Here is a 60948-nt window from a genome sequence, read left to right as displayed (position 1 = left end):
ATAAGGGACAATTTGGTGGTGGCCTGAATTTACAAAAATAAACTCTTGTTTGGTTGTGTAAAGAATGATTTGATAAATTTCCAATGGGAAACAAAATGTATACATAACACTTACTGAATTTTAATTACAACATCTAGAATTTTAGAAATCAAGGAAACTTTAGACAATGACATAGTTCTATTGGCTCATTTTACACATGAGAAACTGACAATTGCTTAGGGAAAGTACAGGGGCAATTTTTGTTTGGGAATAGGAGGTTAGACCAGATTACTTCTGAGATCCCACTCAATAAATTTTTGAAACTGAGGCCCAAAGAGGTTAAGGAAATTGCCCAAGGTCACAGAACTGACTGGGAGGGAAAGCCTAGAGTAGAATCCAGGTTTCTGGATTCCTTATCTATTTATGACTCCTTTTGTACTTAAAGTATTTGAAACTCAAAATAATAATGCCTTTGGGTAGTACACTTTGAGGAAACAACATAAACCTGGCAATCAAATGCTTACCTTTGGATTATCTTTTAATTCCCAATGCGATGAGTCACACAGCTAAAACAAAACAAAACAAAAAAAAAGAAAAAAGAAAACACTGGCATACTAAGATGCTGTATCAGGAGCTAATTAAAAGGGGGACAAAAACACTCAGATGAACTTTGTAATTTCTTCTGAATCTTTTGACAAATGTAACCTTAAATGCTGACCTGTTTTGAATGCAAATTTTCTAATGACAGTTGGTATTTTTCATGGATAAAAGCAAGAGCTCCTCCTACTTTTTAAAAGAAAGGCTTTAGTTCTAAGATCCTTTAAAATTCATTTAAACAAAGGAGCTGTTCATTGAGACAGTCTTCAGTGGCATTACAGAATTTGATTACAACTGGTCACATTATTCATATAGAGTAAGTCTGATACTTTAGGGGAGAAAGTTTGCAGGTAAGAGCTAAGTTTTGAATATTTGTTTCACTTTCTTCACCTTTTCCTAATGGGATCTTGAATCTTTTTCGGGCAAAAATAGTTTCATTTGATACAACAGTAATTTGGGGAGTACTGCATTTTTTTCTCACATGAAGCTAATGGGTGCTGGATCATCAGTATGGATAGCACTATTGCTTTAATTTTTATTGTTGTTTTCTTATTAGCCTTTATTTTCTATAAAATTCATACCTCTTTAAAGCAAACCTGGTTTTTTTTTTTGGTGGTGGTAAGGTAGTTGCATTTTAGAGTTAGGATGTTCTCTGAGATTATTTCTATGTGATTTTTTTCTATAAGTCAGAATCCTTGACTTTGCAGCAACTTTTATCTCTTAAGCTCATAGATAATCATAGAACTTCTCTAAAATGAATGATTTCATTATCTTTGTATGATGTTTTGAATTAAGTTATAGAATATGTGTGTCCTTTTATGCATAATTTGCTCATATATTATGATTTCATATACAGTAGAGTTATTCATATAAAATTTTCAATTTTCACAGCTTTTGCTCTGAAATGAACTATCATCTTATACTTCTGATGCTTGTTTTCCTCTATAGTTAACACTTAAATAATGAACACACTTTTACAAACTGTACCCATTTTGGATGCTTCCAGATTAGTTTTCTTTTTTAAATATGTAAGATGATACATAAAAGCAGGACATGAACACCAAGGATTAATGAGCTCTTTAAAAAACAACTTTTTAAAGAGATTGGTTCTCACTCTGTTGCCCAGGCTGGACTTGGATTCCTGGACTCAAGCAATCCTCCCTCTTTAGCCTCTCAAGCAGCTGGTACTACAAGCACGCACCAGCTATTTTTTATTGAAATTTTTAAAACTCTGGAATGCTTTAGAGTGGAATTAGAATTCAATCCCAAGTCTACCTTACTTCAAAATCTGAGCTCTTTCTCCTATTCCACACTGCCTACTAAGGTATTAGACAATAAAATATTTCAGCTACTTTTGACTGAAATTTTAATAAATTCTATAATGTTTTAGAGAGTTTGTGACTCAAGTCAATTGCACAGATCTATTATTATCATTATTATTACTAAGTGGGGAGAGTACTAACCTAAGGACAAAGAAATCTGGTTTCCAGTTCTAGATCTTCCTTGCATAGCTGTGTGACCTTGGAATGGACACCCCACCCTCCCTGTCTTACTTTCCTCATCTGTAAAATGAACCAGATGTCCTGACTCTAGCTAATGTTATGAAAGGCAATAAACTGTTAGAAATAACTATTTAAACAGTAGGATAAGACAAAGGAGAGGCAGGATGCCTATTGGATTGTTTTTATTTTTTGGTGCTGAGATCTTACCTGTAAATGATTAGTTGCTGCTTCCAGGGCATTTTTTTTTTTTTTTAAATCAAAGAAATTTATCATACATATTTTGCTACAACTTGGAGAAGTCAGGGTGGGGTGGGTTGCTTGTTCCTTTTGATATATTTTTTCAGTGTCTTCAAGGAATCTATAGGAGGTGGCTTCTGGATATGAGGGAAGCACTAGACAGCTAACAATTGAATTATTATGCCCACTGTGCTACAGACATTTTACATACACTATTCCATTTAATCATTTCCTAAGCCTTATGTAGGCAAGTAATATTGCCTTCATTTTATAGATAAGAAAATTGGGATAGAGATAGCTCAAATATTGAAACAGGAGAGTTCCCTTATGCCCCTCGCAGGGCATGCCACAGGGGTCAGTTCTTCGGTGTCAGGCTGCTCAAACCCCTAGGGGAGCATGCAGACAGGCAGGTGCAGAGGTTGTGGGGAGCACTTTTGGCTTCAACACCATGGCAGCATCTAGGGGTGAGTGTTTATGATTCCTGAAACCCAAGTGGTTGTGTGTTACAGTGTGCTCTTTCAGCTTTGCTGTCTGCCGATGGCTTGTATTAATCAGCTCAGTTAGACCCTCTGCCTTATTGCAAGGACAGAGGGCTCTCTGTATCCTGAGTTCTTGCCCAGTATACCGGAAAAATCAGATCACACATTGGCTTGGAGGATGAATGCAAGGTTTTATTGAGTGGTGGAGGTGGCTCTCAGTGAGATGGATGAGGAGTCAGAAGGAGGATGGAGTGCGAAGGTGATCTTCCCCTGGATACTCCTCCAACCGCCCCTGGTCAAACTCCCCTCGGTGTCCACATTGTTCTGCCATTGCTGGTCTGCTGATGTCTGCTGGTGTCTGCTGGTGTGTTCCTCTGCTCTTCTTGATGTCCAACCACTTGTGTCCATGCCTGCTGTGGTCTCAAGTTTTTATGGGCACAGGATGGGGAACATGGTGGGCCAGAGTGGTCATGGAAAATGCAACATTTGGGCGTGAAAACAGGAGTGCCTGTTCTCACTTAGGTCCATGGGCACAGGCCCTAGGGTGGAGCCCTTGCCAGGGACTCTGCCCTTCTCTACCCAGCACTTTCCTGCCCCCCTCCTGTATCACTGTCATGCCAAGATCTATGTGGCTTTTTCCATTACCCCATGCTGCTTCTGTGGTCACTCTGAGACAATTCTGAGAAGATAAGCTCTTTAGAATTGGGTCTTCCATTGTGCCTGTGGGGTAAAAATTTATTCTGGGGAGATGGATAATATATAGGGTCACATAGAGTAGATTGGTAGGTGCTTCCATGGTGTGATGTGGGAGTCAGTGGTAGGTGAATGCCCATAAATGTTATCTTCATTGGCCTGTCATAGTTACTTTTCCTGAGATTTTTTATCACTAAAGTAATGCTTTTTTTATTTATTTTTCTTTGCCAGTGGGGAGGTTGATGGGAAAGTTTCAATTTCAACTACGCATACCCCTAGAAAGGTTCATGTATGAAACCTTTTATTGTCTAATACCTGAGTAGGTATTATGGAATACTAGAAAGGGATCAGATTTTGGAGTGACACAGACCTAGGATTGAATTTTGATTCACCACTTACTAGCTGTTTAATTTGCACATGATACTTCATCTCTCAGAGCTTCACTTTCTTCTTGAGTAAAACAAAGATAATAATGCATATGCATTGACCCTTAGCATAGTAAACATAATGTATCAATCATCTGCTGTAGATAGCTGTGGGAGAATGGGAAGAGCACTAGAATGGAAGTCTAGAGACTTGGTGTCCTATGACACCAAATATGAAGCTATATTTGTTTCATTCATTCAAGTAAATACTTATTGAGCTTCTATAATGTGTCATGCACTGTGCTAGGCACCGGGGATACATCAATGAACAATCAGAAGTCCCTGTCTTCTTATATCTTAAATTCCAGTTTCATGCTAACCTAACTATATCCATTTCCTGATCACGTAGAGAGGAATTATTGTTCTCCATATTTTAGAGATGGGAAACTAAGGGTTAAATGATACAATGATGAGCAAAATAAATATGATCCCTGACCTCATGATTGCAGTCCAATGAAACATAAATTAATCAGATAATCTCACAAATAAATATAAGATTTAAACCATGATAAGTCTCTAAAAGAAAGGTAGTCAGTTCTCTGAAAACACGTAACAGGGACGTCATCTTCTTTGAGCAGTTGACGTCTTAGCTGAGAACTGCAGAATGAATCAGTGCTAACTGGATCATCCTTCTCCACTTCCTTACTCAGATTCTTCTGGAATTCCCTCGGCTCTTTTACATCCTCTTTAGTGGCTATTGCAAACTTTTTCCTCTCTTTTTAAGCCTCCAACTCAGTTATAATGCATTTATTCTCAGGAGATAGGCTTGCCTGCTATTTCACACAGAAAATAAAAGCCATCAGGTCTGCTTGAACCACTTATCCACCCACTTTCCTGTTTTTTACACACACATTGAGTTGTATCTTCACCCATGCTTTTGTCCTGTCTGAGAGGAAAAACTAGCTCTCTATCTGTCCAAGTTCAGTTTGTCTGTGATTCAGAGCCCATGCGGTCCTCTTGCTTTCTCAGGGCCCCTTTTCATAATTATCCTCTTTCTTCTCTGTGTTTTTAACCTTTTCCTCCCATTGAGTTCTTTTCATGACAAAAATAAAAATAAAAAGTAAATAAAAGAGACATCTTTTCTTGACCATTCCCTGTATAACCAAGTTGTGTACAACCTGTATAACAAGGCTTCAATAAAAGTGGTCCACACATATAACTGCCTTTACTAAGGTGGCTTACGCCTTAATCCCAGCACTTTGGGAGGCTGAAGCGGGCATGGATCACAAGGTCAGGAGATCGAGACCATCCTGGCTAACTCGGTGAAACCCCGTCTCTACTAAAAATACAAAAAATTCACCGGGCGTGGTGGCGGGCGCCTGTATTCCCAGCTACTTGGGACGCTGAGGCAGGAGAATGGCGTGAAACCGGGAGGCGGAGCTTGCAGTGAGCCGAGATGGCGCCACTGCACTCCAGCCCAGGCGACAGAGCGAGACTCCATCTCAAAAAAGAAAAAGTGACTAATTACTTCTTATTTCCAAATGCAACAGACACATTTCAATTCTTGTCCTACTTTCTCAAGTCCCCAAATTTTTTGACATGTGAGGCACTTTGCTTTTTAATACTCTGTCTTTGAAATCTTCTGCTTCATTAGTTTCTGTGATACCACTTTCTCCTTTCCTTCCTCCTTCTTTTCTGGTCACTCTGTAGTCTCATTTGTGAACTACTCTATTGCAAATGCTACCTGAAAATTCAGTGGTCCAAATATCTCTACAATCTGTCCAGTTTTGTTCTCTGTTTTCAACTGATCACTAAAGCCTGTCCATTTTACCTCTTTAATATATGTTATGTGTTCCATCTTTTTTAGAGCATTATTATTTTCGTAGTATAGGCCTTCATTATCTCTATTCTGAACTATTTAAAAGTCTCCTAACTTGTTGTTTCTGTCTCCTTTCTTGTCCCCCTCAGATCTGTTCTTTCAAGCGTGGCAAAAGCCGTATTCCTGCAGTTTACATGTGTTAAACTGAGCTGTCTATTGGATATATCCCTCAGGTTTAGAAATCCTTCAGTACTATCTGATAGCCCTCAGGATTAAGTCCAAAGTCTTTTAATGTGGCTCAAAAGGCATGCCTGTGTACATCTTATACTGCAGCCAAAAACAAACTATTTGTAGATCCCTGAATTCATTAATCTTTATCAACTCTCTGCATTTATTTAATTACCTGACCACCATTCCCAAGACCAGATTGAGTACCTGTCCTCTGTACTTCTAAATGCTTGCCTCTTTCCTGGAACTTACTACATTTTATTATAAGTGACATTAGTAAGAATCTAGTCCACAAATGGATATGCAAGAAACTTCACATTTTAAAATGTTCTTATAAGCTCTCCTGTATTCAACATTCTACCAGGAAAGTAAGACACACAATTTTAGTCAATACTCAAGCCTCCTGCTGAGTTATGCAAATATTTTGAGGCCTTAGGCTACACCAAAACACAGATACTTCTTAACTTATGATGAGGTTATAATAAACCCATTGTAAGTTGAAAATATAAGTTGAAAATGCATTTAATACACCTAACCTACCAACATCATAGTTTAGCCTAGGCTCCCATAAACGTGCTCAGAACCCTTACATTAGCCTACAGTTTGGCAAAATCATCTAACGAAAAGCCTATTTTATAATAAAGTGTTGACTATCTCATGTAACTGCATATCACTAGCCTGGGAAACAATAAAAATTCAACGTACATCAAAATTGTGATGGTTTTGCACCATCTTAAAGTCAAAAAATTGTAAATGGAACCATTGTAAGTTGGAGACCATCCGTACTGGGGAGGCCCTTTTAGCTATTGATCATTAATCTTCTGTCAATTCCCTGATGTACTCTCTGATACCCCATTTTGTCTCCAGCTGGAATGATTTTTTCATGTTTGCTGCTGCTGCTCCTATGCTATGCTTGTGGGCTTGGGGAACGGGATCACTGCTGAGTTTGGGTCCCATGTATTTCAGGCTCAGCATACTCACTGAAACTTTTCTGAGCTTTTGCCCCTGTTTTAGGCTGCTGCCATCAAATGTTGAGCTGTTCCCTATTTTCCCTGCCACCACCAACTCCTATCAGACTCCTGACTTCTTTTTGTCTAAAGTCTGTGTCCCTTTTCCATCTCTCAGTGCTCTAAAAGGAATTTCATCTGTTCTCTTGAGACCCTCACTGATATTAGAGAGAATAATCTCTCCCATGAGTCTGGGTTTTGGGAAAATTAAAGCCAGGAAGGCAAGTATAGACAAGTGGCAACAGGGGAGGAGGAATTTCCATGGGTAAGAAACAATAAAAAATAAACAATAAAATGGCCCATTTATCTTCTAGAAATGGGATGAAAAAGAGAAAAAGCAGAGCAAAACACAAATGATTGTCTCAAAATAACGTAGCCACATACTTGTCTGGTTAGAAGACTGTCCTCTTCACTAAATGGTGAGTGCCTTTTAAAATATTGCAGAATTATTCACTTATATTTTAGTAGAGAGTACAGAGGAGACTCGCAATCCAATCTGGGGGAGAGAATAGGGAAAGCTTATAGAATGAAGTAGTACCTGAGCTAAATCTAAATGACTAGACTAGGTAAAGCAGTATTGATATCAGTGGGAAAAGGCTTAGAGATAAAATAAGACCCAACTTTTCAAGACCTGTAAGTAGAAGATGAGTCTAAAAGTGGAAAAGTATTGCTTGCCATGCTAAACATTTTGTATGTTGTTTTATAAGACAACACAATATAGAGGTTAAAGGCACAAACTCTGAAATGGCATTGCTGGGCTTTGAATTTTGGCTCCATCACTTGATAGCTATGAGACCCCAAGGAAATCATGTAGCTTCTCTGTGTTACAGTTTCTATATTAGTAAAATGTGATAACATCAGTACCTACTTCATAATACCATAGTAAGGACTAAGTGAATTAATACAGTGAAGTGCTTAGAAAAACACTGTCACACCAGAAGCACATTGAATTGTGAGTTATTATAAATTATTCTGCAGAGCAGTAGGAAACCAATGAAAAAGTCTGAACATATTTGAGTTTTTAGAAGGTCATGCTAGCTACAGTGTGAGAATGACCAGAACCTGACTTATTGTAAGATGGAAAATGCATTAGGAGGTTATTGCTGTTGATTAGTCAAGAGATGGTGATGGCTAGAATCTGTCGTGGCAGTGAAGAAGGAGTGATACAGATGGACTGCAAAGATGCTTAGAGAATTGAATCTTTAGGGTATTGTGTATGTGCATGAAATGGTGGTTGAGGATAAATGAGAGAGAGGAATCTAAGATGACTTCTAGGTTTCTGGATTGAGAAGTCATCCTAGCATTTGATGAAGGAAATAAAGAAAAGGAAGATGATAAGTTGTGTTGGCTGAGCATGGTGGCTCACACCTGCAATCCCAGCACTTTGGGAGGTGCTGGCAGATCACCTGAGGTCAGGAGTTTGAGACTAGCATGGCCAACATGGTGAAACCCTGTGTCTACTAAAAATACAAAAACTAGCCAGGCATGGTGGCAGGTGTCTGCAATCCCAACTACTTGGGAGGTTGAGGCAGGAGAATCACTTGAACCCGGGAGATGGATGTTGCAGTGAGCCGAGATTGTGCCACTGCACTCCAGCCTCAGTGACAGAGTGAGACCCTGTCTCAAAAAAAAAGAAAAAAAAAAGGGTTGTATTAATGTTTTGGGTATTTGTAATCTTCATAGATTTCACATTCTCTGAAGCAGAGATAACTGAATGATATCATCCATCAGTAATTTGAAATAATGTATTGAAGGATTTTCTAGATACTTTAAGATAATCTGACTAAGGAGAAATTTAGTACTGTTCCAAGGAAGATATACTTTCTTCTCCATGCTTTTCTTTGATAAGTTTGTTAATTATATAGTTTAAAAATATTGTTGAGAAAAATCCTTTGGTGACTGATGAGTGATATTTGAGAAATGGACAGGACTTGACTATGGATTGACTATGGTGGTACGTAGATGTCTAGGGTAACTCTCTGGCTTCTACTGTTGAATGGATACTGCAAGAGCACTTGTTTTCAAGTGGGAGATCATGATTCTGGCATTTGACATTTTACATTTGATGCATGTTTGAGACTTCCACGTGAAGATATTGAGAAAGCAATTAGATATACATCCCTGGAGCTCAGAAGAATAGTTCACATGGGAGATTGTCTCAGTCTGTTTTGTGTTGCTATAAAGGAAAACCTAAGGCTGGGTAGTTTATAGATAAAAGAGTTTATTTGGTTCATGTTTCCGCAGGCTGTACAAGAAGCATGGTGCTGGCATCAGATTCTGGTAAGGACCTCAAGAAGCTTTCAATCATGGTGGAAGGCAAAGTGGGAGCAGGTGTGTCACATGCAAGAGAGGGAAGAAGAGAGAGTGGGGAGGAACGTGCCAGGCTCTTTTTAACAATCAGATCTACATGAACTAATAATAGAGCAAGAACTGACTCATTACCAAGGGAACAGCACCAAGCCATTCAAGAGGGATCTGCCTTTATGACCCAAAGACCTCTCACTAGGCCCCACTTTCGACATTGGAGATCAGATTTCAACATGAGATTAGGAGGGGACAAATATCCAAAGTATATCAGAGATATATTTTGGAAGTCATTGGTATATAGATGATAATGGAAGCTGTGGGGGCAGAAAAAATTACCTAGCGAGAATATAGAATCAAAAGAGGTGAAGGCCTTGGGCCAAACCTCGAAGAACTCTGACATTTACTATTAGGATAAGTAATGGATAAGCCTGAAAATGAAATGAAAAAGTGACCAGAGAGGTAGAAAGAAAACTGGGAAATGGGTGTCAGAAAAGCCAAGGGAAAAGTGTTTCAAGAAGGATGATAATAAACAGGTGAATGCTGCTGAAATATAAATAAGATTGGGATTAAAATATTAATTAGATTCAGCAACATGGAGGTCATTAGTTATTCTAGTGGGACCTGTTTCAGTAGAGCTATGGATTGGTGGTGAGGTGAAGGAAGAACCCAGAAGGAAATGGAGTGATGAAGAGTGAGAGGGGAAGTTTCTGGAAATTTGGCTGTGAAGAAGATGGGAGTATTGGGGCAGTAGCTGCAGACAAATATGTAGGCAAGGTATTTACGGTCAGGAGAAATGAACAGGTTTAAAAGCGAATGAGATGCATTTAGCCAAGATGTGTGTATCCATACATACATCTTATGTATGTGGAAGTTATATGAGAGATGAAAAAAATGACTGTAACATTTTTGAAAGTGTGAGCAGGGTTAGAATTCAAAACAGATACGAGGAGCAGGAGGGAAAGAAGAGAGAATGTGGAAAGATTCTTGTATCAAATCAGAAAGATGAGGGAATTTCCATCTGATGGTTTCAATTTTGTTTTTCAAAGTATGAGGCAAGCTCATGTGCTGAGATCAGGGGAGAAGGGATGAAATGATTTAAGAGAATGGAAAAGGTTTGTAATGGTCAGTAATGGAATGATGTTGAACAGAGACAAGTAATAGGGCTCCTGAGTAGTACCGTGGGCTTATTTAAAATGAAATGTTATGCAATTATCAAGGAACTAATCTATAGTGGGACTTCTTTCATCAGCACCCAGCAGTGATTTAAGCAGTATTTAAGCCATGGTCATAGATAGTGGAAGCCAAGAATGTGTTTGCATGTGAAAATTTGTACATACACTTCATTGTATTCTGGTTGTAAGTATCAGAAAATAAGGAGGGCTTAGGACTAGATCCCTAAGAGTGCCCCAACTTTTTGAAAATTCTTTTTTTTAATGGAAGGCTTCAAGAATTTATTTGTCATCCTTGTCCAAGGGCTATGCTAATCTTATCTGTATCATCCCAGTTTCAGTATATGTGTGGCTAAAGTGAGAACACCATCCTCTTCTAAGGAGTAAAGCGGGGACTAGAGGGTAAGAGGTGCTAGTCATTTTAACCCTCCATTGATGCTTTAAAATGGAAGACAAGGCCATGCTCTTTGGGATGATTCTACTCCACATAGTTCTCTTTCCCTGGCATGCTTGACTTTGCTCTTCCAGCAGTGATTAATCTCTGGTTATGCAATCAGCCATCTTCTTTATCTAGCACTTTTGCAGGAAGAATAGTGTACACTGTTGATAGAAATAACACTGATTCATTGAGAGAAGACTTGAATTTCAGGATATTCTGATAATAACCAAAGCATGTGGAGTGAGCTGCCAGTCACTGGAAAATGTGGAGACAAAAAAAGATTAAAGCTGTGTGAGTGCACTGCCAGAACAGCATTTGGAAAATTATGGCAACAACTCATGATGGTGGAAGAAGTGCTATGGCATCTGTGAGCAGCTCATAGCAGCAGAATTACCAGAAAGCCATAGAGGGTCCTCCAGCACTTATAGCTTATTTTTTTTCTTGAGACAGAATCTCGCTCTGTCTCCCAGGCTGGAGTGCAGTGGTGCAACCTTGGCTCACTGCAACCTCGCCTCCCGATTCAAGTAATTTTCCTGCCTCAGCCTCCTGAGTAGTTGGGATTACAGGCACCCGCCTGCAGAGACAGGGTTTCACCATGTTGGCCAGGCTGGTCTCGAACTCCTGACCTCAAGTGATTGCCCGCCTTGGCCCCCCAAAGTGCTGGGATCACAGGCGTGAGCCACAGTGCCTGGCCCACTTATATCTTCCTGTTTACAACATCCAGGACTTTGAAAACCTCAAAGGGGGACATTGAAGTATTGTCATATTGTATTGTTGTCCCTGTGAAAAATTTCTACTTCAGCATTTTGTGGTTGTAGTATTTGCAAGTGGGGTGGCTGAGTATGGTTTATTTCCCAGGTACTTGGTCAGAGGCTTTAGCTAAAGGAAGTGCTATATAAGCTAAATGTGGCCCTTCATAAGAATTCTGCAGGAGCTTCAGACTCAAAGGTTATGTGGAAAAGAGGTATCTGACCGTAGAAGCACATACTTCTTTGATTACCTGGAAATTTGGGGTTAAAAGGATATTAACTTTTTTTTTTCCTTAGACAAGATCTGGCTCTATTACCCAGGCTGGAGTGCAGTGACGTGCTCTCAGCTCACAGCAGCCTCTGCTTCCCAGGTTCAAGTAGTTCTCTCACCTCCCAAGTAGCTGGGACTACAAGCATGCACCACCACGCCTGACTAATTTTTGTATTTTTGTAGAGAAAGGGTTTCACCATGTTGGCCAGGCTGGTCTCAAACTCCTGACCTCAAGTGATCTGCCCGCCTCGGCCTCCCAAAGTGCTGGGATTACAGGCGTGAGCCACTATGGCTGGCCTAAAAGGATATGAACTTTTAAAGTGTTTTGATATGCATTTTTCAAGACTTCTCTAATTAGTTTTAGATCACAGGTTCTGCTTTAAAAAGACAGTGGTTTATGTTGCGCTCACATGACTGTCTGGGGATAGCTAATCCAGCCAGGGCTGCATGAAAAGTATGCAGCTTTATTGCATGAGTCCAACAAGGGCCTTGGGCTACTCTCAACTTGTTCTGCCATGCCTAGGGTGTTTCCCTCATTTGTTTGATCAAGGGTGGCTCAATGCCAAGATCACATTCTAACAAGCAGGCTGGAGGAAAGGAAGAACAGGTAAGGGGAGAAAAGGTCTATTCTCTTTAAAGGCCTGACTGAAGAGATTGGAGATAACACTTCCATTTACATCTCTTAGGCCAGAACTTAATCACCTGTCACATATAGCTGAAAGGGCACTCAGAACTGTAGTATTTGTTTTGTGTGACCACGTGCCCAGCTACAACTTGGGGGTTCCGTTACCACTGAAGGAGGGGACAGTGAATATTAGGAGACAGCTAGTAATCTCAGCCACATCACCTCCAAAAAGGATTGCATCAATTCACATTTCTACCAGTAGTCTGAGAGAAAGCCCACACTTTATGACTATTTTTAATTTTTTTGGTCTGCCCTGTCAATAGACTTGAGGGCAGGAAACACTGTGTCTTATGTTTTCATATCTGCAGCATTGAGTACAAAATGAATGCTCAGGAAATGCCTGTGAAATAAAGATCTGGATGGATGCCTGTGGCCATGTCAGCACCAATACAGCAAGCAAAGGCATAGATTAAACACAGGTTATAAAAATAGAGACTCTAAGGAACCTTGAAAAACTTTGTCTAGCCTAGGCTCGAAAGCAGTTATCAAAACAACGAGAAAGTGGGGGAAGTAAGTAGACCTACCACTTAGGATTATGAGGTAGATTTAGTCTTTAAGCCGACGAGTATAAGGAACCAGTCATCTTAAAGCTGGAAACCCATTTCTATGAAGGGCAATCAGTGTGCTGCAAAACAATAAAGCTCAGCCTACAGGCAACTGAACAGTGACATTTTTTTTAGTCGTAAGCACTTTTAAAAAGTAAGCTTACAAAGTTGCAGATTTAATCTACAAGTGACATAATGGAAAATATTATTCTGAAGCCAAAAAACTAATGAAAAATGTACTGAGAAGAGAGGATGCCCCAGTATTTTAAAAATAATGGAAAAGAGGAACATCAGTAGGAGAGAGGAAAAGAGGGAAAGAAGAAAAGTAGAAAGAAGAAAAGAAGAGGAGAGGGCCAGGAGAGAGGGGGACATGAGGAAGAAGCAGACGGCAAGAGCCTGAAATGATGCACTAGCTGCCCTCCATGTTCTGCATTCCAAATAGCCTGCTTAGCTAAGCCAGAATAAACAGAATTTTGCCTAGAGATATGCACTTACTAAAACTCTTTGGGAATATGCACAGCTGTATTGTTTGATCCCTTAGTTTCAAAGTTTTCAAAATACAATAAAGTCTATGTGTTCCTATTCTGCATTTTGAAATTAGGACTAGAACCAGAATTTCTGCCACTCGCTTGATTCAGATCTTTGGTTTGAGTCTTTTAAGCCAAAGACTAACAACCACAATTTAAAACTGCCTTACAAAAATATATAATAGTAAGTTTTTTTTTGTTTTTTTTTTGTTTTTTTTTTTTCTGATGAGTTTTGCTGCAGAAAACAAATTTAGAAGAAAACAAATGAAACCTCAGATTGCACACAGGAAGTAGAAATGTTCTATAGTCTGGAGAAAGGGCAGGTTTTAAAAAAATAATTATTCGATTAGAAATGCCAGAAGTTGGAGATAGCTTTGCAAAACTTTATTTTTTGAGATGGAGTCTTGCCCTGTCACCCAGGTTGGAGTGCAATGGCAGGATCTTGGCTCACTGCAACTTCTGCCTCCCAGGTTCAAGTGATTCTCCTGCCTCAGCCTCCTGAGTAGCTGGGATTACAGGTGCGTGCCACCACACCCAGCTAATTTTTTTGTATCTTTAGTAGAGATGAGGTTTCACCATGTTGGCCAGGTTGGTCTCAAACTCCTGACCTCGTGATCTGCCTGCCTCGGCCTCCCAAAGTGCTGGGATTACAGGCATGAGCCACCTTGCCAGGCTGCAAAACTATTTTAGCAGATGGAAAGTATTTGTTAATGTAATCATTGGTGAAACTAAACTTTGGCAGTTTCTAAATGCCTCAGAAAAAAATGCTCTGCCATAATATGGGTACCTTTTGATAAGTATATCCTAAAGTACTCTGACCTGTATCCATAAAATAAGAACAGCATCATTGCTAAATAGGTGTGACAAGAATCTAAGGAAGAGCAGGATTAAGCCTTCATGTGCGATGTTCTCCATCCATGTTTTAAAGAGGGAAGAAAAGAGATTTCCTCCCAGCCATAGCTCCTTATGTTCCTTCACTGCAAACCTCTCAAAGGAGTTATTGTGAGGTTTGGAAGCCTGCAAACCTGAGTCGCCCCACCCTGGGAGACATTTTCATAGACGTGATAATGGACTAGACTAATTAGAGTCATGTGCCATTCAATGATGGGGATAATTTCTGACAAATGTGTCATTAGGCCATTTCACCATCGTGCGAACACCCTAGAGCATACTTACACAAACCTATGTGGTATAGTCTACTACACACCTAGGCTATATGGTATAGCCTATCGCTCCTAGGTTATAAACCTGTGCAGCATATGACTGTACTGAATACTTTAGGTAATTATAACACAATGCTAAGTATTTGTGTTTTAAGTATATCTAAAAATAGAAAAACTACAGTAAAAATTATGGTATAAAAGGTTTAAAAATGGTATCCCTGTACTGGGCACTTGACATGAATCGAGGTTGCAGGACTGGAAGTTGCTCTGGGTGAGTCAGTGAGTGAGAGGTGAGTGAATGTGAAAGCCTAGGACATTACTGTACACTCCTGTAGACTTAACAAACACTGTCCAGTTAGGCCACATTACATTTATAAAAAATAAAGTAATTGCACTAGGACATTATAATGGCTGCAGTGTCACTAGATGATAAGAATTTTTCAGCTCACCTATAATCTTAGGGGACCATTGTTGTATATGTTGTTCCTTGTTGACCAAAACATCATTAGGCAGTGCATGACTGTATTAATGACTGAATGGGACTGAATGTGCCAATATCTTTTGACTTATATGATCATTTTGATGTAAAGAATCTGTGCTTGAAAAAGGGGAGGTGGACTGTGTTATCGTGATTTATAGGATATACATAGATTTGGTTTTTGGCTAGTTTCCAGGCACATAGCTTCTAAAACTCCTGGAATCTTTTAAGTGGTAAATGTCTTTTTGTATGCTAGTGAGATAACTGTTGGCTGGGGGCTCCTGGATAGTTTCAGGAGGGGGGCTGGTTGCCAGGGGAACCAACTACATGATCTCCTCACCTTCAATCTCCTCACTGCCCTCATCCAGGGAAGGGAGAGGGGCTGAATGTTGAGTTGATCACCAATCACCAACGATGTAATCAATTATACCTAAATAATGAAGTCTCCATAAAAACCCAGAAGGACTGGGTTTGGGGAGCTTCTGGAGAGCTAAACATATGGAGATACCTGGAGAAGGCATGGAAGCTTTGTGCCCTCTCTCTCATGTTTTGCTAATGCATCTCTTCCATCTGGCTGTTCATTTGTATCCTTTGTAATACCATTTATAATAAATGGGTAAAAGTAAGTAAAGTGTTCCCCTGAGTTGTGAGCTATCCTAGCAAATTAACCATACCCAGAAGTCAGAAACACAAGTCACAACCCAGGGATTGCTATTGGCATCTGAAGTAGGGGCAGTCTTGAGGGATTGAACTCTTAACTTGAGGGATCCGAAACTATCTCCTGGTAGATAGTCTTAGAATTAACTTGAACTAGTGGAGAAGTGATTGATTGTTGGTGAAGGAGACATCTCCATACGTTTCGGTGACCAGAGACGAAGAATTCTGTGTTGTATTGCCTGCGTGAGAATAGGACAAACACTGTTTTTTTCCTATCCCTAATAGTTATCTATACTCACTGTGTCAAAATTTACCCTTCCATTCTTTCTTGAACTCATTTTAATCTGGGTTTTTCCCCCAACGTGCCACTGACTGAATTCCCTTAGCAATATTAGCAATGATTTCCACTTTGCTTAAACCATTAGCCCGTTCTCAGGCCTCGTTTTACTCCACTTATCAGCAGCTTTTGACGTTGTCTACCTATTACTTTATCCTTGAAACGTTTTCCCCACTTGATTTTCCTTTCACTTATATGGCCTCTCTTTTGTCTCCTTTGTTGGTAGCAAGATTTAGCCTTTTATATATTGAGGGTCCCAGTCATTGGCCCTCTTGTCTTTATCTCATCTACACTCTACCTTAGGTGACTCCAGTCAATCACATGGCTCTAAATACTGTCTATATCCTGATGGTTCCCAAATTTATATTTACAGCTCTGGTCTTTCCCCCATCTCCAGAGTCGAATATCCAACTGCCTACTCATCTCCCCTTGGATATTAGTTAGTTAGTCAGCTCAAACTTAATCATCCAAAATTGAACTCTTGATCATCATCCCTAGGCCCCATAAACAATTATCCAGATGGCCATGCCAAAATAAAGCCATCATCTTCTGATACTGCACACTCAATCCACCAGTATATTCTATCAGCACTGCTATCAACCTGGTCAAAGTCACCATCATCTCTAGCCCAGGTCATTGTTTCTACCTTTCCATTGCATACAATAGCCCTTTAAAATGTAATCTACATCATGTTGAGGTGGGAGAGTTCCCTGGCCCCCCTTGCAGAACCTGTGACAGGGGGATGTGGCTCTCTGGCAACAGGGGGTTGTGGGAGGGGGAGCATGCAGAGGGGCAGGTGTGGGAGCCAGGGTGAGTGCTTTGGACTCTGGACCCACAGCAGTATCTAGGGGTGGGTGTCTGTGACTCTTGAAGCCCAAGTGGGCATGTGTTACAGTGCGCTCTTTTAGCTTTGTCTTCTGTGGATGGCTTAAGTGTTAAACAGTTCAGTGGACTCTGCCTTTTTGCAAGGGCAGAGGGCCAGTGTGGCAGCTTTCTGTATCTTGAGCTCTTGTCCAGCACCCAGGAAAAATCAAGTCACACACGAACTTGAAGGATGAATGCAGGGGTTTTATTGAGTGGTAGAGGTGTCTCTCTGCGGGATGGATGTGGAACTGGAAGGTGGAGTGGGAGGATCATCTTCCCTTGGAGTTTGGCCATTCAGCAGCTGATCTCCTCTTTGACTGTCTCCAGCTGAACTCCTCTCAGCATTCAGACGCTCCCTCTCTTCTCTCTGCTGTGCCTTTCTGCCATTCTTCCATGCTTCTGTTTGCCCCCTCATGGAGGCTAGGGTTTGGAGTTTATGTGTGTACAGGATAAGGGTGCATGGTGGGCAAAAAGCAACATTTTGAACGTGAAAACAGGAATGCCTGTTCCCATTTAAGGCCATGGGTTTCCAGGCTTGAGGGTGGGGCCTTTGCCTGGGAAATGCCCTCTTCTACCCAGTATTTCCCTGTCTCCTGTCCATATCAAAGTCACTGCTCACAACTGTCCAGTTGCTTCCCATTTTACTAAAAATAAATGGCAAATTCATCACCATGTCCTACCCTCTCCTATATTTGTGAGATCATCTAATTTTTCTGTTCCCTATCCTGCTGGTCTTCCTATTCCTGAAACTACTAAGCTGATTCCTGCCACAGGGCTTTTGAATGTGCTCTTCCTTCTACCTGAAACATTCTTTCCCTGTATCTTTACCTGGTTTATTTCCTCGCATCACTGAAGTCCTTGATGCTACGTTCTCAGAGAGTCATTCCCTGACTACCCTTACCTAAAATGAATCACCCATTATTCTTTCATGTCATCCTGCTTTATTTTTCTTTATACAACTTGTGGTTATCTGATATGTTTATTATCTGTCTCCCACACCAGAAATGAGGGTAGCTACTTTGTCTTGTTCACTGCTGTATCCCCAGTACCTGTAACAGTGCCTAGCATGTAGTAGACTTCCTGAAATAATTGAATAGTTAATATGTAATAGAAATATTAATATTTAATTGTTTTTAACATTCTTTTCTATAACTAACGGTACTATATGTAATATAATACCACATTTCCATGTGTTTACAGTCTATAAATAACATACTGGTAGATAACCTGGAAGGAATATAAAAATTGCTATTGTACATTTTGTATTCTATTTTTACTGAGTATTGAGTGGGTAGAGTATATCCTATTATTTACTTTTGAAGGTGTTACATAACATGAATGTTTTGGGTATTCCCTGCCTGTTTGCAAACAAGTATTTGGGACCATCTGGGAGTACAGAGAACAGTGTTGAACAAAAGAGATTGTTTTGCTAGTTCCAGAGCAGTGGTGCCTTTCAAGGCAGTGCATTGCTCTTCAGTTATGACTTCACTGGAGTAGAATATAAGGTATATTTAGTAAGAACTATTTGACCTGTTTTAAGAAATATTTACTAATTGATGACCTAGGGGTTTTATTTAGAGGGTTGCAAAAAAAAAAAAAATTTAGTGAGTTGCTTTTAAAAAGCATGTTGGTGGTTTGTTGAATAGAATTATACACTAATAAAGCTGTGATATCAGCTTGGGGACAAATTCTGAAATTTGTAAATTGCTTCATGAATTAACACTGTAAACCTAGATGTTGCTATGGTGGCTCAAAACTGAATTGTCTAGCTTTGACAGTGTTGCAAGAAACTTGTTAGCCAGATGAACTCAAGATGTCATACAGGAAAAGCATCTAGAAAAGCATTATGAGGCCTGGCGCTATGGCTTAGGCCTGTAATCCCAGCACTTTGGTAGGTCGAGACAGGAGGATGACTTGAGCCCAGGAGTTCAAGACCAGCCTAGGCAATATAATGAGACCCCTGTCTCCACAAAATAAATAAATAAATAAAAAATAAATAAATAAATAAATAAAAAATGAAAATAGTTATGGCCTAGAATGACTACCCATGGTTTTATAAGAACTGTAGATTTATTGAACATATTTTATAAATATCAAATAATGTTAGTATGTAATCTTATCAGGGATGGAAATATAATCATGCTATATAGAGCTGGATGTTAAAGTGATATTTGTTAAAAATAAGTCCTACATGTATTTCAATTTCATACAATAATTTTCATAATTCAGCATCTTCCTAAGTTCCTTGTGTATATGTATAAGACATGACTGACACCACTTTACTACTGGCAAACATGATGCATCTGTGTGATTCAAAGCCTTTTTGTGTTTGATAGTACAAAGTCATCTTCAGCATTCTTTATAAACTACTTCACTGCAGGACATGTTATTTGCCAGTTATTACCTAAATTAGATTTGATTCACCACCAGGTCATAGGCTGATTATACTATCATTGAGCCATGTATTAATCTCAGTGTGTTATCAGGCCTCAAAACCTGGCAGGTTCCAGAGATTCTGTATATGGTGCTGAGTCATGACTATACTCCAGAAGCTATGAATAGGCATTTATACATGTTGGATGGCCTTCTTGAAATAAGATTAGTTATCCAGGAAGCCAGTGCTCTTGAGTCTCATCCTGAAACCACGGATGGCTATATGGCAGATTAACTATTGGAATTGAGAATTATAGCCTAGGGATAACTTGTGTGAGAGAAAATTGCCTTTCACAGGGTGAGATTACTTGGAAGAGAGTATTATATTTTAAAAGGAGTGTGATTTTTAGAATCAGATATTGGCATCTTTTATTGCTTAAATTGTATAACCTTGAGAAACCTGAGCCCCAAATGCCTCATTTGTAATATTGGGATGATAATAATAGTAGTCATAAAAGTTTGTAAGGCTTAAGTGAGCTAATCCATATAAGCATCTGACATGGAGCTTGACACCTAGTAAAGGCAAAATAAACTATAATCCCTGTTATTATTATTATTGTTTTCTGAGGTCACCTGGCAAAGCTGGTGAGAAAGCCCAAATCTCCTAGTCAATGCCTTCTCATGTAAGACTATATCAATTTATCATTTCATTTGCAAATGACATTTAAGTCTGCAATCACTCTACATTTCCGTTTTTCTCTCCTCGGTGTCTATTTCTCTATTTTTCCATTTTCTTTCTCCTCAAGCCCCATTCTAAAAGCTTTGACCAGTATTTTTAGATAGCTTAAACAATGTGAATAGGAAGTATCAAATTTTATAATTTTTGTTTTTTTTACACAAAGGCAACAGAAATAACATGCCTATAGTTTTTATGTGTTGTTTTAAAGAAATCATTTTAGTGACATTGCAAAATTCCATTTATCTTTTTTTTTTTTTGAGACGGAGTCTCGCTCTGCCGCCCAGGCTGGAGTGCAGTGGCCGGATCTCAGCTCACTGCAAGCTCCGCCTCCCGGGTTCACGCCATTCTCCTGCCTCAGCCTCCCAAGTAGCTGGGACTACAGGCGCCCGCCACGTCGCCCGGCTAGTTTTTTGTATTTTTAGTAGAGACGGGGTTTCACCATGTTAGCCAGGATGGTCTCGATCTCCTGACCTCGTGATCCGCCCGTCTCAGCCTCCCAAAGTGCTGGGATTACAGGCTTGAGCCACCGCGCCCGGCCCCATTTATCGTTTTCTAATAAATAATTGTCTTTGCAAATTGGTCACTGCCTTTACAGTAAAATAAAACAAAAAACATGGTCATTTTGGACACTTTAGAATAATCTTTTTTTTTCCTTTGTCAACATAGAGAAAGAACATTTCTAAAAAACCATGTTATGTATTATTAGCGTAGCAATGTTTTTCTGTCTCTTCCTTCTTTTTCCTATCCTTTCTGTATAGATTGTATCAGCTGTGGGGCCCTGTGCTAGTCATATCCCTTCTCTAAGCCCCAGTTTTACTGTTTGTAAATATGCAGTACAAACCTTATACACTTACAGACCTGTTAAAAAATCAACAAATTCTTTACAAACTACAAAAAACTAAACAAATGAAAGTAATTACTGTTATTATGGCAAAGATCAGTAAAGGCAGCACATTGGATCAACAAGGGTGGTATAAATTGGAAACTAACAATAAATGTCTAATTATCTACTGTGTACAAGTCTATTTTGCTGAATTAACAAAGGCAAATGTGTAGCTTGTGGCAAGTTATTTTCAAGTGTTGCTTAGTGGCAATGTCCTCAGAAGCAAACCCCTCTCAAGTATATAGAGCAATTTACTGTTCTCCCAGCACTTTCACATACATTATCGTATTTAATCTTCAAGACACCCCTGCCAGGCTTGTATCATTACCTCCATTTTATAGATACAAATTGAAATATAATTTACCTCTTATCACAGTGGTTGAGGCAGGAGTGAAAACCAGATTGATACTTACACCGTTGTGCCTTTTATTATAACAAGCTCCTCGACTATATATCTATTACTTTATCCAAAGAATAATTGGTCCTGCCAGCTTTTACAGCACCTTGGTATAATTCCAAATTTGCTTTAGATGGCTTTGGGCCCCACCCATAATCTCCCCATCTTGTGACTTGTAGAATCTGTGTCCTGGCCCTGTGACTGTTTCAGGAATACCTAACTAATGTTTTCTACATGCTTGATTATCAGACAGGCAAGAAAGTATTAGAGATTCTAATTAATGTCTCTAAAGTAGAGAGGAGAACAAAAGAGGACCTGTGATAACTGCCTAAGTTAATCTATTTCTTGAGAAACCATATGATTGGTAAGTACCTGGAATTTCTCCAATAATGCAAAGACTGCAGCCAGCTCTTAAAGTGAGAGTATTATGTTGCATGACTTTGAAGTGGTGGGGAAGCGAGACTGAGAAGAGGCAATCACTTTAGGTTTGCCATTCCAAAGGAGATTCTCAGTGAGAAACTATCCCAGCAATAGTGTTGTGTAAAACTGAGTGGGTAGAAAGAGAAAGCTACCCTCCACATTGATCTTCAGCATGGAAAAATTACCTAGTATAGTGATTACCATCAAGGGCTCTGGTACTAGATTGTCTAGATTTAAATCCAGGTTTCATCATTTATGGCCTGTGTGACTTGAGGGAAGCCACTTGACTTCTGAATGTCTTAGTTTCTGTTCTTCAAAAAGTTAATCTCATAGAGTAGAGAGTAGAATAGAAGTTAACAGAGGCTGGGTAGGGAATAAGGGAGCAAGGATGGGGAGAGGTTGGTGAATGGGTACAATGTTACAGTTAGATAAGAGGAATACATTCTGCTTTCTATTGCACAGTAAGGTGAGTATAGCTAACAACAATGAATTGTATTTTTCAAAAGCTAGAAGAAAGGAATTTGAATGTTCTTACCACAAAGAACTAATAAATGTTTGAGGTGATATATATGTTAATTACCATGATTTGATCATTACACAACGTTATCCATGTAACAAAACATTAGACTGTACCCCATAAATATGTATAATCGTTATGTATCAATTAAAATTAAATTAAATGTAAAAAGAAAATTTAAACAAATAACATAGAACTAAAAATAGTATATATGTCCAAGTCTGATTGTGAGGATTATATGAGATACTGCATATAAATTGCATAGCACAGAGCAGTGCCTGAGATGATGAATAAATACTAGAAGGTATTATTATTATGACAGATACTATGACTGTTGCCACTTTCACTTTGTATCTTCTGCAAGATTTAGCTGGGATAGTTATCTGGCAAAAAAATTCTAAAGATGCTCAATAAATGTTTATTGAATTATTGCTCTGTCAGAAATGTCATAATGATAAAACTGTGTGGTGCGCTGGATGGTTTGGGTGGTGATAGTAGGTAGAGGAAGGTTGGGAGTCAGGAAGAGGCTTCTAGTAAAATAGGTGCAGGATAGATTCATTATGATAAGAACATTTATTTGCTAGTTAGTGGAAAGGGTTCAGGAGATGTGGTTTTCAGTCCCAGCTCTGCCATCAATAAGTTGTATACACTTGGCCTACTGACCTTCCTCTCTGGCTGTTATTTCCTTATTTTTAAAAATGAGGCGCTAAGACCAGATGAGTGGTTATGAACTGTGGTCTGGGGGTCTGAAATATGTAAAAACAACTTCTTCAAATCTAATATGTCTGCATTTGCTTTTCTAATCTTCCCTTTGTCTTCAGGTCCCCCTCTTCCTTGTGAGAAACTCAGGTGTTCCTGGTAACCAGATAGTGTATAAAGTCCCTTATTGTGATAGTGACAATCCTGTGACCCAGAAGCAAAGGAGAGAATTGTCTTTGTGTTCATTTGGGTAAGAAAGTCTTGGTTGGACCCTAGGTGTAATTCAGCAACTCCTTTTCTGGGTTTACCCATAAGTGATGCTAGAAGCTAGCTATCTTATTTTCCACCTTTGCCTAGGTATATTGATTGGTCTGATCCATGAAATGCTATTTGATAGCCTGAGTCAGATTTCAGTAGCCTATAACTGGAATAGAAGCAAATGATTTTTAACTCTTTACTTAGCATTTATGCTGTACATGACACAATGCTACGAAATTTTAAAGAACAGATCAATAGGGAAGAAAGAATTTTGTTAGAATCTCTCTGAGAGCATTTTAAGGGCAGCCTGATTGCCTTAGTCCTTAAAGGTAATATGGAAGGTTTTCTCTTTGTCAGAACTATTGCCTTGATCCCAGTAGTAACCAGTATGTTCATCTTAATCTATGATGGTAGCTCTGTGGAAGATCCGTAACCTTCTGTTAGCCACATCTACCTAGTACTTACAGATGCATTAGTGGGCAGCCATTGGCTGGCAAGTAGAGGGAGAGGAATTGGGGAGAAAGAGAGATTTGTTGGGCCTCAGTGAGAGAAATGACATTCTCTCCTGATTTTATGAGATGCAGAATTTTAAAAATAACATGGTGTTGATTCAGCTTGGTTAGCTAATTAAATAAAGGAAGACTTAAACACTGGGGTCCCAGAGGAAAAGCATTCATAATCCTGAGTCAAGCCTGTGGGACACAGCAGAATAGGGTGAAAGTGCACAGGACTGGGAATCATGATCTCTGTTCTACTTCCAGCTTTGTTACTCATTTGCTGTGTAATCTTGGTCGGGGCAAGTCTGAGTTTTACTTCCCAATTTATAAAAGAGAATTTGACTAGCATAGTCTCTAATATACATACTGGCTCTAAAAATTTGATCCTAAGATTCTATAAAGTAGCCATTGAAGCTTATCTAAGTTACAATATTACAGATGGATCAGGTAGTAGGAAAGGGGAGTGTGGAAGAGAGGGTCTGTCCTACTAAATTAATCTATGCACAAGAAAAGAAGGGCAGCCCCTGAAAGTTCGGATAAGTGACTTTTAATCCTTTACTTTCTGTGAAATTGTTGGTTCCAGAATATAGATTCGAAGAGAAGTGTATGGAACTGGGAGTAGTAATTTTTCCTTAAAAGTAAAGTATTTTAAATTGAGTAGGTATTTGAAGGCATGAATCCTTTAAATTTTGATCATAAAACCAATATCCCTCAAGAATAGAAAGATGACTAAATTGTATTCTGTGGCAATGAAATGCAGTTCTAGTTTAAGTAAGAGATGAAAAGTTCAGATTTGACCTTTAGAAAGGTCACTCTTGCTGTACCATGGTGTGGAAAATGGATCAGAGGCAGGAAAGACTGAATAAGGAAATCCCTGCTAAGATCCTCCACTTAGGAAGTGGTAGTGGTAATAGAGAGATTGGATGGGAAAGGAGTTGAGGAAGACTCCCAGGTTTCTGGTTTGGGCAACTGGAAGGATGGCAATGCCATTTGCTAATACAGGAAACACGGGAAAAAGCGGAACAACAATGAGAGTAGATGGAAATAAAACATTTTAATTTTAAAAAGTAATTAAAAGAAAAAAGGAGCAAAGAAGAAAATCAATCGTCCAGTAGGGGGCGAAAGAGCTAAATAAACACTTTTTTTTTTTTTTTTTTAACTAAAAAAAGCAATATTTACGAGGAAAGAGCAAAATTTTGAACTCTCTGAGTCTTCGGTTTAGGTTCTGAGCTTTCTCAGTGGTCAACTAGCTTTTATTTTATTATTTTATTTTATTTTATTTTATTTTATTTTATTTTATTTACTTAGAGACAGAGTCTCGCTCTATTGCCCAGGCTGGAGTGCCATGTAGGATCTCGGCTCACTGCAATCTCTGCCTCCCGGGTTCAATCCATTCTCCTGCTTCAGCCTCCCGAGTAGCTGGGATTACAGGCGCCCGCCACCACACCCCGCTAATTTTGTATTTTCAGTAGAGAAAGGGTTTCACTATGTTGGCCAGGCTGGTCTCAAACTCCTGACCTCAGGTGATCCACCCGCCTCGGCCTCTGAAAGTGCTGGATTACAGGCATGAGCCACCACGCCCGGCCGAAATAACTTTCAAATACTTTTTTCTTTTTCTTTTTTTTTTTCCCCCTCAGAAAAGTGTATTTGACAGTGTTTTATGTGTTGCTAGGGGAGACGGTGCTATGGAGAGGGATGATATCATAACTGCATTGTGAACCAGTAAGAACACTCTCGTGGGTCTAACGTCTTCCGGATGAAGGCTATTTGAAGTCACCATAACCTGGTCAGGAGAAGTGTGCCTGTCGGCGGGGAAGTGAGGAGCTACAAGGGTTTTTGTTTTGCTTTGCTTTTATTCTTGTAAGTAGGATGAGACTAGAATCCTTTCTTTCCAATTATATTGGTTCCTAACTTGATTATTTCTATATCCATGGTCTGAGGTGGACACAGTTTTCCCAATCTTGGTAGACAGCACAAAAGTATTTTTAATCACGTTTAGTTTGATTATTTGATGTAAGAGAAAGTTAAAATGTTATATTTTTCTTTCATAGGGAGACAATATCAAGGTTTTAAATCTTGGAGAAATGGCTTTCGTTTACTTGGCTGTCAGATGCTTATATACCTTTCTCATAAGCACAACATTTGGCTATACTTCATCTTCAGACACCGAGATAAAAGGTAAATGGATTTTAATGGAATAGTTTTTAAATTAGGAAAAGTAAAATTAAATGGATTTTAATGGAAAATTAACTGTCTTTTTGACCTACCTATGGAAGTGCGTAACTAACTAGTAGATGAACTGTTATTGAAACTATTTCAGGAAGTCCATGAACAAAAACTATGTTCTTACTAGTCACTTTCTTGTATAAGGTAACTGATGTTGACAGACATTTTGTGTGATAAATGACAAAAGACACTGTCCATACCTTTTTGTATAGTCTTTTTTAACAGATTAAGTATCTGAAAACTCATTGCCCGGTACTAAACTAACTGGAACAGTTCCTTAATTACTATCCTTAGTTACTATCCTTAGCTTTTACGACAATTAGATACATTTAAAAGGTACAGAAATTTAATGTGAAATTTAAAAATAATTATGAAATTATTTAATTATTCAATTATCTTATTTTATTATATTATATAATGTAATGTTAATGATTTATTAATTAATTAAAATTATTTATAGCATATTATTATATATTATATTTAATACAATTAAAATACATATATTTATATTATATTGATTTGTTATTGCTGTTAGACAGATTTTTGTAATAAAATGTTCCCGTCTTAGACCAAATTCTGGCATACATGACCACAGAGATAAAGCCACATTGAATTTTTTGCTACTCTAAAAATTAATACCTAGTGAGGCAAAGTCACATTTTGCATATGTGGTTTCTCAAAGAAGGAACAACTATATAGCAGTAGCCTAGATTTTTTAACAGCCTTACTGAGATATGATTTACACAAAACCAACTCTTTAAAAATGTACTATACATTGGTTTTCAGTGTATTCACAAAGTTGTGCAACAATCACCACTATCAAAGTCCAGAATAGTTGCATCACCCGTAAAACAGCCCCTAAACCCTTTAAGCAGTCACACTGCATTGCTTCTCCCTCCGACCCCTACCAACCACAAATCTACTTTCTCTCTCTATGGATTTGTCTATGTTGAAATTTCATAGAAATGGAACTATGTCAATATGTGGTCTTTTGTGTCTGGCTTCTTTCAGTTAGTATAATGTTCTCAAGGTTCATCCATGTTGTAGCATGAATCAGTACTTCATGTCTTTTTATGACTGAATAATATTTGATTGTATGCATGTAGCACATTTTGTTTATCTGTTAATCGATTGGTGGACACTTGAAATCCATCTAGATTCAGCAACATTTGTCATAAAATACAGAAAAAATAAAAGTGTTTTATTGATTTATTTCAGTTAACCCTCCTCAGGATTTTGAGATAGTGGATCCCGGATATTTAGGTTATCTCTATTTGCAATGGCAACCCCCACTGTCTCTGGATAATTTTAAGGAATGCACAGTGGAATATGAACTAAAATACCGAAACATTGGTAGTGAAACATGGACGGTAAGTAAAGCATGCATTTGAGGCATCAGAGTGATCATCAGGTGTTATTTTGTGATTCCTGACTTTAGTGTCCATTCCAATTCCCGTATCTCAATAGTTCTAATTAGGATATAAAAAGCTTCCACATCTCCTTCTGTCTCCTATGTATCCTACTATATCTGTTTTCACCTCATCCAGTGTTAAGATTGCCATTGGAAGAACAAGAAAAAAAAAAAAAAAAAAAAAAAAACTCAGTCTCAAGCAATATAAACTTGAAGAGTACTTCACTAGAAGAGCATTTCACTGTATTTTACAATTGCTTATATTCTTGGATATGGGCTTTACACATGCTACAGAACTGTGACCTTTTCTACTGTAGGAGACAAGGCTTATTTATCTTTGTACCCTTCCCACAGAGGGTCACAGGATTATGGTTCGTTGTATATATTGTAGTAAGAGCTCAATGAAAACGTTTTGAATTATTAATTACTTATATACTTAACAAGTATGTATCTTCAAATATTTCTGTTGTAGATGGCATTCTGTTACCTCTCTAATTCAGCTAGGTAGTTTCAAGAGACAATTCAAATCGAGCATTTATTGATCAAGTTTGTGCTGGACACTCTACTAGATATCAGGAATATATGAATAAATAATAAATGATTTTTGTCCTCCAGAAGCTCATGATTTGTCTGGATTTCTCTGATTACTTCCAGAGTTTTACTTTATGTATTTCCTGAAGGTTTCATATTATATTTTTAAGTGTGACATAATTTACCAAGTAATGTGCATATGGAATATGAAAATTATCTATTTGATTCCAAGCAGATATAGCTCAAGTTCCTGCCATAAAGTTTTTTCCTTCCAAAAGTTTTTGTTTTTATTTGGAATTAGATGTTAAGATTCAAATGATCTCATCAGATGATATGACATACTGAGGTGAGCTCTGCTGGAAATGTATCTGTGGCATTGTATCAAATAGTCACTAGGACTGTCTTAGATATTGGGAACTCTCCAGAGTATTAATGATTTATTAGTCTTATTAATATAGCTCACTATACCATGGAGGTTTCTAAGTTTGACTTTGTCTCACCTTTTTGTCAAACAGACCATCATTACTAAGAATCTACATTACAAAGATGGGTTTGATCTTAACAAGGGCATTGAAGCAAAGATACACACGCTTTTACCATGGCAATGCACAAATGGATCAGAAGTTCAAAGTTCCTGGGCAGAAGCTACTTATTGGATATCGCCACAAGGTTAAAACAAAGTTCTCTTTTCATATTTAATACTATCAGAACTATTCATTTGGGAATAAGTCCCTTAATTTTTATGTACCAGGCTGTAAGCACAATAGATCCTGTGACAGTGTGGCACAAAATAGAATCATTCTTGTAGTTGATGATTAGCCTTTTAAAATTCTTTAAATCAGCAAATACCTTTGGCAAAACCTGCATATTATTTTATTGATTTAGTTCCCAGTTTTGGGGTCATATTAGTAAACATTCCTGAGTATTTGTTCATCTGCTCAGAGCATCCTAGAATAATCAGTTTACTACTTTTGCATATGCTTATACTAATACGAGTAAATGAGCCCTCAAATGTTTTTTGGTTTTGCACATCCCTCTTATCGTGAAGTGATTTCCAGTAAATTCCTTTTGAAATAATCTTGAAATGTTGATTGCAAAATAAAATGGAGAGGTCATAGGAAATGAAGTAAAATTGTGAAATGATTTCACAAATGATTCATCATCAAGCCTTTGAAGCATTCACAATTGATTTGTTCTTTAGGAATTCCAGAAACTAAAGTTCAGGATATGGATTGTGTGTATTACAACTGGCAATATTTACTCTGTTCTTGGAAACCTGGCATAGGTGTACTTCTTGATACCAATTACAACTTGTTTTACTGGTAAGTATTTTTATAATTAGAATTCAATATTAAAAATGTCTACTCAAATTAATCGATAGTATGAGTAACTATATTTTCACTAAGTTAAATTCATTATACTCGTCAGAGTTGTATTTATAATGAAAATTGTTTACAATTATTTGAGGATTTCAATGGGTGTAAGTGGTTTTAGGATGTAGATACTGGAAGGTATTCTATGGGTGATATAAGGAATGCAATAATTGTTTCTATACTGGGTTAATTTTGTATCCTTTAGATAGATGAAGTTGGAACCTAAACATTTTCGACACATTTTGTATTCTTGTCTTTAAATAAAAATGGGTTATCTATTAAACTGGATCTTTTTTCTGACTCCCTACCTTTGTTAACTGTCACTGAAGCTTTTAAACTTGGCCATTGTGACTCATGTATCTCCTTAGTTTCTTAATTGTTTCAGGGTAACATGATCACCATGTTCTGATACTCCTTTGCAAGGCTGCACATCTGTTAAGTACCTACCATCTCTACTGTAAGAGCTCTACTTTAGGCTTCCTTCATTCAACACCTGAATGATTGCCATTGCTTCCCAAATGATGGTCGCTCTGATTCCAGTCTCTCCCCTTCCAATCTCTCCCCTTTTTATTCATTCTGCACACTGTAGCCAGCTTTATCTTCCTATACTGCCATCTTCATATACCACTCTCTTGTTCAAAAACCTCCTGTGTCTACTCATTGCCCCAGGATAAAATCTGGGCTGCCATACTCTCTACTATTACCAATGTGAATGCTCCATTCCATTTAGATCCATCTCTACAATTTTTTTCTCACCCATGTTATTGCCTTTTATACCTTTGTTTGCATTACCTTCTGGAATGCCCTCTGGCTCTATCTTTCTTTCACCAATTTTTATCCATTTTTTTTCAAGGCTCATCTGCTCCCGAGTTTCATTAACCTTTAACTGATCCTGTCAGCTTCTGTTTCATTTTTCTTGAGCTATTACTCTTTTTCTTTCTTTCTTTCTTTCTTTCTTTCTTTCTTTCTTTCTTTCTTTCTTTCTTTCTTTCTTTCTTTCTTTCTTTCTTTCTTTCTTTCTTTCTTTCTTTCTTTCTCTTTCTTTCTTTCTTTTTCTTTCTTTCTTCCTTTCTTTCTCTCTTTCTTTCTTTAACAGAGTCTCCCTCTGTCACACAGGCTGGAGTGTAGTGGTGCGATCTCGGCTCACTGCAGCCTCCACCCCCTGGGTTCAAGCGATTCTCATGCCTCAGCCTCCTGAGCAGCTGAGATTACAGGCATGTGCCATCACACCTGACTAATTTTTGCATTTTTAGTAGAGATGGGGTTTCACCATGTCTCCCAGGCTGGTCTTAAGCTCCTTACCTCAAGTGATCTGCCCACCTCAGCCTCCCAAAGTGCTGAGATTACAGGCATGAGCCACTGTGACTGGCTTGAACTCTTATTTTTTTTTTATAGTCTGTAATTATTTATTGTCCGGATGGCATTTAAATTTTTTCTCATGTATGTGTGCTTTGTCTCCTGTTAAACTTTTAAGGGATTGGTGGGCATGAATTGTTTATTATATTTCTCTTGACTACCTCCAAAGTACTACACCCATAGTAGATTACCACTAAATATTTATTACATGGATGAAACAAGTGATAGCACTGATAAACTGATAGGTAATTATCTAAATGTATGCTTTTACTAAACAATGGACAAATCAAGAGAGGACTAAGCATTACTATTGGTGAGTTCTAGTTCCAAATTATCATGGCATCTTTCTTTAGAAAATAATAAGAGATAAATGATAAGCTGTAAACTATTAACAATCCTGAGATCTGGGTTCTAATCCCTGCTCTAGCATCATTTAACTTGGAGGCCTTGGGCAAGTAATTTTTTCTTTCAGAATTTTTGTTTCCTCATCTGGAATTGAATAGGTAAATTTCAAATATCAAAATCATTTGTTCATTAATTCAATACATATTAAGCATCTTTTAAATGCCAGGCAGTGTTCTAGATAAAAAGGACAAAAGCATGAATAAGAGAAAGTCTCTGCCCTCCTGCACATTGTAGTTCATATTTGATATAATTGGATCCTCATCTTAGTGAAATAGAGAGGAATAAACATTAACATTTTAGAGATTGAAAAATAAAGGCTTCCCTGCTGGCATCAAGTAAGTCTGTATGAAGTTAAGCCTGGAACTGAAGTGTCCCAAATCTAATCAAGTGAACTAACCAGGAGACAACAATTTTGCAAACTCTCCCTAAAGTAAATAGTTGGCATAAAGTTAATTTAGTAGAGTCCAGATATGTGTACCGGCACCATATCAGCTGCCACATTGGCCTCATTTCAACAGGAATTTTGGCTTCTTTTACAGATAATGTCATGGTTTGCATTGCAAGCTATTCTTTAGGAAAATAGTAAGCATTTGTTGCTTTCGAATTTAGTAGGGAATCACCCCTAGTTCCTTTTAGCTTTATTACTGGAATAAGGTTAACTTTAAAGGATATGGTAACATTTCTCATTTAATAGATGAGAAAATTAAACAGCTACTTGCCAAACAACTCCTTCTTTTCTTTTTGCCCTCCTACAGGTGGCTTTTCTGATGTTTATCTCTTGATGTGTATTGTATCGTCTAGATTTTCATTCATTTTATTAAACATAATATTTTCTAAGTCTGCTTTAAAATTTGCTTTCTTTTAAAATAACTTCCCCAGTAAAATAATTTAAAAAGCAATATCATGCAGGATTATTTGTATAAATCACAGGTTTTCTTACTAGGAATCTTATTCTTTGATTCACAAACCTTATTGATGAATCAATATAACCTAAGTACACAAGTAAGAATCCTTGTCTTTGAGATTTTGCGAAGACTCCCAACAGATTGTAAGCTCCATGAAATCAGGGACTATGTCTGCTTTCCCTACTGTTTTTTTCCCTAGTGCTTATCATAGTGCCTGGCATATAGTAGGTGCTTAATAAATATTGTACATTATTAAATGATTTTTAAACTGACATGGTATCCTAATATAATTGAAAATGAAGCACCTTGATACTGGAAGAGATTGTTAATTAAACACAATTCTCACAACACTCATTTTACAGGTATGAGGGCTTGGATCATGCATTACAGTGCGTTGATTACATCAAGGTTGATGGACAAAATATTGGATGCAGATTTCCCTATTTGGAGTCATCAGACTATAAAGATTTCTATATTTGTGTTAATGGATCATCAGACACCAAGCCTATCAGATCCAGTTATTTCACTTTTCAGCTTCAAAATATAGGTGATGTAAACCAACAAACAACTTCAAATTCATTGTTTCTAGTTTAGGCTGTTTACAATCACTTGAGAGGGGGAAAGAGAAAAAGGGAAGGAAGGAGACAGAGACATCGACAGAGAGACAGAGACCTATGGAAATGCAAAGACAGAAAAACGAGAGTCAGCATAGTGTATGAGGAAGCTCTTATTAAATATATAAGGATGAAAGATAAGGAATTGAATAAAGGTTAAAGTATCGTTTTCATTTAGAACTCACAATGTTATTTTCCATCTTCAGTTTGTCTGCTATACGGTAATTTTGTCTAGTGTTAGTGATGGAGTAATTATGAAGACACTTCTTTCCAGGCCTCAATAGACAAATGACTGGATATTTATTGAGTCTATATTTTCAGTTCTAATAGTTATGAGAGTGATGGGTTCTAGAGTCTTCCAGACCTGGCTTTAAATCCTAGATCTACCATTTTTCCAGTTATGTGACTTTGGGCAAGTTACTCTGTTTCGATTTCCTTATTAGTATCATGAGAATAATAGAGGACCACCTCATAGGTTTATTGTGAGACATGAATGAGATTATGATGTAACATCCTTGGTACTTACAGTGTCTGAAATAGCATAAGCATTAAATAAGCGTTATCTATCTGTAAAAGTAGTAGTATTACTGATTGTGGCTGTTATTTCTAATGCTACAAAATGGAAAATGGTTGTAATGATTTGGGTCTTCGAACTTTTCTCTTGGACTTATATATTTGTCTGTGAGTGACTTGTCAAAAATGAGTTTCCAAAATAACCAAGTTGGTTAAGAAACTCATCTTGGTTGGCAAGCAACTTTGATTTTAATACACATCATAGGGAATATTACCGAGCCACTTGGTTTATCCCTAGACGTTTCTGTTACCAGATGTCCCTAGCTTTGAATAAAGGCTACTGCTAAACTTCAACAATCTCTGTGTTGAAATGGTTCCCTTTTGCTTTTCAGTTAAACCTTTGCCGCCAGTCTGTCTTACTTGTACTCAGGAGAGTTTATATGAAATTAAGCTGAAATGGAGCATACCTTTGGGACCTATTCCAGCAAGGTGTTTTGTTTATGAAATTGAGATCAGAGAAGATGATACAACCTTGGTGGTATGAATATTGCATTTATTTGGGAAAATCATAACTACAGCCTTTTAAATAAAATAGCAAATGTGAGAACCAAAATCAGTTGCATTCACGTGAGGGAAAGAACATGACATGTATCTTAGTTCAATCTCTAGAAAGCCAAATAAACAAATGGACAAAAGTATAATGAATGATACCAATTTTAAAGTTACATAGGAACTTAGAGATTATCTAGTCACTTGTTTTCAATTTTGTGTCAATAAAGTTACTGAAGGCTTAAGATGGATTGTGGAGAGGCCTCAAGTAAAAGCAAAAGAAAATTAAAAAAAAAAAAAGCCACAAAGACTACTTATGGAGGAAAACCATCAGGTCAAATTCCAGTATGGCAGGCTTACAAGAGAATTGCTTGTACCAGGCAAGAAGGGCTGGCTGGGGAATTAGGTGATGGTTGCAAGACTAATTACTGCCACTAGCACCAACAATGTGGTGATGCCTTTAATCACATGTTGTTATGTATTATTTTTCCTTATTAGCTTCCAGTTTAGAGAGTGGTAGAGAGAAGTTAGTGAGCCGGTAGTTCTAATTCATTCCTTTCATATACAGATAAGAAAACTCATTGTTGAATTGACATATAGATCCCAGGTATGTAAATTCACTTACAATCAAATTATGCAGCTAGAACTAGATTTCAGATCTGATTCCCAGTCCACTTAAGTCTACACTACATTATGCTGATTCCTAAGATAAGTTATGCCAAAGGAAAAGCTATTATATTGAATGAGAAAAATTATTGAGCTCTTTGAAATGCAAAATTGAAATCATTGCTTCAGTGATTTTTTAACTCTGAGATCACCTAGCCTTGAGAGTCTCATAACTGTAGCAACAGTTTCATACCAAGCCATGAGCACTGTTATACAAGTTTTGTTTCCTTATTCTTATTCCAAGCCCTGAGCATTGTTATGTAAGTTTTTCTTATTCTTATTAACAATCAGAATAAGGAAATAAGAATAAGGAAAAAAGAAAAAGCTATATATTAATACATGAACTCTATAGTTTCCATAGTAATAATATTCACATGCTGGCTCTCTGTGTTTTGGTAACTGAGTGTATGTAGCATCTTCCAGTTCATAGAATCTGGGAAATTTGACACTAGTCCACATACTGGGTGTTATATACACCAAAGCTACCTAGGAATTTTGCCCTCTCACACATGCTGTCCTTCACGGTAAGTGATCCATTATCACTGTAGAAATAAAATATAGATAAAGAAGGGAAGAAACAATGATTTGAAAACCCCCACTATACAGAGAGCTAATTACTGCTGAGAATATGCATTTCTAGTCTTTTGATGCATAGATTGTATGTAATAAAACCCACTTTGAAAGGGGCAGATATGGAATCTGTCTAGTTGCAACTAGATCAAATAATGGCATCTGATTTTGTCCTTGGCTTTCAGACTACTACAGTTGAAAATGAAACGTACACCTTGAAAATAACAAATGAAACCCGACAATTATGCTTTGTAGTAAGAAGCAAAGTGAATATTTATTGCTCAGATGATGGAATTTGGAGTGAGTGGAGTGATAAACAATGTTGGGAAGGTATGAGCTAAAAGAACAGTAACTCAATAATGAGCTATTTGCTAGCAAAATTAATTTTCTTTCAGTGTGTTTTGTAATTATGAAAGTGAAAGACTTTCCCATATAGTCTATGAACAGAGAGGATAATTTAGCAAGCGCTTCAACTGAACAAAGATTTATTAAAAGTCTAATATTAATTCAGTTAGGACTAGGAATATTGTTATACCTCTATTATCAACATTCCTGTTTTTCTGTCAATATAGATAATATGCTCATTCTTTTGAGGGATTGGCATGAGCGTATTTTAATCAATATTTTCTTATGCTTTCAGTATTCAAGAGAACGGAAATCTTAAAGCAAGTATAGATCAGCATATATTTGTTTCTGAGTGTCTAATACTATTCCAAAGGACTACTTTTCTAATTCAGAGGCCATGATTAATAATATACATATTCATTCCATTCACTTCCAACACTAATTTAAAGTGATTTATGATAAAGGCATTAAAATTCCGTAGCAATATAAACTAAAAAGCCTAAAGAATGAGGTAAAATATGATTGTGCTTCACAATACACTAGCTTTAAGAGTAGAAATTACCACTTGTTTAACCACTTGGCTAATATTTTGTTTAACCACTTGGCTAATATTTTGTCATTTCTAAATGGAGAATTCACAAGGTCAAATATAAACAAATCCGTATCAGAAAATAAGAATTGTGTTTTGAGAAGTTATTTTTCTAAGTGAAAATAAGACATGTCACAGTTCAGTAAAGTACTTTTCTGTATAAAAAGTGCACAAATGAAAGGAATGCTACACTCAAACACAATTGTGGTATTTATGCACTGGCAAATATGACAGCGGTTTCCAAGTTTAACTCAGTCCTTAACTATTTATAAAATAATTCAGTTTCAAAAATAGTGATAAATGCATAACACTTCCTCTTTTTGTGTGATTTTTAATCCTAGTTGAAGAACTATTGAAGAAAACTTTGCTACTTTTCTTGTTACCATTTGGTTTCATCTTAATATTAGTCATATTTGTAACCGGTCTACTTTTGTGTAAGCGAGACAGCTACCCGAAAATGGTAAGATGTGTAACATTATGATGTTTAGCCTGAGATGGGAGATTTTTTAAATTTTCTGCACTTAGAACTGATGGAGCTACATTTTATAATTTTGCTTGTTCACTGTGGGTGTACAATTGATTCCATATGGATCATGATATTATCTTCAGAAAATACAGTAATTTTAAAAAATTAATCTTACAAGACTACATTTTGAGGTGGATTTACTTTTGTCAAAATCAAACTTTAGAACATGAAATACTATTTGACTCTAGACTAGACAATGGTATACAGAAAGAGTTACAAGAGAAAAGCAGGATTGGGAGAAAGAGAAGAGTGAATGAAAATGGTCATAGACTGAAACACATATTACCAGTGTGCCACAGGCACAAGAACACATACAAATGATAAAGCATGGTGCCTGCCTTTGGAGCACACACTCAAGTTAAGGGAGACAGGATCCATATGAAAAAATACAACCTTTGAGATGATTTTAGATGATTGCCATTTGAGTCTTGCAGATAATGCTATAGAATTTCAGGAAACAGTAAGACCACTGTGGGTTGGGGGGGCTTTAAGGAGGAGTTGTAACCTGGAGAAAAATATCTTTTTGGGACAGGGTCTCATTCTGTCAGTCAGGCTGGAGAGGAGTGGTGCAATCATGGTTCACTGCAGCCTTGGTATCTGGGGCTCAAGCAATCCTCCTGCCTCAGCCTCCTGGGTAGCTGGGACTACAGGCATGCACCACCATAGTGGGATTCCATTTCTATAAAAAATGTAAACATTAGCCACTATGCCTGGCTAATGTTTACATTTTTTATAGAGATAGAGTCCCGCTATGTTGCCCAGGCTGGTCTCAAACTCCTGGGTTCAAACAATTCCTCCCACCTTGGCCTCCCAAAGTACTGGGATTACAGGTGCCAGCAGCTATGCCTGGCTGAGAAAAATATCTCAATGCCATATCTTTTCAAGATAGAGAGAAAAGTGAATGTGTATAGAATATTTCACTTTGTTTGCTGAATGCTCTTGTGCTTATTCTCTGAGTTGTTAATCTTCAGTGAAATAGTTTGTGTTATTAATGGTGATTTGTTAATAACAGAGTTCTTTCTACATTCCAGAATTTTTCTGTGATAGATGAAGACTTTCCATATCAAGAGACATGGTATTGACTCACCAGTTTCCAGTCATGGCCAAATGTTCAATATGAGTCTCAATAAACTGAATTTTTCTTGCAAATGTTGAATACGTCTTATTTTAAAATGTTGTTGTATTTAAATAGGCTTTTGAGTACTCAAAGCCTCAGCTAGTAGTACATTTTCTGGATTCTATTAACAGTTTCTTTTCTTATAAATTCATAGTGAGAGTGCTGCATGTAGAGAAATCAAGGTATGAGTCAGGTTTTATATTTATGATGTATTAATAAAAAACAGTGACTTCACAGATTGCACTAAGCCACAGAGATACTGTCAAATTTTGGAAAATTAGATTCTAGTTTTTGTTGTTGTTTGTTTTAAACTGCACTTGGGATGAAAGTGCACAGTATGAATACAACTGTTTGGCTTTAGGCCAGGCGTGGTGGCTCATGCCTGTAATCCCAGCACTTTGGGAGGCCAAGGTGGGCGGATCTCCTGAGCTCAAGAGATCCAGACCAGCCTGACTAACATGTTGAAACCCTGTTTCTACTAAAAACACAAAAAATTAGCCAGATGTGGTGGTGCGCACCTGTAATCCCAGCTACTTTGGAGGCTGAGGCAGGAGAATTGCTTCAACCTGGGAGGCGGAGGTTGCAGTAAGCCGAGATCGTGGATTCCAACTTGGGCAATAAAAGTGAAACTCCGTCTCAAAAAAAAAAAAAAAAAAGTGTTTTGCTTTAAAAGTAACCTGTGAAAGTATTAGGAAGCAAGAAGTTTTAAATACATTCATAGTCCTAAGTATCTTCTTTGCGTTTCATGAAGAGAAATGTGTGAGGAATGCAGTGCTTAAAAGGCTAAAAGTAATAGATTAGGAATCATATTTGAAAAAACTGGAAGTCACAAACTACACAGTAAAACTTGAGAGTGTCCCTATACTTTCTGATGGTGTGTGTTTTTGGTTCACAGACCAAAAGGCACAAACCTCTGAAATTACTAAGAACCTTTTTAAAAGGACAACCCACCTTCAGGGTATATGACAAACTAGGTGTCGATAATTGCTTTAAAACTTAGGGAATAATGGACTCCAATCAGGATTATAGATTACAATCAAGAGCCAAGCTTCAGTTTAGACTAGTTTCTGTTCAGTGCTATTCATAGTAGAGTGGCCATAACCTGGGAGCTTATTAGAACTGCTCCAACCCCGACCTACTCAGTTAGCAATTTGCATTTTAAGAACATTCCCAGATGATTCATTTACACTTTCAATTTGAAAAGTACTGATTTATAGCAGTATTTTAGAATAAAAAATGCTAAAATAATATAATGCAGACTAAAGCTCATGGGAAGGGTAGCCACAGCTGTGCTCATCATTGCCACTGATCATCTCTAAAAGACAAAAAAAAGCTAAAACTGAAGTGTAAACCAGAATACCATCCTTTACTGTCACTTGTAATCAATGGTAGGATGTACCACCATTTCCCTAAGTAGACTTGTCCTTGTTAAACACTAAAACTCCTGTGATAGTGTAAATTAAGATGCAATATGATTGGCAATTGCTGTCAAACTAGATCCTGCTAAAATTGTTCTTAGTGAGTTGAAGGGTGTAGGGGAAGAAGGAGGAATGTGATGTGGAGAGGTCAAGGTGAGGTAGAGATATGGCAGGCAACCTCATCCCGGGAGGCTGCATGCATCTTGGCAACCTACTTTTCCAATTCCCTTGTTTAGTGCATGCACAACAAGCTCTACTAATTAAAGGAATTCTGGACTCTCTACCATAAACCTAGAAGCCCCAGTCGGAATTGCCCCAACAAAATGGAATCAAGTGGCACCAAATGTGGATAGAGTTGGGCCCTGCACAAAGCACCCAGAAATGAATTTGGAGAGGGAGGTCAACTGCCATTCCCCCAGTCCACTATTTTGGACACAACAGAGGTTCTCTGAACTGGGCGCCAGAGCATACGGACTTGAAGAAAGTGCTTTTTGTACTTCACATGGTAGCTCCATCCCCACTGAAAATGAGCCCACACAACTTGGGCTTGCATGAAGGATGGGGCCCAACTCACCCTCTCTACACTGAATGGCAGAGGCTTGGCAATGGAAGGCAAACAAACCACAAGAGTTGTCAGACTGGAGGAGGAAGCTCTGCTCCAAGTTCATTTTGGTGATAGTGTTACAGTAGGTAGCTAGTCAGGCATGAGAAGGGCAAGAGAGTGCTCCCCCTATACCCCACCAGAAAAGTCAGGTGACCATCAGCTGATGGTCAGGCAGTTGTTAACGGTCCCTCTAAAATAATAATTGGTCACAGCCTGCACCGGGGAAAGGTAATCTCCCTACAGATAGGAAACACATGAAGCTGGTGATCAGCCCCTTTTGATAAGACCTTCAGGAGTTGAGCACATGGGCTTACACATGCACATTAAGAGCAAAATGGCAGAATTTAACTGGTGTATGACCTTCTGGGGTGTTGCACCAGAAAAGGAATGCAAGATACCAGAAGTAAGCCGGCATAGAAAATCCTAAGTCCAAGGTCCAACAGGACACTTGACCTCCAAGTTGGCTGCTTGGCCCTCTTCCAGGTATGTTTTACTTTCTTTTTATTCCTGCTCTAAACTTTTTAATAAACGTTCATTCCTGCTCTAAAACTTGCCTCAGTCTCTTCTTCAGCCTATGCCCCTCAGTCGAATTCTTTCTTCTGAGGAGGCAAGAATTGAGGTTGCTGCAGACCCGTATGGGTTCACCACTGGTGACGGTAGCTGCCAGAGGGATCTATCTGTGCCTCATAGCCTTAGGCCAGAAACCAAAGGACAAAGTCTATTCAAACTGAAGGTCATGAGCCCTGAAACAGTGGCATGATAGGAAGATCACTTTCCTGCCTGCTCAGGATGAACAGCTGGTGCACTCCCACCTTCCTGCCCCTAAAACCGGGACCTCAGCACACCCTGGCATAATCGCCCCACCACCACCACCTGCCCCCTCCATCAAGGCAGGTGTTTCCATTAGTTAGCCTACCTGAGGAAAAGCTGGCTCTTACTCTTAAGAGCCACATACTGGAATGAAGCCTGAAATGCACCACTAAATAACCTGTTTCTAGGAGGGCATAGTGCTAGTGCACAACATAAGCTTCCTGAGACCTCCACACCATCAGCCCTGCAGGAGATAGGGTTTTGGCTCATATGTTCAGTACATGGCTACAATAGGCAGCACAGGAAAAAGAAAGGAAAGAAAAGAGACAAATTGTTTGGAAAGCTAAGCCTTCCCTCAATTAATGAGTAAAGGTTTTTGCCTTTTTAAAATGTTTGAGTTACTTTGGCTAAATGAGTGACTTATGCTGGTAACCTGTAATTTGATATCTGGCGAACTTTCCAAAATTAAATTATAAATTATATCTTTTTCTGACCTAATTAATCTTTTAGACATTAGGTCCCCTAAAGTCCAAAAATAACATATTTGGTTTATTTGGTATAAAAACCATGACTTAGTGTACGCTATCAATGGTTATTATTGTTATGTAAAATTGTCATATGCCACAGAAGTAACCAAAATTTCCCTGTCAATTGTGGCTTTAATAGTGGCTGTCCTAACTAAAACTGTTTGTCATCCATGGACAATTGTTGTCTTGTTTTGGGCCTCTTTAGAAGGTGGTTTTATTGTCAGCTATACAACTCTAACAGGTGTTCTGCAATGAGGTTTCTAATCACTTTGGAGATTGTGACATTAGAATAGAGGAGAAAACTGCTGGTGGGAATGTCTCTGAGCATGCTAATGCATTATAATCAGTGTATAATGAGCAGTGAGGATGACCAGAGGTTACTTTAGTTGCCATCTTGGTTTTGGCAGGTTTTGGTCAGCTTCTTTGTTGCAACCTGTTTTATCCCCAAGGTCTTTGTGAACTGTATCTTGTGCCTGCCTCCTATCTCATCCTATGACTAAGAATGCCTTATCCTTGGAATGCAACCCATTGGTCTCAGCCTTATTTTACCCAGTCCCTATTCAATATGGAGTCACTCTGCTTTAAACACCTCTGACATATTTCCCCCTCCATTTTACAAGGAAAACCTCAATCCTGAGGGTTGTAGACGGATGAAGATCCTTCTTCTGCAACTTCTTCAGGCTGAATGGGGCAATGATATTTCTGCCTAACTATTAGGATCTCTTGTATTTGGGGTAGAGAGGAGCTCAGTCAGAAAGAGTCAGTACGGTGAGGGCCATTCATAACTCTGAGTTCCGACAAAAGGTGATATCTGAAAGATTAGTAAGTGTTTAATGTAATAAAACATGGAGGAAGCTTATCCTGTATTCCTACACAAAGAGTACAACAGTAATATATTTCACAACGTAAAGCAAAATAAGTAAAATTAGCCGAAGTTAAAAAGCTTTCCATGAATTGGGCAACTGTTGGTACCAAGCTGATATGGAGTTGCTAGCTGATTATAATACATGTGCAGGATTAGAATACTGATCTGGACTTTTACATTATCCATCCCTCTTGTTTCTTCTGAGCTGCAGAGATCACTGATTGGTTCACAAGAATAAATAGTCAAAGCTGCAGAAACAAAAACCTTAAAAACAACTGATAAGAATAGAGTCTAATACCAAGTGTACCATAATTTTTGAAGCATAATTTTTTCTCTCTCCAGTCTCTGAAATTTACTAAAGACAAATCGTGATAAGACTGATTTGCTGTATTATGCTTGGCCTGATTATTTGTATAAAGTGCAGCAAGAATAATTCTTTTTTTATATAGGTTTTAAAAAAAATTATTTTTTGAGACAGAATTTTGCTCTTGTTGCCCAGGCTGGAGTGCAATGGCACAGTCTCAGTTCACTGCAACCTCTGCTTCCCAGGTTCAAGCAATTCTCTTGCTTCAGTCTTCCAAGAAGCTGGGATTACAGGCATGTGCCAACATACCCTGTTAATTTTGTGTTTTTAGTAGAAACATGATTTCACCATGTTGGCCAACCTGGTCTCTAACTCCTGACTTCAGGTGATCTGCCCACCTTGGCATCCCAAAGTGCTGGGATTACAGGCATGAGCCACCATGCCCAGACTTCATATAGGCTTTTTAAAATTGGCTTTGATGGAACTTTTTTCCATAAAAGGAACCTCAAATAAAACTTTTTTAAGCCGAGCCAAGCCATGGGTTTGTATCCTCGAATACCTATGAGTTGGGTAAACTCCTCTCCTCTTGAGACTGGTGCCACATCTGTGTTTTCTTTGTCCCAACGGGGACTTTGGTGGGCTCTGCTGCTCTCCCTTATGGGTGGTCCCTACCTAAAATTAGATCTCCAGCGGGACCTGCAACTCCCCAGGGACCTATTGGTCTCCCATGCTTGCCAGAGTCAGAGTGGATTGTGGGGCATATTTGTGGGGGATCTGGGGGTGTGGTGATTCAAGGGCAGAGGATCCCTGTGCAGAGCAGTGGCCCACCATGGGTGCACAGCCAGTGTGATACCTCCCATCTCAGTACAGGTCTGAGGGAAGTGTGGGCATGCTTACATGAACTGTCCACCCAGTTTTCTGTCTGCAGGAAGTTTCCAAATTGCCACTGACAGTGTTGCCCATGGTCACAAGGGCACAGGGGCTCTCCAACAGTTTGGTGGTCATCAGACTGTCACAGGGGTGAGGGGAGCAGAGAGGCAGCTCCACCTACCCTTTCCATGTGTCTCCAAGTTCTTTGGGGGTTGATCTCTGCCAGACTGTTGCTGCTTTCCTTTTCGGCATCCCAACTTCTTCCCAACTTGTTCCCTTTTTCAACAGCTTGTGACCCTGTTTCCTCATCTTTTTATTCTGAACTTGCCCATTCACCAGTACCTTTGATATTCTTTCTGAGAAAAACTGGCATCCAATGCCCCTAGTCAGTCATTGTGAAAAAATAATACAACAAAACAAGCAGTATTTTTTTTAAAGTGTCTAGGAAAAATCTCTCAGAGGAAACTTGAAAAATAAAAAGAAGTGAGACATGGAAGGAGTAGCAGGAAAAAGGTACTAATCTGAGAGCAAAGCAAATAATGGGGTAACTATTGTGGGAAATTTCTGGTACTTTAGAACTAAAAATACATCAATGTTGTTGGAGTGTTATTCATGGCAGAGAATACTGTGACGTGATTTAAAGGTAGGAATCAGGTATTGGAAGGCCTTGTATTCCATGAAGAAATGTTTTAATGTTCTAAGTGGGTGATGGTTAATACTGAATGTCAACTTGATTGGACTGAAGGAGGCAAAGTTTGATCCTGAGTGTGTCTGCAATCATGTGGCAAAAGAAGATTAACATTTGAATTGGTGAACTGGGAAAGCCAGACCTACTTTTAATCTGGGTAAGCACCATCTAATCAGCTGCCAGCATGGCCAGGATTTAAGCAGGCAGAAGAACATGAAAAAGCTAGACTGGCTTAGCCTCCCAGACTACATCTTTCTCCCATACTGGATGCTTCCTGCCATCAAACACTGGACTTCAACTTCTTCAGCTTCAGGACTCAGACTGTCTTCCCCTTGCTCCTCAGCTTGCAGATGGCCTATTATGGGACTTTGTAAGATTGTTTGAGTTTAATACTTCTTAACAAACTCCTCTTTACATATGTATATTTATCCTATTAGTTCTGCCCCTCTAGAGAATTCTGACTGATACAGATTTTGGTACCAGAACTGGTTCTAGAGGAAGAGAATATTAAGAATGGAGGTCTTTCATTGGTTTGGGGATTTCTGGAGTTGGCTGCTTAATATGGTCAGACCCCAAAATGCTAAGGACTCTACTTCTAATAGTATGGGGAACACTGAGAGTCTGTAGCATGAACAGTTTAGAGAGTTATGCAAAAGAAGTGCATTTGACACATCTGATTCACTGCTTGTGAGAGGCAAGTTTAGTGACTCTATACATAATACCTTTGACCATACGTGGAGAGCCAAGGAACATAATGAAGCTGGTTGGTTGCTCCTAAGTTCAGTGGACAAAGTGATGAAAGAAAATGATTGAGTCAGGGATTATAACTCCCAGCTTCAGAAGCAGATACTGAGCCTCAAATATTTTTATTTATTTATTTATTATACTTTAAGTTCTAGGGTACATGTGCACAGCGTGCAGGTTTGTTACATATGTATACACGTGGCATGGTGGTGTGCTGCACACATTAATGCATCATTTATGTTAGGTATATCTCCTAATGCTATCACTCCCCCCTCCCCCCACCCCATGACAGGCCCCAGTGTGTGATGTTCCCCTTCCTTTGTCCAAGTGTTCTCATTGTTCAATTCCCACCTACGAGTGAGAACATGCAGTGATTGGTTTTTTGTCATTGGGATAGTTTACTGAGAATGATGGTTTCCAGCTTCATCCATGTCCTTGCAAAGGACGTGAACTCATCCTTTTTTATGGCTGCATAGTATTCCAGAGTGTATATATGCCACATTTTCCTAATCCAGTCTATCATTGATGGACATTTGGGTTGGTTCCAAGTCTTTGCTATTGTGAATAGTGCTGCAACAAACATACATGTGTGTATGTCTTTATAGCAGCATGATTTATAATCCTTTGGGTATATACCCAGTAATGGGCTGGCTGGGTCAAATGGTATTTCTAGTTCTAGATCCTTAAGGAATCGCCGCACTGTCTTCCACAATGGTTGAACTAGTTTACAGTCCCACCAACAGTGTAAAAGTGTTCCTATTTCTCCACATCCTCTCCAGCATCTGTTGTTTCCTGACTTTTTAATGATCCCTGTTCTAACTGGTGTGAGATGGTATCTCCTTGTGGTTTTTATTTGCATTTCTCTGATGGCCAGTGATGATGAGCATTTTTTCATGTGCCTGTTGGTTGCATACATGTCTTCTTTTGAGAAGTGTCTGTTTATATCCCTTGCCCACTTTTTGATGGGGTTGTTTGTTTTTTTCTTGTAAATTTGTTTGAATTCTTTGTAGATTCTGGTTATTAGCCCTTTGTCAGATGAGTAGATTGCAAAAATTTTCTCCCATTCTGTAGGTTGCCTGTTCACTCTGATGGTAGTTTCTTTTGCTGTGCACAAGCTCTTCAGTTTAATTAGATCCCATTAGTCAATTTTGGCTTTTGTTGCCATTACTTTTGGTGTTTTAGACATGAAGTCCTTGCCCATGCCTATGTCCTGAATGGTATTGCCTAGGTTTTCTTCTAGGGTTTTTATGGTTTTAGGTCTAACATTTAAGTCTTAATCCATCTTGAATTAATTTTTGTGTAAGATGTAAGGAAGGGATCCAGTTTCAGCTTTCTACATATGGCTAGCCAGTTTTCCCAGCACCATTTATTAAATAGGGAATCCTTTCCCCATTTCTTGTTTTTGTCAGGTTTGTCAAAGATCAGATGGCTGTAGATGTGTGGTATTATTTCTGAGGACTCTGTTCTATTCCATTGGTCTATATCTCTGTTTTGGTACCAGTACCATGCTGTTTTGGTTACTATAGCCTTGTAGTATAGTTTGAAGTCAGGTAGCATGATGCCTCCAGCTTTGTTCTTTTGGTTTAGGACTGTCTTGGCAATGTGAGCTCTTTTTTGGTTCCATATGAACTTTAAAGTAGTTTTTTCTAATTCTGTGAAGAAAGTCATTGGTAGCTTGATGGGGATGGCATTGAATCTATAAATTACCTTGGGCAGTATGACCATTTTCACGGTATTGATTCTTCCTATCCATGAGCATGGAATGTTCTTCCATTTGTTTGTGTCCTCTTTTATTTTGTTGAACAGTGGTTTGTAGTTCTCCTTGAAGAGGTCCTTCATTGTGAGTTGAATTCCTAGGTATTTTATTCTCTTCAAAGCAATTGTGAATGGGAGTTCACTCATGATATGGCTCTCTGTCTGTTATTGGTGTATAAGAATACTTGTGATTTTTGCACACTGATATTGTATCCTGAGACTTTGTTGAAGTTGCTTATCAGCTTAAGGAGATTTTGGGCTGAGATGATGGGGTATTCTAAATAGACAATCATGTCATCTGCAAACAGAGACAATCTGACTTCCTCTTTCCCTAATTAAATACCCTTTATTTCTTTCTCCTGCCTGATTGCCCTGGCCAGAACTTCCAACACTATGTTGAATAGGAGTGATGAGAGAGGGCATCCCTGTCTTGTGCCAGTTTTCAAAGGGAATACTTCCAGTTTTTGCCCATTCAGTATGATATTGGCTGTGGGTTTGTCATAAATAGCTCTTATTATTTTGACATACATCCCTTCAATACCGAATTTATTGAGAGTTTTTAGCATGAAGGGCTGTTGAATTTTGTCAAAGACCTTTTCTGCATGTATTGAGATAATCATGAGGTTTTTGTCTTTGGTTCTGTTTATATGCTGGATTACATTTATTGATTTGCATATGTTGAACCAGCCTTGCATCCCAGGGATGAAGCCCACTTGATCATGGTAGATAAACTTTTTGATATGTTGCTGGATTTGGTTTGCCAGTATTTTATTGAGGATTTTTGCATCAATGTTCATCAGGGATATTGGTGTAAAATTCTCTTTTTTTGTGTGTGTGTCTCTGCCAGGCTTTAGTATCAGGATGATGTTGGCCTCATAAAATGAGTTAGGGAGGATTCCCTCTTTTACTATTGATTGGAATAGTTTCAGAAGGAATGGTACCAGCTCCTCCTTGTACCTCTGGTAGAATTTGACTGTGAATCCGTCTGGTCCTGGACTTTTTTTGGTTGCTAGGCTATTAAATATTGCCTCAATTTCAGAGCCTGTTATTGGTCTCTTCAGGGATTCAACTTCTTCCTGGTTTAGTGTTGGGAGGGTGTATGTGTCCAGGAATTCATCCATTTCTTCTAGATTTTCTGGTTTATTTGCACAGAGGTGTTTATAGTATTCTCTGCTGGTAGTTTGTTTTTCTGTGGGATTGGTGGTGATATCCCCTTTATCATTTTTTATTGTGTCTATTTGATTCTTCTCTCTTTTCTTCTTTATTAGTCTTGCTAGCAGTCTATCAATTTTGTTGATCTTTTCAAAAAACCAGCTCCTGGACTCAGTGATTTTTTGAAGGGTTTTTTTTGTGTCTCTATCTCCTTCAGTTCTGCTCTGATCTTAGTTATTTCTTGCCTTCTGCTAGCTTTTGAATGTGTTTGCTCTTGCCTCTCTAGTTCTTTTAATTGTGATGTTAGGGTGTCAAGTTTTGATCTTTCCTGCTTTCTCTTGTGGGCATTTAGTGCTATAAATTTCCCTCTACACACTGCTTTAAATGTGTACCAGAGAATCTGGTATGTTGTATCTTTGTTCTCATTGATTTCAAAGAACATCTTTATTTCTGCCTTCATTTCTTTATGTACCCAGTAGTCATTCCGGAGCAGGTTGTTCAGTTTCCATGTAGTTGAGTGGTTTTGAGTGAGTTTCTTAATCCTGAGTTCTAGTTTGATTGCACTGTGATCTGAGAGTTTGTTACAATTTCTGTTCTTTTACATTTGCTGAGGAGTGCTTTACTTCCAGTTACATGGTCAATTTTGGACTAGGTGTGATGTGGTGCTGAGAAGAATGTATATTCTGTTGATTTGGGGTGGAGAGTTCTGTGGGTGTCTATTAGGTCCACTTGGTGCAGAGCTGAGTTCAATTCCTGGATATCCTTGTTAACTTTCTGTCTCGTTGATCTAACGTTGACAGTGGGGTGTTAAAGTCTCCCATTATTATTAGGTGGGAGTCTAAGTCTCTTTGTAGATCTCCAAGGACTTGCTTTATGAATGTGGGTGCTCCTGTATTGGGTGCATATATATTTAGGATAGTTAGCTCTTCTAGTTGGATTGATCCCTTTACCATTATGTATTGGCCTTCCTTGTCTCTTTGATCTTTGTTGATTTAAAGTCTGTTTTATCAAAGACTAGGATTGCAACCCCTGTCTTTTTTTGTTTTCCATTTGCTTGGTAGATCTTCCTCCATCCCTTTATTTTGAGCCTATGTGTGTCTCTCTGCATGTGAGATGGGTCTCCTGAGTACAGCACACTGATGGGTCTTGACTCTTTATCCAATTTGCCCATCTGTGTCTTTTAATTGGAGCATTTAGTCCATTTACATTTAAGGTTAATATTGTTATGTTTGAATTTGATCCTGTCATATTATGTTAGCTGGTTATTGTGCTCATTAGTTCATGCAGTTGCTTCCTAGCATCGATGGTCTTTACAATTTGGCATGTTTTTGCAGTGGCTGGTTCTGGTTGTTCCTTTCCATGTTTGGTGCTTCCTTCAGGATCTCTTGTAGGTCAGGCTTGGTGGTGACAAACTCTCTCAGCATTTGCTTGTCTGTAAAGGATTTTATTTCTCCTTTACTTATGAAACTTAGTTTGGCTGGATATGAAATTCTGGGTTGAAAATTCTTTTCCTTAAGCCCCCACTCTCTTCTGGCTTGTAGAGTTTCTGCCAAGAGATCTGCTGTTAGTCTGATGGGCTTCCCTTTGTGGGTAACCCAACCTTTCTCTCTGGCTGCCCTTAAGATTTTTTCCTTCATTTCAACTTTGGTGAATCTGACAATTACATGTCTTGGAGTTGCTCTTCTTGAGGAGTATCTTTGTGGCATTCTCTGTATTTCCTGAATTTGAATGTTGGCCTGCCTTGCTAGGTTGGGGACGTTCTCCTGGATAATATCCTTCAGAGTGTTTTCCAACTTGGTTCCATTCTCCCTGTCACTTTCAGATACACCGATACACCAATCAGACGTAGATTTGGTCTTTTCACATAGTCCCATATTTCTTGGAGGCTTTGTTCATTTCTCTTTTTCTCTAAACTCATCTTCTCACTTCATTTCATTCATTTGATCTTCAATCACTGATATCCTTTCTTCTAGTTGATCAAATTGGCTACTGAAGATTGTGCATTTGTCAAGTAGCTCTTGTGCCATGGTTTTCAGCTCCATCAGGTCATTTAAGGACTTCTCTACACCGGTTATTCTAGTTAGCCATTCATCTAATCTTTTTCAAGGCTTTTAGCTTCTTTGTGATGGGTTCGAACTTCCTCCTTTAGCTCGGAGAACTTTGATTGTCTGAAGCCTTCTTCTCTCAACTCATCAAAGTCATTCTCTGTCCAGCTTTGTCATTCTCCGTCCAGCTTTATTCCATTGCTGGTGAAGAGCTGCGTTCCTTTGGAGGCGGAGAGGCGCTCTGATTTTTAGAATTTTCAGCTTTTCTGCTTTGTTTTTTCCCCATCTTTGTGGTTTTATCTACCTTTGGTCTTTGATGATGGTGACGTACAGATGGGGTTTTGCTGTGGATGTCCTTTCTGTTTGATAATTTTCCTTCTAACAGTCAGGACCCTCAGCTGTAGGTCTGTTGGAGTTTGTTGGAGGTCCACTCCAGACCCTGTTTGCCTGGATATCAGCAGTGGAGGCTGCAGAACAGCGAATATTGTTGAACAGTAAATGTTGCTGCCTGATCATTCCTCTGGAAGCTTCGTCTCAAAGGGGTACCCAGCCAAGTGAGTTGTCAGTCTGTCCCTACCGGAGGGTGCCTCCCAGTTAGGCTACTTGGGGGTCAGGGAACCATTTGAGGAGACGGTCTGTCCGTTCTCAGATCTCAAACTCCATGCTGGGAGAATCACTACTCTCTTCAAAGCTGTCAGACAGGGACATTTAAGTTTGCAGAGGTTCCTGCTGCCTTTTGTTCAGCTTTGCCCTGCCCCCAGAGGTGGAGTCTACAGAGGCAGGCAGGCCTCCTTGAGGTGCGGTGGGCTCCACCCAGTTTGAGCTTCCTGGCTGCTTTGTTTACCTGCTCAAGCATCAGCAATGGTGGGCGCCCCTCCCCCAGCCTTGCTGCTGCCTTGCAGTTCGATCTCAGACTGCTGTGCTAGCAATGAGCAAGGCCCTATGGGCATGGAACCCTCCGAGCCATGCATGGGATATAATCTCCTGGTGTTCCATTTGCTAAGACTGTTGGAAAAGCGCAGTATTAGGTTGGGAGTGACTCCATTTTCCAGATGCTGCCTGTCACCACTTCCCTTGGCTAGGAAAGATAATTCCCTGACCCCTTGCACTTCCTGGGTGAGGCGATGCCTCACTCTGCTTCAGCTCATGCTCAGTGGGCTGCACCCACTGTCCTACTCCCAGGGTCTGACAAACTCCAGTGAGATGAACCTGGTACCTCAGTTGGAAATGCAGAAATCACCTGTCTTCTGCGTTGCTCATGCTGGGAGCTGTAGACTGGAGCTGTTCCTATTTGGCCATCTTGGAGCCACCCCCCTGAGCTTCAAATATTCTAAGATTGCTCTGAGCAAGAGTCTTATCTCCTGTAGAGAAAGAACTGAAATTGTGGAAAATCAGACATAAGTTCTTATCATGTGAGTGGCTGACCTACAATGAAAGGTGCATATACAGACTTGCCAGGTGTCTACTGTTAAAGTGAGGGCATTGATTGGAAAAGAATGGGACCCTGCATCTTGGAATGGGGACATGTGGGAGGACCTTCTCTGGCATTCACTAATTTAACACAGTGTTCCTAGAAGTGAAATTGATAGAAAGCCTACTGCATTCCTACTTAATTTACATAAGCAGAAAACTTCCAGGTCGAATGGACAAAAGACTAATTTGAATTATAAAAACAGACAATAATGGCCCCTCAATCAACAGAGTTCAGTCAGTTTACAGACCCAGGATCCCTTGAATGAAGGCAGTTGGGAAGGAAGGAACCCACTACACTACCAACAATTTATGCTATTAATCTTTCTCCCATCTTTCTTTGAGGAGACCTCTGACATTTTACCCAGGTAACTATGCATTGGGAAAGGCAAATGATTAGACATTTCAGGGACTACTGGACACAGGCTCTGAGCTGACGTTGATTCCAGGGGACCCAAAACATCACTGTGGTCCTCCAGTTAAAGTATGGGCTTATGGAGGCCAGACAATTAATGGAGTTTTAGCTCATGTCTAACTTACATTGAGTCCAGTAGGTCCCTGGTCTCATGCTGGATTGATAGAATGGTGGAATGGTCTTTTGAAGTAACTATTATGACACTAACTACGTTGCAATACTTTGCACACCTAGGGTGAAGTTCTCCAGAAGGCTATGTAGGCTATGAATCAGCGTCCAATATATGGTACTGTTTCTCTCATAGCCAGGATTCACGGGTCCAGGAATCAAGGGATGGAAGTGGAAGTGGCACCACCCACCATCACCCTCAGTGATCCACTAGCAAAATCTTTCCTTCCTGTTCCCACGACATTGCCTTTAAGTCAAAAGGCTAAGAAGGGAGTTACAGTGTTGGCTGGGGTGATTGACCTGGAGTAGCAAGATGAAATCAGTCTACTACTCAATAATGGAGGTAAGCAAGAGTATGCATAGAATACAGGAGATCCATTAGGGCATCTCTTAGTACTACCATGCCCTGTGATTAAAGTCAATGGGAAACTACAACAGCCCAAACCAGGCAGGACTACAAATGGCCCAGACCAGTCAGGAATGAAGATTTGGGTCACTCCACCAGGAAATAAACCACAACCTGCAGAGGTGCTTGCTGAAGGCAAAGGGAATACAGAATGGGTAGCAGAAGAAGGTAGTCATCAATACCAGCTATGACCACTTGACCAGTTTCAGTAATGAGGAATGTAATTATCATGAGTATTTCCCCCTTCTTTTGTTAAAAACATTTTTGTGCATGTATACAGTTGTACTAAAAAAACTTCATTTTATTTCCTTTTTCCTTTACCATGTGAAATACGATTTTTTGACTTCATATCAGCATTTAAGTATTCTTAACTTTGTGTAATGGCATTTGGGTGGAGATTGATGCATTTCCGGTTGCATGAAGGATAGTAGTATTTACATGTTAGGCATACTTATGACCTTATTTTTGTCTTTATTTGAAGATTATGTATGATCTCAGGAGATGTGTATGGGTTCTTGATTGAGATGTGTATGGACACTTGATTGAGTGTCAACCTGATTGAATTGAGTGTTAACTTGATTGAATTGAATTGAATTGAGTGTCAACTTGATTGAATTGAAGGATGCAAAGCATTGATCCTGGGTGTGTCTGTGAGCCAAAGGAAATTAATATTTGAGTCCATGACCCTTATTCCCTGGTTAACTACTAATTTGTTTTCTCTCCTTATAATTTTATCATTTTGAGAATATCATATAAATGAATTTACATACTCTGTAACTTTTAATGTTGGCTTTTTGCATTCTGCATAATTAGCCAGAGGTCCAACCAAGTTGTGTGTGTCAATAGCTTGTTCTTTTTTATTGCTGATAAATGCCATAGTATAGATGTGCCACAGTTGTTTTATCCATTTTCCCACTAAAAAGCATCTGGACTGATTCTAGTTTTGGGTTATTATGAATAAAGCTGCTATAAATATCCATATATAGGTTTTCCAATGTAGTTTTCATTTCTCTGGGATTAAGGTCCAAGAGTGCAATTGCTAGATCATATTGCATATGTAGCTTTATAATGAACTGCCAGATTATTTTCCAGAATTCTTGTATCATTTTTCATTCCTACCAGCAATGTATGGGTTATGCAGTTTCTTTGTATCCTCTCCAGAATTTGGTGTTATCACTATTTTTTATTTCAGCCATTCAAATAGGTGTGTTGTGACATCTCATTGTGGTTTCTATTTGCATTCTCCTATTGTCTAGTGATGTTGAACATCTTTTCATGTCCTTATTGGACATCTTTAGATCTTATTTGCTTAAATGTCTCTTCATTTCTGGCCTATTTTTAAATTTGGTTGTTTTCTTATGGTTGACTGTTGATAGTTTTTTGCTCTAGACATCCTGCCTTTTTCAGATATATATGGTTTGCAAACATTTTCTCCAAACCTGTAGAGTGTCTTTTCCTCTTCTTCACAAGGCTTTTCATAAAGCAGAACATTTTAATTTTGATGAGGTCTAATCTATCAATTTTTCCTTTTGTAGATTGTGCTTATGGTGTAATGTTTGAGAACTCCTGGCCAAGCTCTTGGTGGAGAAGATTTTCTCCTATTTTACCTTCTCAAAATTTATAGTTTTACATTAAAATTTAAACCTATGATCCATTTTTGAGTGAAATTTTGCATGAAGTATGAGGTTTATTTTTGAGTTTCGTGTAGTTTTTTGTATATTTATTGAGGGATGATTAGGTGGAAGTTGTCTCCTGCCAAACAGGTGGATGTTCTTGGTGCTTCTTGTTGTGTAGACTGTATGGACAGCATTGCCAAAAAGGATAAATTAGCAGAGTCAAATCCAAAAAGATTATACTTTGAGAAGCAGAAAATTTAAGCCTTTTTTTCTCATCATAAAGAGAACTACAGTCTTTTGTAGAATGCCCAAGAAGATTCTAGGCTTTGGTCATCTCCATGAGCACTCATTCTTACAGTGAAGTAAAGTAGTTGGAAGAGTGAGCTGTAGGATTTAAACTGTTCTGGGAAACTTATATATAACATAGCAATTGAGGAGGAAGTTGGAAAACAGCAAAATTGTGTGACTGGGAGAATTACCTAGTAAGTCAGTATTAGTGGGCACTGGAAACCAGTCATTTACTTTAGAGCTATATTCACTATACCATCCTACAGCAAACAAGTAAGTGCTCAGTAAATGTTCCCATAGTGTCTAGAAAGAGTTAAAACCTTTGATCTATAAAGGAAGATGCATAAATATGAATGAAATGCTTTACATTCATTTCCTCCACTGGTCAGAAAATTAGCCTATGCTATTTGATTATTTAAGGTACAGAAAAAATTCTTGTGGTATTAACAAAATATCTTACATTGAACAATTGCCTGAGCTGCCGATTTTAAAGAAACTTGGTCTGCAACTCACGTTTGCTGTAGGTAATTAGAATTTGAAACTAATGAAGCAAAAAAGATGTTTAAGGCAAAATATTGCTTAAAATATGATACCAGCTATTTTAGTTCATCCAGGCTACTGAACAAAATCACATGGACTGGGTGGCTTATAAACAACAAAATTTATTTCTTACAGTTCTGGAAGCTGGGATGTCCAAGATCAAGGTGCCAACAGATTCAGTGTCTGATGAGGACCATTTTCCCGATTCATAGATGGGGACTTCTTGCTGTGTCCTCACTGGATGGATGGCGCAAACAGTCTCCCATGGGCCTCTTTTATAAAGGCACTAATCTCATTTGTGATTAGGCCCTCATGCCCTAATCACCAGATCATAGCACCAGCTAAGAAAGATAGCTGAAGTGCACATTTGTACTTTCTCAAGTGCTAAATTAAAAGGGATTTGTGAAATATTTTCTGTAGCAAGCACCATTAGTTTGAAAAGTGATTTTCCAGAATCAAAAGTGCTCCACTATGTAATAATAAGTACATGTTGAAAGAATAGGGAAGGTTACTGAAAAATTTCATGTTGCTGATGCATGTTCTCTCTGAAGTTAATTCATTCAGCTATTGAGAACATATAGTGGATTTTTATTTCTTCAGCTTTTATTTTAAGTTCCAGGGTACCTGTGCAGGATGTGCAGGTTTGTTTCATAGGTGAACATGTGCTATGATGGTTTGCTGCATGGATCTACCCGTCACCTAGGTATTAAGCCCAGCATGTATTAGCTATTCTTTCCCATGCTCTCCCTTCCCCCAACTCCTCTGAAGAAAAGCATTTAAAAAAATATTTTATTATTTCAATAACTTTTGTGGTACAAGTGTTGTTGATTACATGCATGAATTATATAGTGGTGAAATTCTGGGGTTTTAGAGCACCCATCACCTGAGTAGTGTACATTTTACCCAATATGTAGTTTCTTACCCCACACCCTCCTCTCATGCTCCCCGCTTTGAGTCTCCAAAGTCCATTATATCACACTATATGCCTTTGTGTCCTCATAGCTTAGCTCTCACTTATAAGTGAGAAAAATGGCACTTCGTTTTCCATTCCTGAGTTACTTCACTTAGAATAATGGTTTCCATCTCCATCCAAGTTGCTGCAAAAGACACAACTTCATTCCTTTTTTATAGCAGAGTAGTATTCCATAGTGCTTGATGGACTCTTAGGTTTGTTCTGTACCTTTGCAATTCTGAACTGGGCTGCAAATAAACATATGTATCCGTGTGTCTTTTTCATTTAATGACTTTGTTTTCTTTAAGCAGATACCCAGTAGTGGGATTGCTGGATGGAATGATAGTTCTACTTTTAGTTCTTTAAGGAATCTCCATACTGTTTTGCATAGAGGTTGTGCTAATTTACATTCCTACCCGCAGTGTAAAAGTCTTCCCTTTTCACCACATCCATGCCAACATCTATTGTTTTTTGACATTTTAATTATGCCCATTCTTGCAGGAGTAAGGTGGTATGTCATTGTGGTTTTAATTTGCATTTCCCTGATGATTAGTAGCATTGAACATTTTTTCAAATGTTTGTTGGCTGACCGTCTATCTTCTTTTGATAAATGTCCATTCATGTCTTTTGCCCACTTTTTGATGGGATTATTTGTTTTTTTCTCTTGCTGAATTCTTTGTGTTCCTTGTAGATTCCAGATACTGGTCCTTTGTTGAAAGCATAGTTTGCAAATATTTTCTCACATTCTGTGGGTTGTCTCTTTACTCTGATGATTATTTCTTTTGCTGTGCAGAATCTTTTTAATTTTACCAGGTCCCTTTTATTTATTTTTGTTTCTGTTGCCTTTACTTTTGGGGTCTTTTGGGGGTCTTAGTCATGAATTCTTTGTCTAGGACAATGCCCAGAACAGTTTTTCCTAGACTCTCTTCCAGAATTGTTATGGTTTCAGGTCTTAGATTTAAGTCTTTGATCCATCTTGAGTTGATTTTTGTATATGGTGGGAGATAGGGATCCAGTTTCATTCTTCCACATGTCACTGGCCAATTTTCCCAGCACCATTTATTAAATATGGTGTTTTTCTTCCAATTTATGTTTTTGTATGTTTTGTCAAGGGTTAATTGGTTATACATATTTGTCTTTACTTCTGGTTCTCTATTCTGTTCCATTGGTCTATGTGACTACTTTTATACCAGTTCCACACTACTTTGGTAATTATAACCTTGTAGTATAACTTGAAGTCCAGCAATATGATGCCTCCAGATTTTTTCATTTTGCTTATGATTGCTTTGGCTATTTGGGGAGAGCATAGTGTTAATGAGGCCAAAGGCAAAGGCTGTATTCCAATATGGGCCAGTGAAGTTTGCTCTCTTCCATAGCACAAACTTTCCTCCACCCCTCCTCAGTTCTCTGGCTAGTATATACCACTGACCATATTATTTAATGGGATGTACCATGTAGCAATTCCCACAAAAATGAGAACAGTTTTAAGTGCAGACTACTTTCCCCAGTTGTAAGATGGATTTTGTAGTCCATGTTAGAAAGGGGTCTTTGGATTAATAAAACACCTACATGTGTTCTGTAGAACTTTGTTCCTCCAGATGTAAGTATTCCATGGAGAAAGGGTTCTGGGATCAAAAAACCAGGGAAAGTTCTGAGTTAAGTGAAGTTAAATTTTTTATTTTATTTATATTTTTATATTTATATTTATTTATTTATTATATTTATTTATTTTTTTTATTTTTTAACTGTGGACTTGGCAGAGCCATCATTATACTAATGTTTTGTGACTCTCAGATTACAGAATTCAACCTTTCCAAATTTATTTGAACCACTCTTTTAGACCACAGTTAGTTACATCTCTCAAGAGACTATTCCAGGAACAAAACAGTATGAGATATATGAATGGCTCGCAAGCCCTGTTCAAATGAGGTTATGTTAACTCTGAGGACTGAATTATCACTTAGCAGGATATAGGCATTAAGGGGAGGCATTTGTGTGTCCTGGGCACATGAAGGCTTAGATTCGTTTACTGCCTGCTTAACCAAAAATCTGTGATTCAATCTGAAGCTGAATGAAAAACAAGCTGTCCTTCAGATTCCTCAAGCATTAAAAAAAGTATTTAGAAGTGATACAACAGTCAGTATATGAAACAGTACAAAATATGCCATTGATGATAGAGTTCATATGCCTACCTCCTCAAGTACTGACAAACCAGCAGCTTGCAGACAGAGAGCTAAATAAATAGATGGGCAGTTTGTTCTTTGCTTACTTCCCTAACAAATCTTCTCTTACCCTTGCTGTTGCTAAGTAGTCAGACCCCAGAGGTCTGTTATGAACACCACCCCTTCCCTCCTCTCCCTTTGTCTTAATTTTTATGCTTCCCTTTCTTCGTTTATATCCTCATCCATTCTGTTTTGGCTTTGGGTACCACCTTTCATTACTGTGTCTTTGACCCAGAGCTCTGATCCGAGTCCAAACATGCCTCACAGGTACCCCAAATTCATCTGCTCCAAAATCTAACTCCCCTCTCCTTCATACTTAAAACCTGATGCTTCTACTTCTCCTAAGAGCTGTGTGAAAGAGGTGCTCCTGGGCATACGTTGGAATGGATTGGTGCTGAGAAAATGGTCTGAGTGAGAGTGTGAAAGCAACCATCTCTAGGCACCTTTCTTCATGCTGGTTTAAAAAGAAAGTAGCGAACTGTAAGTCCCTGACCAGGCAAAGCCTAGGGTGCGGGGTAGTTAGTTGGAGAGAAAAGCGATGAAGAATGAGAAATCTGGCTGAGATACAGACATCGTTTTGCTAACAATTGTGCACTCCTGGCAGAGGGGCTGCAGTCACTCAGCCCCTCTATTTTCCATGGATGCAAATAGATAAAGATCAAGGGAGGCAACGATAGCAGCTAGGATGTTCTTTTATTTATTTTTGACAATATGACAACTGTGACAAGGTGTCTATGACAAAGCAAAACCTTTGGCAAATGAGGAAAATTGCTTTATAAAGACTTCACATTTCAAGATGTTTTGAAACACGGTATATACCCTTGAAAAGTTTTTTCTCTTTCTTCTAGTTTGAGATATTTGGTCGTAGTTGGGATTTTGTGACTGGTCTGGGTTTGGTGGTGTTTTATCCAAACCAAGGAACAAACTTAGGATTTATTATTATCTTGGAGACTACGATTTTAAATGGGGGAATAATACCACTTACTTCATAGAGTTTTCTCGAGTATTAAATAATCATAGTATTTAGTACTTTACTCATCACAATGTAAGAGCCCAATAAGTATTCTTTCATTTTATTTCTCTCAAAAGATGTATAATGATGTCCTTTCCCCCAGAACACTAGATAGGGAATGGTGTCTGAGCCACTTTGCTACTTGATTACCACTGAATTGCAAATATTCAGGAAGGAAAGAGAACACAAATGTCCAGGCCAAGTGGACCTCCCTTAAAAATACAGGATCACATTTGTTGAGTGTGTTTTTCTTAAAAAAATATATATATATTTTTTTTTTACTAAAACTTAAGTACTTTCTTTCCATCATACTTTTAAAATTTCTTTTCTAATTTGGTCTTGAGGTCTCTCTCTTGAGAGTGTCACTCTCTAGGAAAGCCCTGATGGTGGTGAAGGAGGGTGTTGGGTTCAGGGGGTTTGTCAGTTGAGAGAGAATAAGGAAGTGCAACCAAAATGGATGGCACCGAAGAAATTTATTATTCACACATCCCAGAAAGATGAGGGGTACCTACAGGAAGCTGACAGGAAGTCCTGAGGCAGCAGTGAGCGCAACCAATGGGTGAGGAGTGAAAGAGAGTGACAGAGAACCTGTGGGACTGGGTCTTTATTAAGGTCCTTGGCTGTAATCTAGCAGGCTTTGCTGCGGAGGTCATGGGTTGGCAAGTTTAAGGAAAACACTCATGAAAGGAGGAACTTATTTACAAGACTCTGGTGTTGACCATTAGATCTTACTGTGGTCAACAACTGTGAGGTATGTTGTTTGGCATTCATGACATGAGGAAATATTGAGTTGTATTGCAAACAACCACATGGAGACGGGGAGTTTTAACTAGGCCAGAGGTGACAGGGTACTACTGGGTTTGAACAACCTACGTCAGGCCTAAAAATGAATGCCAAGGCAGCAACAATATTAAACAAATTTGTGACACATATCATTTGCACTAACAAAGGAGAAGTATGCTCAATGAAAGAGTCCATAAACTAAATAATAATGATCAAAATAATAACCACAGCAACAGGTAACATTTGGTTAACACTTAAATGCCACTGTGCAAATCACTTTAGATTCATTATCACATTTAATCCCACAATAACTCTGTTTAGTTAGTTACTCTAATTATCCACATGTGACTGCAAAAATGTGAAGTATTATCTGTTGCTGCCCTTTAATAAAGGGGCCTACTAATAACTGATAGGTGCTTTGTTTGCTCAGTAGCAAACAAAGTGTGGGTATGAGAATTTGAAAGACCCTAGACAGAGATACTTCACTCTGCCTAAGAAAGGGATAGAAAGAGAATAATAATGATGCTGGAAGAGAGAAGTCAAAACTGGGAAGGATAAGCATAAAAGAAGACCTACTGGCTGTGAGATGTTAGACTTGGAAAAAGACATCTAATGGAGTTTGGGGGGGGAATATTTTATTTTGTAAACTTACTCCATCTTGACTCAAATCTGTGTCCTGCTTTAGAGTTGGAACAGGGGGAAAAAAGAGATGTTGTACATAGATAGTGCCAGCATACGGATTATACCATTTCACAAATAGAGAAACTGAGGGTTAGAGAGCTTAAGAAGGTCATTCGGAAAAAAGTGAAGGAGCTAAGATTTAAGATTTAAGCTACGATTTAAGCTCTGTTCTTTTTTTTAAATTTATAAATAAAAGAAGTATAATTAACTCACATTCTGCATGGCCGGGGAGGCCTCAGGAAACTTACAATTATGACAGATGTCGAAGGGGGAAGCAAGGTACATTTTACATGGTGGCAGGAGGTGGGGGGACCACCATGCACTTCTAAACTATCAGATCTCATGAGAACTCACTCACTTTCATGAAAACAGCATGGGGGAAACTGCCCCCATAATCCAATCACCTCCCACCAGGTCCCTCCCTCAACACATGGAGATTACAATTTTTAAAAATTTTACTTCAAGTTCTGGGATACATGTGCAGAACCTGCAGGTTTGTTACATAGGTATACATGTGCCATGGTGGTTTGCTGCACCTATCAACCCATACTATCCAAGTACCTATGATTTTAACCAGTAAGATAGATTACCTCTCTGAGTCTGTTGGCTTTAAATGTTTTTATTAGTTTATAATCTCAGACCATAGCTTTAATCTGAGGCCCATCATATTCTTCCTGCTCATCGGAGCACTGCAACATGTCCTCCTTGGTCAGTGTATAGTGGATTCCTTCGTCTTTCCTCCTTTCTTTTTTTTTTTTTTTTTTTTTTTTTTGAGACGGAGTCTTGCTCTGTCGCCCAGGCTGGAGTGCAGTGGCCGGATCTCAGCTCACTGCAAGCTCCGCCTCCCGGGTTTACGCCATTCTCCTGCCTCAGCCTCCCGAGTAGTTGGGACTACAGGCGCCCACCACCTCGCCCAGCTAGTTTTTTGTATTTTTTAGTAGAGACGGGGTTTCACCGTGTTAGCCAGGATGGTCTCGATCTCCTGACCTCGTGATCCGCCTGTCTCGGCCTCCCAAAGTGCTGGGATTACAGGCTTG

The 60948-nt window shown here is 38.6% G+C and overlaps 1 protein-coding gene and 1 non-coding gene across 11 annotated transcripts; one reads left to right on the top strand and one right to left on the bottom strand.

Moving 5' to 3' along the window:
* The first annotated feature begins 725 nt into the window (after positions 1 to 725).
* IL13RA2 (interleukin 13 receptor subunit alpha 2) lies at positions 726 to 37603 on the top strand. 10 transcript variants are annotated; one of them, XM_030934144.1, is made up of 13 exons: positions 727 to 926; positions 7221 to 7325; positions 23248 to 23375; positions 25553 to 25740; positions 25932 to 26058; positions 27325 to 27476; positions 28564 to 28717; positions 29250 to 29370; positions 32450 to 32634; positions 33607 to 33752; positions 35185 to 35329; positions 36275 to 36393; positions 37491 to 37603. In XM_030934144.1, the coding sequence occupies exons 5-13, from the start codon at positions 25965 to 25967 to the stop codon at positions 37539 to 37541; spliced, it is 1167 nt and encodes a 388-aa protein (XP_030790004.1). In that variant the 5' UTR covers positions 727 to 926; positions 7221 to 7325; positions 23248 to 23375; positions 25553 to 25740; positions 25932 to 25964; the 3' UTR covers positions 37542 to 37603. The 10 variants fall into 10 exon arrangements, with proteins under 10 accessions (XP_030790009.1, XP_030790002.1, XP_030790010.1 ...); XM_030934143.1 differs by lacking the exon at positions 7221 to 7325; XM_030934145.1 differs by lacking the exon at positions 23248 to 23375.
* LOC115898847 lies at positions 10641 to 10749 on the bottom strand. The gene has a single exon (XR_004058511.1). It is a non-coding gene; the product is annotated as a U6 spliceosomal RNA (small nuclear RNA).
* Positions 37604 to 60948: the final 23345 nt, after the last annotated feature.

The sequence above is a fragment of the Rhinopithecus roxellana genome, chromosome 7, assembly GCF_007565055.1.
Source record: "Rhinopithecus roxellana isolate Shanxi Qingling chromosome 7, ASM756505v1, whole genome shotgun sequence".
Lineage (NCBI taxonomy): Eukaryota > Metazoa > Chordata > Mammalia > Primates > Cercopithecidae > Rhinopithecus > Rhinopithecus roxellana.
The sequence above is the reverse complement of the archived record's forward strand: the minus strand, read 5'-3'. Positions and strand labels throughout refer to the sequence as shown.

Bases quoted from the DNA above. Each gene is read 5' to 3' on its own strand.
- IL13RA2 (XM_030934142.1), top strand. The intron at 26,059-27,324 runs GTAAATGGATTT...GATTTATTTCAG, and splicing joins TTCAGACACCGAGATAAAAG to TTAACCCTCCTCAGGATTTT. The intron at 29,371-32,449 runs GTAAGTATTTTT...CTCATTTTACAG, and splicing joins AATTACAACTTGTTTTACTG to GTATGAGGGCTTGGATCATG.